We start from the raw sequence: 60,562 nt of genomic DNA on the forward strand, positions 1-60,562 counted from the left end.
AAAAAAACAAAAAACATTCATCTCTCCCTTCAGGACCCTCTGGCATGGCTCCATTCTCCTCTAACAGCTTCAGTTGGTTTTCAGACAGGCACTGAGCATACCACCTCAAGCTGATAGCAGTTGGAGAGGAGAGGGGTTGGAGAGGAGGGTTTCCCCCAGGGGTCCTCGCAGGCCCAGACGTGCTCATTAATATCTCCAGCCACGTGGGGTGCCGCGGACAACAAAGAGCAAGTGTGAGAGCCAAAACATGGCAAACATACATTCATGCAAAGGTTTAGTTAGGAGGCCCATGATATACTCTCACACTGACCATTTATTTACCCATGCACTCGTATGAATGCTGAAATGTGCACATAAATATGCAGTTTCTGTCTCTCGCCCTCAGTTTAATATGGCTCTCGATGTTTGTTCAATTCCACACACAAAAAAGAAAAAAATCCAGCTCATGTGCAAACAGCTATCAGAGACTGTTTCAAAACCACACACCTCTCTATGTGTCACTGTGTGTGTGTGTGTGTATGTGTTCGTGTGTATGTGTTCTTGTCTCGCAGACATCCTCTGCCTCAGCTAATGATGTACTGGCATGCATGATGTAGCTGCGTAGCCATTCACAGGGCTGGCATGTGTTAATGGCCCTGGCACCCCACGCCCACGGTAAAGTGATACATCCAACTGGCTCGAGGTGCACACACACAGTCAGGACTGAACAGATGCCACTCATTTGTGCTGGCCAAAGTGACCCAGCAATCAGCTGGCTAAGCACCTAAAAAAATCTCAGCAAGCTAGAAATGAGAGGAATGAATGCTCCACTGGGTGACAGCACAGCGTGGAACCTCGCCACAGTGGCCGCCTCTCTCTCGCTCTCTCTCTCTCTCTCTCTCTCCTACTTTCTCTTTGTCCTTTTCCTGCTCTTGACAGTTTTGGGGCTGATCCTTACTTAGCTGAAATTTTGCTGACCCTCACTGAGTCTCTCCATCTTTTTCACTCTTTCCCTCCATCTTTGTTCCATCCTCTTCCTCTCCTCCTTTCATTCTGCCATTCCTTTTGTCTCATTTTCATATCACACAATACTCATTCAGTACTCTTTTTTTTCCTGTCCCACCATCCCTTCGCTGGGCAGCCCTGGTGTGTTTGTGTGTGTACATGCCTGCCTCTGTGTATTTGTGAGTGGCTTCTAGCTGATGCACTCTATGAAATATTGAGGTAATAAAAAGCTCCTCCGCAGGGATGCCTGTGGCCCACTAATTAAACGCCTCCTATGCGACCTTATTGGAGGCGCCAGTTGCCATAGAATCCAACTACATCTTCTGGGCCCTGCGTCAAACTGCGTCTCCCATCTCTGAATCATAGGAAGGGAAGGAAGGGAAGTTGCAAGGTCATTACCTCGGAAAACCAAATTACATTGTGCACACAGTAATCTGCTTGCACAGAATGGAGGTATTGACTTGCAAGACACAGGCCTGTTTTCACAGCTCCATAAAAAAACATTTAGTCTGACAGTTGTGCAACAATTTGCTCATGATTTGTTCATTTAAACAGTACAATACGCAAAGGTTTCACAAGCCTGAAATCAACCACGTAATAGCTGTGATGACAGCAAAGGCAGAAGTTTCTGAGAGCACACCTGTCATGACACTCCAACTATTAGGCTACACGACAAAAGGAAAAAGAAAAAGAAAAAAAAATATCTAAAGAGAAACTGAGATCAATTTGGTGTGTAGACTATGTCTAGAAATATTCAACCCTACAAAAGCTTTACTAAAGGAAGTTTTTATTCCCAAAATAATCATAGAAATCATACCCCCAGTTGAATTGAGTGTTACTCTGAACTTTGAACAAATAAAATAGGGACTAGTTAGTCCTGATGAGAATGTTTGCATGGGAGAACCCAATGTTTGTCTTTCTTTGCTCCCACAGTCAGGAGACAGGCCCCTTAGGCTCTAAATCAGCCTGTAAGGCCTGAGTGTGTATTTGTCTCTGTGTGAGGTATACAGGGTGTTCCCCTGTCTCCATCTGAGGAAATGTCATTTATTTCTTAGCAAAATGAAAGAAGATTGCCCACAGAACATAGCAGAGCATTTGGATGAATTTAAACTGGAAAAAATAAAATAAATATTATAAATAATAAATGATGAGTAATTCCTTGAAAATTCTGACTCTAGTATTCCTCAAATAGGAAAGGCATAGAGGGGCTCCATGTTTACAGCTACAAAGAAAGCCAAGAAAAATATGACTGAGGATAGTACATACATCTGCAACAAGGCTGGAGTATTCTCCAAATATTTCTGTAACTGCAGGCATCAGAGTGAACATGCTCCTCTACCAGTTTAAGATGTAAAACCAGCACTGAGTCAGAGATATTAGTGTCTGTATGTGTGTGTGTGTGTGTGTGTGTGTGTGTGTGTGTGTGTGTCTGTGTGTGTGTGTGTGTGTGTGTGTGTGTGTGTGTTTTCGGGTCAGTCCTGTTGAATGAAGGTGTCCTCTGATTTGGTCCATTGTGGGGCGGGGGTCAGCACGACAGACGACTCAGCACCTGTCACCGGCTGAGTCCTACTCATCAGTCACAACCTCCATATGCTGCCCATTAAAATCAGACATGTGGGCACCAGGCTGGCAAAGTCCACACACCTAGTGACCCTTTCCACATCTGTTGACAAAGCCTTAAACACATGCAGCACGGAGAGGGGGAGGGAAGGACAGTCAATAGGGGAAGGAAAGCAAAGAGAAACAGCAGCTACATTTGCAGGCTGAGAACTCACTAATTCTGGTTATTAAGATAAACTGTAGCTTAATCTACTCCCGTCACTCAGACACATCATGCTACAATGCAAAACCTTAAGCTAGAGATGTAAAATCATCTGGAAAAAGTTGGCAGAGATTGGAAGGAGGGAGAAAGTTTTTGTTAAAGGTTGGGGTTTTTTACCCCTGTTTATATTTCCTTGTTTTATTTGCCCATTTTTTAAAGCACAAAGTTGCTGTTTTTCTATATTCCTAATGTCAACAAAACAACCAAAACCGACAACTTTCTGACTTTCCCACCCTGTCCCATGCAAATGGATTTGTTCCTGCTGAAGACATAACTGTTTCAAAACAGGGTTAAAATGCAGATGTTTTTATTTTTGTTGTTGTTGTTGTTTTACTCAAAATAAACTCCAATGCCTATGTTTGTCATAATGAAGGACCATGTCACATAGTGCAGTGACTCACTGGTGTGTTTTTAATATATATACATATATATATATTTGTTTTGTTTTTAAGTATCCTTTAGTGCTTTGTGCTTCATCTGTATATAGTACATGTCCATAATGTATGTAGTATTTTAGCTTTTTCTTCTTTCTTTTTCTTTTTGACATCTTTAAAGCGACTAGTCAGTACAGTGTTCGTGTACCTTCCTGCTGCTGTGACACTTGAAGCTTCCTGTCTGTGATCAGTCTTATCGTACTTTCAACCAAAGAAACTGTGTTTTCTTTGGATTATCCAGGGTCATGGTGACACTGTCTCTAGAAAAACATGTTCCTGGGCAAATAAAGCCAAAACTATCTGCGTGGCTCAATACTGCTAGAGGTTAGGTAGGAAAAAACCTTTTCTATTGTAATTTGAATGAGCCAACTCTTTAACTGCTTTATCCAAAGTAACAACGAGAACACTCAGTTGTAGCGAATAAAAGATTCACATAAGTAGTTTAACCGGCATTAGACATTTACTGCAAAATGGCCAGTAGCCAGGGCAATGCCATGCATATAAGTGTAGCCTGAGAGAGAAAGAGCAAGATGAAATGAGGGAGTTTAAAGTGGAAGATAAATTCACTCTTCATGCCAATGACACTGCTGAAATTTGATCTACAAGGTAAGTACACATTAATGTGTATTTGGGTGCAAGTCAGGAATGTATGTGTATGCATGTGCAATTGCGAGCATATTTCTGCATAGACCTAATATGCCTGTGTGTTTTCTGGATGTATGCAAATCCAAGAGAGAGTGCGAGAGTGCCTGAGTGACTGTGTAAAAGAAATGCAGAGGGCATTCTCTTCAAACGGATGGTATTCAAAGAGCAGGGAGTTTCAAAAGGAGACAGCACTGAGGGCAGTCGGGTTTGAACTGTGTTTGTGCAAAGCAGGCTGCCTTTTAAGAAAAAAAGGAAAGAAAAAAAGGGATTCCTGAAGTGCATTTGCTGAGTTTTCTTGGAGGAGGAGAGAATATTAGGAGAAATAAAGAGAAAGTGGTGGGGCAAGACAGACAGGGAGAAAAGGAGTTTTACTAACCAATCAGAGAGGAAAAAGAGAGAGGAGGGAGGCGAAAGACAGAAAGACAGGGAGAGAAAGAGCAGGACACACAGAGCAAGAACATTGGCCCGGGGCACTGCTACGTGCTGCGTCTCCTTTCTCCCCTTTCTTCAGGAGAGTCAGAGAGAAGGAAAGAAAATGAGAGGAGACGAAAAAGAACAAAAACCCACTTTCCACCCGTACCCATGGGAGCGCAGAAGCCGGCGGTGCCCCATATACCTGCACCAATCTGACCTCGGCGCTGCAGGAGTGATGGCTAGTGAATTACCATGTCAGTGGCCCGGTGCCCCGTCATGCCAGCTCCCTCACACACACATAATAAACACACTCCATCACCCGCTCGGCTCAACCACAGCGCCCAAAGAGAGCATATTAATTATAGATGCACGTTAAATTACTTTCATTACCTCCCCTGCTCAGTGGACAGAACAGAGACAAGGATGATGGATGGAAAGAAGTTCACTACACCTCCCCAAGTAGTAGACGCCCCCGCTCTTACTTTCTCTAACCCTTTGCCCGCCCTTTCTGTCTTTACTTCGCACCAATTCCTCCACATTTTGTGGTTCTCTCTCCCTTTTGGTCTCTTATTCCCCATGCAAACATTCTTCATGCCCTCACATGATCCCAGCATGAACACTGAAACAAACAAGTGACTGTTTTTTTCTTACTGTGACAAAGACCAGACAGTGGGAGAGAAGTGGGTAGTAGGAGGAGTTGTTGGCGACCAAAACTGATTCACTCCTGTTGCAGTTAAAGAAATACCCCCAAAGTATGTTTGTGGAAGTTCTTGAAGATCTGGCAATGAATGGTACTCCCTCCATGAGCGGGGCGAGGGCTGACAGGAGAGGAGGGGGATTGGATTCAAGCTTAAAGAGGAGAAACAGTCAGCCTCAGTTTTCACAGATGTTATTTTTAGTCATTACCTTTGTATATTCATTCCTGTAGATTTAACACCTTATATTCAAAAGGAAACCAGAAAATCAAGGACATGGTGAATCCTTACACAGTTCACCTCCAACACTTTAGAGAGAAGAAAACTGAATTATTTCATCCCCACCAGGTCTCCTAAGGATCCCTGGAAGGATTATGCACTAATTATGAATGAATGAATGAATGAATGAATGAATGAATGAATGAATGAATGAATGAATGAAAAAATGAACAAATTCTGGACCCAGCAGGTGTTTTGAATCTAAAGGTTTAGATACATCAAAATGTTCTTTCCACTCAAGCAAAGGTTTTGAGGTCTGTCCTGTGAATTGTTCCTGTGAAATATCACCTTGTTAATGGGAACATGTCATGACATTTCCAGTGGTGTTAATGAAACCTACTATATAAGCCCTCTTTGATGAACATGTGTTAATACTGAACCTCCAATGGGAATCACATGACACCTGACATCTAAAAGTTCCAATGAAGATGCTGTTAATGCAGAAATAGCACACCTCTAGTGTTATCTAGCGTCATCCCTCAGTGTACTCCCTGAGCATATAACAAAGCAACACATCTTTTCTTCAAATCTAAAGGCCACTCTACGGTCCTCAGTGTGTGTGTGTGTGTGTGTGTGTGTGTGTGTGTACACTTGTCCTTGCTTCACTGTGTTCTGTAAGTTTGATCTCACTGTGGTGACGGATGCATTACATTGGTAGCCTGTGCTAGCTCAACACCCTGGGCCTATCTAATCTCTGTTGCTCTGAAACATCCCATTCAATTTCTTCTGTTGATAGATGCCAGTGCTCTTTGAGCCCTCTGGGAGCACATTCCTTCCCTCCCGCTTGTCTCCGACTCTTTGCTTGTGTAAGACCACTCCAGATTCATCAGGTCAGCCCCCTATTGTAAACAACTGGGATCTGATTCGCACAGATCCAAAGGTCAGGAGAAGGGCTGATAATCAACACCCAGACACCAGTGTCTTGTCCGCGTCTGCTCTGTTAACGTGGGTAGATGCTGATGAACACAAAATCACACTATGTTTGGCGGGCACACGCAGGATGTTTGCATGAGGAGTGATACTCAATTACAATCATGCACTCCCAAGTTGGCTTCTTATTTAACAAGACCTGACAGTTCGCTGACAGCTGTCAATTACAGTTAGCTCATGGTGACGCACTCTAATTGTAATCCCCATTAAGAGATGAGTAAAACACATGCTCTCTATCACAGCTACTCACTTTTTTAATTTACAGACACGGAGACCAGTCAGAGTGCTACAAGCTGCTTTGCAATTAAATTAAATTTTGCAGCAGTATCAGCAGCCCACCTTTAAGCTGAGCAGCCATCGCACTGTGGTGTCTTCAGCAACAGCAAGAGCTCTGACTGCAAAGAAGAAGATTTCTCTGCTGAGGAGGAAAACCTATGTGTGACTTGACATACATATACCACATAAAATTACATTCATGATGAAAAAACGACACCAATTGCAAACTGCCTGAAGGCATGTTGTTCATAATTCTTGCTTTTTTTTGTCCTACAGTATTTTTCAACTAAGCATTGCCTTGTCAACCAACCACCTCTAAGGCCCTCTGGAGACACAGAAGTCTTTTTTACCATTGAGCATGGAGGACAAGGAATGAGGTTCTGCAGGAACACGCATTATGGGGAGGGCGGCCTGTAGCAGAGGGTCAGCAGGCCAGGGGGGGAGCAGGAGGTGAGAATAAATATAATAATGATAAACAGATTTCCAGCCGCAGTGCCCATTGCCTTGTCTCTGGGGTAACTTTCCACCTTGTCATGTCCAAAGACCTTGCATAATACTCAGCTAAGGGACAGGAGATAGCAAAAATGTGTGTGTATATGTGTGTTTGCGCGTGCATTTCTAATTTATTGGCCCACTGATTTGCTGATGTGTGTGAGGCTGCATGCAGTTCAGAGCACTCGCCTGGAACATTCGGGCCTTGCTTCATTAGGTGCTCACGCCCTTAAGCTGCTGACATTTCCAAACTTGTTCCCCAGTCTTCTAATTGTCGTGAAAAATTGGACACAGCCACCAACGTTGAGAAGTTGCGTGGTAGATTTTGATTTGATGGAATTTCTCGTGTCCGAGTGTCATTTACCTCGCTTCCTCAATAGATGATGAAGGAAATGAGAGTGGACTATTCATTCTCCTCATTTGCAGAACAAAATCATCACCCACAACGTACAAATCTGAGTTTATTGATACAAGACAATTTTCTGAGACATGACAAAAAAGGTATCATAATATACAGTACATATAAAAAATAAACAGTAAAATGGATGTGGAGTTTATTTAAGTTAACAATATAGTGTTATCCATAGTATCACTGGTACATTAAATACCATGTGTGTATAACATGTCAAAAGTTGAAATAAAGCTACAGCAATTACAGTTTTGTCATTTAACCATTTAGTAAACTCAAGCTTTCATTAGATTCTCTGGAACCGGGGACGCTCCCGCAGCTCACCTGAGTGTGCACCAGAAACAAGGCTGATTCTTTTGCTGCATATCATCCCCTCTCTCTCCCCTGCATTTCCTGTCATGATCTAATGTCTCTAATAAAAAGTAGAAATGATATCTCTGAAACAGAATTCAAAAAGCTGCCTCCTTTTAATATATATATATATATATATATATATATATATATATATATATATATATATATATATATAAATAAAAGGTGGCAGCTTTTTGAATAAATGCCAGCACAAAATTATTACGATATTGTGGAACACACACTATAGTTTATAAGGTCTTTCAGCATAAAAGTTCAAATTAAATAAATATTGACAAATATTTTAAGAGACTATTATTTGCTATAGAATAAAATCATAAGTCAATAGAAGGTTTTGTTACTGTACATTCATTACAGACTTCAGTGCTTAATGTATAATGAATTTAAAGTAACTGAAGAGGAGGTAAAGCATCAAGTTACCGGAAATACTTCCACATCTTTACTGGCAGCTACAGTATTTCATGTATGAAACTTACTGCCAGTTTTATAAAGTAAACACTGCAAGTGCAAATTATCTCATGGTCGTTCCCCTGAGGTTAGCCACATTAGCACAGATATATTAGCACAGACATATTAGCACTGATATTAGAGAGAGATAAAGAATGTGAACTGAACAGTGAGAAATCACAGAGAAGAAAAGCAGACGTGTGAGTTCATGACAATGTGACAACAATTATTGCATTTCATTCACTCTCACACATTAAGACTCTCTCATCTCATATATAGAGGTTGTGGTGCCTTACAGTATTAGCCACAGTCATTCAAGGTAATACAGTGCAGCCAAAGTCATCAGATACTGAATAAGGCATGTACACAGCTCAGCAGTATTAAAGAGTGGAGGTAAGTAACTGAACCTGGTTCAGTGTGTCTTCTGCACACGCTGCCATTCCTTCTAAAGACCGGGGCAAACAAACAAACTGTGTGGATGGACGATTAACTGAATTGAAGCTGCAACTAACAATTTCTTGAATAACAGTCAAATCTGTTGATCATTTATTCAATTAATCATTTCACTGTTTAGTCTATATAAGAGAAAAGATTGTTATTTCACTAAGCCAGAGTCTTTTTCTTCAACCAACAGAACAACCAAAAGATATCTGATTTACAATTATTTAAAACTGAGAAAAGAAGCACATTTCAGAAGCTGGCACCAGAATTTTTAGCCGGCATGGCTCTAGGGATGGTAATGTTGCTCAGTCAACCACTTTGGTCCAGACTTAATTGTCAGATGGATTGCCACGGAACATACTCATGGTCCCTACTGACTCTTGTGATCCCCTGGCTCTTCCTCTGAATATCTTGCCCTGTGATAGACGGTCGACCTGTCCATGCCGTTTCCTGCCTGCCACTTATGGCATGCGGTAAGTTTTCCAAGTAGGCGAGCAGAGCTGAAGAGCCAACTTTGATCCCAGGATTATATACGTGCGCAAACATCCAAGAAAATGCTGCTCCCTACTTTTGCTGACAAACCCCAGCCTCTGTCAATGTGACACAACTAAGCCCAGGAAAATGACAATCGCTGCAACGGCTGGTAGCCGAGCTAGCTTCCAAAGACAACAACCTACTGTGACCAAAAGCAGGTAGTAAAATACATGAATGCAAACAGGTCATAACAAATCTGTTATGGGCCAGAACGCTGTTGTGAGATGTACAGAGAGGCATCGTTCCAACTGATGTCTATTTTTAGCTTTAACTGGTCAAACACTGCTGGACTTGCTTGCCCTGACGGGACGCCATTGTTGAGCAGTATAGCTAATGGATAAATGGATGGTGCTAATTATTTTGCTGATTCCTTGACTTTTCCTCTAGTGTCGCTATCAGGTCCACTTTTCTGGTTCAGAGTGAAATGTTTCTGACTCTATATCAGTAAAATTTCCATCGGCACCAGCTGTACTTTGTGCTTTGTACTCATTAGTAAATGCCAGCATGCTGAACTAAGATGATGAACATAGTAAACACTGAACCCCCTAAACATCAGCATGTTAGCATAGTCATTGTGAGCATGTTAGCATGCTGATGTTGACATTTAGCTCAAAGCTCCTCTGTACTTAAGTGGAGTCTCACGTAGCCGCTAACGTGCCTGTAGACTCTTAGTCTTGTTTGCTTGTTAAAAGGTTAATTGAATATCAAAATGTTGCTTCAATGAACAAATCAAACATTGAATAAATTAGTGTGTGAGAAAGCTGGAATTAGTCATAGTGTGGTCATAGCACAAATACACATTAATGCTGTACAAAAGCCCCAAACAGCCATGCTAAATAGAGGAATCATATTTAATTAGGTGTTTCTGCGTCCTCCTGTCGAGGAGCTCGCTGGGCTCCGTTCTTATCTTTAGCCTCAGGCTCAGTTCGTTCCAGCGCTGCCTCAGGAGTGTGTTTCATCTCTGCCTCTAACACACCCGCCTGGCCCTGGGTCTCTACGGTTTTTTGGTTCTGCAGCGTGTCCTTGGCTTCCTTCTCTTTTTCTTTTTCCAGCATGTGGTAGTTGTAGATGTTCATGACGAAGAGAAAGAGTCCGCCAGCCGTGATCACTGAGCCACACATGAAGAAAAGGTACTTGTAGTCATCAAAGATGTCCACCAGTAACCCTATGTGGAGAAGGGCAGAGAGATGCAAGGAAATTATGATAACATGAACCAAGTGAAGAGTCCATTGTAAATATCTGAGGCTATATGATGTCCCAACAAAAAATACACAACTGTACACCATGACAAGCAAAACCCAATATGTCAGTGAACTGTATCTTCATTCAACTACTCTACAGGTTTGAAGATGACGAGGAAGACAAAACTGTGAGAGAGAGTGAACACAGGCCAGTTTGAGAGGAGTCAGAAATGACAGAGGGCCATTACACCCTTCCTGGCTCTCACTGCAGCTGTGGGAGGGCAATCTGGACGTCTGCTACCAAAACGAATCAGATGAGAGGCCCATTCTCAGAGCCGTACATTTTGAGCCCAAGTCTCCAGAAAAGTGACAAATGTGGTTTAGATCAGATTTAAGCCTCAAGGTTTTCAGAGTCTTAACTGCATCCTGCCTGTAGTCTCCCCCCACACTCCGCCCCTCACCTCCAGACACAGATCAATGGGAGAGTGCCACTATTTCTCTCTGTGTCAGCAAGTATGACAGTCTGTCCATCTCAGTGTATTACAACCCACCTTTATAACATTTCAGAGCCTGGAAGGAGTTTTCAATATCTGAATCATTTTGAGCAAGAATATGCTCTCCTCATGTTCCTCAAACTCAAAGTCTACATTAACAGAGATATCGTCAAATACATATATTTAACCTGTTTCAGTTTTTTTTCTTCTTCCAACCTTCAAGAAATCTTTGGTTCTGACTGTTGAGACTGCTGTTAAGTGACAATTTGGGAGGCATCTTTACTGCACAGTGTTTTAGTATCTTATCACAATCTATTCATTTCAAAGGCCAGTTACCTTGGTCAAGCTTCTTAAGTACACCAATTATCATCTTTACGACAAATAATGATGATAATTATGTTTGCGTGTGTGCGTGCACTTAAAGTACTTACACTAGGAGCGGTCACTTTGCATTTGGATCAGTTTCAACATTCTCAATGAAAGCTGTGTCATCTGATTGATAGCACTCATCTGGTGCATGTACGCCAGTGACCATCACCCTCATTAAGACAGTCCTTGATTGGCTGAGCAGTAATTAAGTCCATCTGGCATAGTCACCTCTTTTTTAATGTATTCACAGCTTAATTATGGCCAAGGTACAGGACTTTAATGATGAGAGTTTGAACTGAGCGTCATTAAACACCCAAAGCAAAAGGCTAATTACACCCACTTACCTCGCTTTCTCCTAATTGGATTGACCCGCAGGTTTTGGGGAACAGTAACAAGCAGACTAGTTAGGGGAGACATAACGATTGTGCCCTCTGGAGGAGAATGTTAGATGTGCAGGGGGGCACTTATTTACCCTATTAAATAAGCGCCTCAGAACAGGGTTGCACCAGAAAAACTGGGGGGCCTATAAATTTTCACCTCATTAAAACTCAAGTTGGAGGCAAAGAAAAAGTCTGTCAGTGAAACAATATGCACAGCTAATTAAATCATGTGCATGTACACTAAACCCTCTGTGTGTTTGTCCAGGACACTAAACAAGTCTCTCTGAGTGAACCCTGAAGTTGACATATTGATAGGTGCACAGACAGAGCACATCAATTCCTGGTGGAGGAGGTTACGCTGTGTGTTACTCAACAGATTTAAACTGCACAACACTACTATTCATAAGATAAAATCTTTGGATTTTCCTACAGATGTAACCAACAATTCTAACTCATCTGTCTTGAAGTTACAAGTCTGTTGTTGTTTGTTTAATTTTTTGTACGTTTTCAGTGAGAAATCTAAACAGAACCTCAGTGAGATCAGATGAGAAAAGCAGCGTTGGTTGCTACATAACAGACATAAAAGTTGATAACTAATGTTGGATTGAGTATTTAGGATTCTCTAACATGAAATAAGACAGGATGAAGTATGTTTAGACAGAATTCCTAAAACTAGTCAGAATTTGCATCTGTAATGCTAAATTGGGAAAACTCCTAAACCTTCCCAATTTAATGTAAGGCTGGAGACACACTGGATACATCATGAGTGTGTGGCGGCTGCGGAACGTCTTGGTCTTCATTTTGGCGCCCATGTTAACAGATTAGAGCGGGCACACTGCCTGCGTGAGACGCATGTCTCTCATGTCATGGATGCGTTGCGTGATCTAGAAGTTTGGCGTTTCACTTATTTTTCACACGTGACACACGCGTCTTGCAGCAAAAATAGACAGAGAAAAGTCAGACATCATACCAGCAATATTACACAAAACTGATCCCTTCCACTATAGTCTCTGTGTCTAGGCTGAATCTAAATAATGTCTGAATAATGTCTGCAGCTGCATGTGGAGACAGTGACATTTTCTGTCAAAAATAAATCAGAAATTAAATTAGCCTCTCTTAGACTCTTCAAGCTCAAGGACATGGCTGCCTGACAAAACCAGGTGAGTGACTGAGAGAGAACTGAAATGTTGTGTGTGGCTACTTGGCTGAATAAACATACCAATATACCACAGACCTGGCCCCAAGCTGAAAGCCTGTATGGACCAGCCCGAGAATGACAACAGCCTAAACCGTGTTATGAAGGCAAAGTCAAGCTGCTTGAGTCTGCAAAGCTACGATACAGCTGGCCTGACGCAGACCATTTAGATTCAGACTGTAACATTTATTTCAATCTACACATTCCACAAACGCTTATAAACTCAGTATTTTTTCATTGTGTCTGTCTCTTTTCAGAATTTGGTGAATTGGAAGTGGAGGAATTGACCACACACTTACAGAGCATCCTGACATCCTCTGTCAGAGCTGAACCCAACCCAGACCTGTGGACCATCCTCAAGACCAGACTGTATGAGAAGAACTATGTAAAGACCAGGCAAGAGATCAACAGGTTTTTGCAACACCAGCGGTCTAACATCCTCACCCTGGTCAGCCTCCTCCAGTAGCATGTGTGACCTGCTGACCGTTCAGCTCTCCCCTCCTTCTACAGAGGTTTATGACCCCAGCCCTGCCGTCCAGCTCTGGCAACAGGCTAGCACCCATCCTAGGAGGCCAGAATTCATAGAGGGGAAGAGGAACACTCAGGAAAATGCTGCTGAAACTTCAGAATCTGATTCTGACAAGTTTTTTTTTATTTTATCTGCCTAACTAATCAAATGTAAACATCAGATGTGTGTGTGTGTGTGTGTGTGTGTGTGTGTGCGCGTGTGTGTGAATGAGTCACAGCTCATTATTTGATTTGATTTTTTACTTGAACAAATGCCAATTATGAACTGATTATCAAAGTAGCTGCTGATTATTTTTATTAATTAATTAGCCATTGAATAGTTTCAGCTCCAACCTTGAACCGTCTTTACTACGACATAACTCAGTAAAGGTTCCTCCTCTTTGTTCTTGTGCCACATCTTCACTGACAAATCCAAATGTCATTGTTCAATGTTAACACTGAACTCTTGAAATGTCCACATTCTCATTAAGGTGTTAAGGTGTTGGCCTTGCCAAACTCAGTTGGCTCCTCACTTTTAACAAGTTTATCTGAAACAATTCTAACAACTACACTAGAACAAATATCTGCTTATATCCATCAGTATCACTAATGTTTTTCAGCAGTAATGCAATAAACTCTAAGTTTGGTACTGCACGTCTACTTTTTATGCAGTTTGTGTCCAGGAGAGTCGAATTATTTCAATATTATCTCACAACAAATTGCCAACGTCATCAGTAAGCAGTAATTCATTTACATGCTCAAAGTGTTCCCGGCCGCCAACAATACAGCCTCAATTCAAAGTGCTTTTCTTCTATGGATGGCAAATTGTCACTCAAAAACAATTTTCTCCAATGACTCCTTTTTCAGAGACAGTTACTGTTATTATATACAACGCCTCTGTTTTTACTGAATCAAGAGGAGTGTTTTTTATAGTGGGATTTTCAAAAGTGCACCACTGAAAATAGCAAGGAAGCAGAGAGGGTAAACAATATCCTTCTGATTACACAGTTATTTAGACCATGAAGATAGCTGTCCAGCACTTCAATCGAAAGCCCTATCAGTGACGGAAGAGTGCTGGGGATGTAAGTCATCAGATGATAAACAGCTTTTTCTCCCATTTGATGGGCTGGTAAAATAAAAATAAAAAAGTTCAGTATTAAAAAAAAACACGCTGAGTTTCACAACAAAAGTCCCCACTAACCACATACACTAAAGGGAAAAACTTTTGAATTATCAATGATATAACCAGAGAGGTCTGTGACAGCCAGTGATCTCATCAAGGTGATGTGACCACTGAAGCACCCACAGGAACTGTCTGGGACTGTGGGTGTGCTTCTGTGCTGTTCACATAAACTGTTAACTGTGAACTGTTAACATTACTTTGGAGTAGAGATCAACAGAGTAGCTTAAGGGTTCGTTGTACTTTTTAAATCATCCCGGTTTTTTGCTTTAATATCAAGAAATAAAAACGCTTTGCACAGCTCATGGAGTTATGGAGGTACAGTGCATTAAATCCCTTTACAGCCTCACTGCCACAGTTTGAACCAAAAATCCCACTCCTCCTCCTGGTCAAATATCTGAATACACAGATATGTGTTTTTACACATACTTTACTAGATTCATTGTAATTTTCACTTTCCAAGGATACCATTATCACCGATGTCCGATCACAAATAAACATCCATAAATCTGCTTAGAAATTATCCTAACAACTCCAGAGCTTCTCTGACAATCATCCTGATTTTAAATTACCTGCCGTGTCAAAGAAATCCAGTGATATTTGTCTGTACATCCATGGGAGCATTGCAAACAGGAATTTTGAAAACCTCTGATTTGGAGCACTGAAATTACCAAATCATTGCTAGAGCTAAAAATTTAAATCATACTGTGTGTGTGCCAAGAATGCACTTCCACTGTCAAAGCAACCTAAAAGTTTGTATTTGTATTTGGTTCAGGCTTTAATCCAAATTGGATCATGTAACCAGACCATACTCTTAACATACTTACTCATTTACTGCACAGAACACACCAACAGTGTGTCTAACTTTTAAGAGACCTTTTTTTTTTTTCAATATCCTGTTTCCAAGTTCACTCAACATTTTGTGCCACAGACAGATAAAGAAAGTCCCTCTTCCTATGCCTTGTCCCTCAGAACAGGGACCCGCCAGTGTTTTACATCACCTAACACATAAATACACGCAATCCAGAGGTGTGGCACCAGGCTGTCCAGGTACACTGTATGTTGCAACACCTGTAAACCTTTCACATTTTATCAGCGTGCACTTATTTACAGGCCCAAACGTTGTCCTTAAACTAATAACTCCTCACAAACACTCAACTTTTTACGAACTCTAACATTTAAACCAAATGCCTGTATAGCCGCTGGAGGATTTGAGACTCCGCAGCACCTTTGGTAGTAAAGTATACTAATGTAGTAAATGTAAAGGATGTACACAAACCTCTGCTTTTTTAGCATTTTGTTCCAAAAATTCTGAGCAATGAGTACAGCCAGCTTCTTAAAGCAGTAAATAATCATGACCAATTACTATTTTTTGTGGGCCCTCATGTGCCTGAAAGAACCCCTCCTCACCAGTGATAATCCTGCTCTGTCTTACAGCATGACACCCTCGGAAGCAACCGAGCTCTTATGCAACATAATTCACAGCCCACGACTGAGAAAGAGATAAACCCACAAATATGTTTAATTCGGTTTGCTCCTTTTTTACAAAGCAGCTGTCTCCAAACTGGCTATTTATGTATGCTGTAACAATGAAGTTTTTTTTCCCCCAAGTCCTGCATTTGTATGTTTGTGAGCCTACGTTATTCACTTCCCTGTGGCTCTTCAGGAGCAGCGTAAGGCATTTATAAACAATCTAAAGTGAGTTGAGAGTAAATACTTGTGCCTGTGTAAGAGAGGAACAGGCAGAGAGAGAGAAAGGCATCTGTACACACAATGTGATTGTTTGTGCATGGTTAGGTACCTAAATGTTTAAGTGTTTTCAAGCAAGTCAGACTGATTCTGTCTTTATTTTATATTCACTGTGCACATTTACCTGCAGCAGGTGGTCCCAGAAGCATGGGGATGCACTCGATGATGGTGACCAGCCCGACGGCACTGGGGAACCGTTGACTTCCCATCAGATCCATCAGGCATTCAAAAATCAGGGCAAAAACCATGCCAAAACTAATGCCAAAAAATACTGCATAGACCACCAGCAAGACATAGCTCTTCAGCAGTGGGCACAGTAAGTGGCATGTACCGTTGAAAACCATAGCAAAGCTGAAGAAGTACTGGATTCTGGGTCTGATCCACTTGCTGCTGGCTACCAGGCCAGTGCCAGGACGCACAATCATGTCCACAAAGCCCATGATCGTGAGCAGATAGGCTGCAGAGTACTCCTCTACACCTTGGTCAATAGCATAGGCTGACAGGAATACAATGGGCCCATAGGCACCAAAAATGAACATCATATTTCCTATGAGGTAAATGACAAAGCCTCTATCCTTGAAGAAGGACAAATCCAAGAACTTCGCAGTCTTCATGCAGCTTTCTTTTAGCTTAGTTTTGCGCTTCTTTGGCTGCTCTTCCACCATCTTCTGTGGTGAACCAGAGGATGGCTTACTTGGCGGAATAACAGGTCTCATCAGGGCTCCAGCGACGCAGCAATTGAGAATCAGACCTCCAAGGATAAGCAGACTTCCTCTCCAGCCAAAACTGTCCAGTAAAAATTGGTTTAGAGGGGCCAGCAAACATAGAAACACTGGACTCCCGGCCATGGCCAGTCCATTGGCTAAAGGACGCTTGACCAGGAAATACTTGCTGATGATGGTGAGAGATGCATTCAGATTTAAGGCGAGTCCAAAACCTGTGTGGAGACAGATTGAAAAATACACAAGTCAGATTCCAAAAACCTTCAGTGAGGAACCCTTTTTGAAGCGAAGCTCCAGAGGGTGCTCGCTAAATTACAATAAGACTGTTTCTGCTTGGTGGTCATTAAGCTTCAATCTCATTTCAGTTTTTATCACAGAATGCTGGAATTATTTCAGAAATAATCCCTCGTTTAAGTAGAAATAGATTAGACAGTCTGGGTAAAACATTCACTCTCTTGCCTTTTTACCCACAATTCAACTATAAGGTTCCATACTTTACACATTTTGAAGTTTTGATATAGTTTTAAGTCTTAAAAACCATCTCAATATAGTTTTACATCAACTCTCTCACATTTTTCCCTGGAGCTCTAGCAAGAACAGGGCGCTTTGTGTCCGTCTCTGAGCCCCTCTTCTGATTGGCTGACTGTTTTCTGAGTGACGCAGCACCAGGCCAACCACAGGTAATGGGTTGCAGCCTACAACATTAGCTTAGTGAAAAGAAATGCAAAAGCTGCAAAGACAAGTCAAATTATAAGATGATATGCGCTGGTATTTCAGAAAAATGAACTTTAACCACTGGCCTGTCATATTACCGTCTTTGGGAGGGCCGTGCAATCATATACCGGTTCCTGGTATCCAACGGTCATGCAGCGTCTCCTTGACATTTTTCTGTCTTGTAGCTTGAGCTTAGCGACGGAATGACTGCTTGGCGTTGTTTAATAAAGTTAAAGAAACATCAAGTTGGAAAGGTTAAGTCTGAGCAGGCCAGGCATGGCTGAGGCCTGTGATTATGTAGTTGTGACATGAGAATATCACAGAAGTCCTGACGGCTCGTTTTAAGGTACAGTTTCTGAATATGGGTTCATTTCTCTGTGTGCATTTCTTTGTGGACTGAGTGTTTTGATACTTTCACAGTATTCATATGCCTCCGTTATAATCAAATCAAAGAAGACATGGAAGTCTCACTTTCTACAATGTGGGACTTTTAAGATGAAGAGCTACAAGCAGTTGGTTAAGCTGCTATATTTTACCAATTTAATCTTCCTCTTCTCTGGTTCCATGAGAACCAAATTTAGCCTTTTTTGTTTATTTGTTTTTTTGTGTCCTAAACAGGATCACCATGTGATGTTCTGTAGAGGAAAGTTTATTTCAGCAACAGTTTTCTTCCATAAAGAAGAAACAGCAATCCTGATTTCACAGTACAGTATATATATAAATTTATCACAAGCGTGAAATATTACTTCACATTACTCTGACTTTAAATAACAATGATTCATATAGTTAGCCACATAAAATATGGTATCTCCCAGTCACTGGATTACTACTGTAAGTCTGTGTTACACACACTCTTAGCAGTAGAGAAGTTATTGTGTGTTAAAAATCTCATCAGATTTGTGACAGTTAAGAAAACATTTGGAATGATTTAACAGCTGAGGAAATCTCTGGCCTTCTAAAGATCAAGAATCTGGTAGTAGCATCTCCCTGCCTCTTTTAGTACAGATTTCTTAATTGGGAAGGAATGAAGGGATACTGGGTATGAAAGAGTGCATGAAATGTTATAAATGAAATGTGCTGCTAAAAAGTGAGTTACAAAATTAGCCTTAAGTAAATTAAAAGCATGTTAAGTTCTGACTGATTCTGACCTTTTGTTGAAATTCCTTTTGTTAAAGGAAAACTCCACTGTTTTTAAATGTTATCTTATTGTCTTTACTGGTACAGGTAATGATCAATACAGTAAAGTCCAGGAGTAAAGTCCAAAGTACCCCAGACTGTCCAGGAGTAAAACATAAAAACATGGACATCAAAAACTACAGCATCTTTTCTGCTGCCTATTCAACTATCAAACATCATTTTTTATACATTCATTCATTCTTTTTTTCTTTTCATTTCTAAGTAAAGCACTTTGAACTGCTTTTGTATGAGATGGTGCTATACAAATAAATTTGAATTAGTTCCCTTGCAAAGTTAGAATCATTTCAGTCTGTTAAAGATTTGGAGACTATAGCTCATGTTTTTAGTCCCTCTCGCCCTGACTACTGCAACTCTCTCTGTAAGAATCAGTCAGTCGGCTTTATCTCAGCTGCACCGGGTTCAGAATGCAGCAGTGAGACTCCCCTGCACTAACCCCGCTTCACTGGTTACCAGTGAAATACAAATGTTTTTAAAGCACTGCATAGACGGGCACAATGTTATATCTCTGAACTGCCCTATTTTAACATTTTGTTGGCTACTACCACTATCACAACTTTTTTTGCTCTATAAAGCCTATTTCTTGAACAATTTATCACTTGCACATCCTTTGTTGCCCTACATGATCTAAAAAGTGAACCTTTCAGAGCTGGAACATCCAAATGCTGACCTCTGTGCCTCATATGTACCCACCATTGCTTTTCTGCAACCTCGTATAATGACAATAAGCCTGACCTTGACTGTCCATGCCTATTTCAAAACGACATCCCGTCCTATAAAAGGACACAAGAATAATTACTTACTGCACACCATTCAATAAAGATTTTAACTAATTGGTTATCTCTTTGAATATGTGTGCATTTGTGTATGTATATGTGTATGTGTGAGCATATGTGTGCATGTCTGCTAGGGTTAAACTGCCTGATGCCTATGTGTCAGTGTGCCGGGGAACAGGGGAGCAGAGCAGGGCTCACATATGCCCCCAGGCACCACACATGGCACAGCCACTTGTTGGGCCTATTAATCCTTCACAGCAGTCCTTGGCAGGGTAATGAGCCTCGCAGGGTGGCAGGAAGTCCCCGTGTGACGACCATGATGGGAGCCTATGGGAGAGTACAGAGGGCCATGTAAGACCGTGCTCTCTGGGATCAGGGACAGTTCTGTCTTAATTACCATCCTCATTCTGTTCCCCTCGGTGGTCTAACTGCACCCCAGGAGCTGAGGCAGTTGCCCTGGGCCCCCGACAAACAGCACACAGCAGCCCAGTCAGGGGAAGCTGGTCTGGCAACCCAGATATTCTGACAGAATCTGAAAAGAGGCAGACTGCCAACCTCCCAACCCCACAGGGGATTAACCAGAGCTGATGGGAATGGTAAGCAAAGATGTAAGCAAGTCATGAAATTAACTGGCTCATTCACTTGATTGCAGAGCCACAGCTTCTTTGTCTTCGTTTTGGGCTGTGATCTCTTGGTCAACTAATTTTCTAAGGAACCCAAGGCCTGTATGCAATTAGTAGAATCCATCAATGTATTTAGGGCCTTTCAGGCATTAGTGTCGCAATGTACTGTAAAGACAAGACAATAGTTTAAAAAATATCCAAGCACTGTACCTCCAATGATGCCAATGAAAAAGTAGATGTAAATGATGGAGCTCCCAACAGAGGCAATTGCCATAGAGACCCCACACAACAGTCCACCCACTATTACTACTGGCCGGCTTCCAAAGCGATCGACCAGCACACTGCTCACAGGTCCTGCAAAGAAGAAGACAAACAAAGAGAGAGTGGTAAAGAATTATCATGATACATCTCAATACAAACAGTTTTAGCAATGAACTTACCCACTGCTAGTGATCAAGGGTTCAGAGAACAACAACACCAGTTCTCAGTCTACTGTAAGTCTAAACCAAGGGCAAAAGGACATCAATTCAGGTGATGGAACACCTCCACACTTTTGCATGACTGCAAAGCAACCTGGCAACTCATTATACTCTCCCGCGATAATGTAAAATACTACACTCAGTGATCAATCAGCAATTAAAAAGCCTTTTATATGCTGTCACTCTTCCCTTCATTCATAACCTTGCCTGAAAGACTGACATTGCACCACCAGTCTTTCTGCAGTTTTCTAATGAAAAAGTCTGTCTCCACCTTGCTACGAAGACCAATCCTTTGAATATATAATAATTCAAGTCAAACATATAGAAAAATGAGGAGAGGCTCAATCAAACTAATACACAGGCTGCCATGATTATTGAAACCTTAACATGCTGCTGCTTTTCAAGGCACTGGTAGGAAGGGCCTCTGTGTGGATGCTGATAATTAGAAACAGCCCAGTCAACAGTAAGAGGATTACATGTTTGGCAAACACCTACTGTCTTCAAGAGAATGTTTACCCAGGCTGATGATAAATTTACAAGCGGAAATCTCTTGGGCTGAAAAGTGAAGCCAACACAGAAGTGCCAAGAACTGCAGTTCCTCGGGTGACCACTTCAGGCGGGCTCCAAAAGCGAGTCAATCCTCATAAAGTCCTATCTTACACCAGGCACAAAGCACAACACAAGTGTCTTCGCTAGTTTCAGATCGATGCAGTTGTCATTTCCCCTTCCAGCGCCAGCATTGTTCTTGAGGCAGTGGAGAGTGATTGCACGATTGACCAGCACGAACCTGGTCTGAAGTCGGTGGTTCGCTGTTATTTAAAGGGCGTATTGTCAAGTTACAGCACAGAGTGCATACACTCTGCCCGTTACACACAAGCAGTGTGCTGAGATATTGGGATAAGTCAGGTAGAACATTACCGTACAGCCTCAGTCTGTCTGTCTTTGTGACATGTTGTGTGTTGTGTAATGTTGTCATGTTTCATGTATATCTCTTGGACAAACATGACAACGCTGTACATGAGGTGTCGTGCATGAGGCTCTGCAGAGAAGCCTTCCTCCTTACTGCCCAGTAAATCAACTTCAGTGTTTCCCAATCATCACCTAAATTTGTCCACCACAGTTTCAATAACATTTATTCACACTTCTCATTATATAAAAAAATTTTAACATTGTGATTTGTGCCGTTGCCTCTTTGTAGAGCTGTGTGCATCACACTGATTCACTCAGCCCTTCTCCGGCGCTCGGGGCACACAGAGCTGCTGCATGCGTGTGAAGGTCAGTCATGATATGTAATCAACTGACCACAAGTAGAATCTAACTCTGTGTGAAATACTGTGCCATTACAATAGCAATCCACCCAGGTGCAAGTGCAGCTGGCTTTTAAAGGGAATGGGACATGGTACTCTGATTGGTTCATTGCATGTTACACCCAAAACACTCCCATCATTAATTAAGAAATTAAATAAAACCCTTTTGAACCATGTGCATGGTGCAGCAACTGTTTTTTTTTTTTTTTTTGCTGGTAAAATAGTAAAAGTGACGTGGACTTCCCCTAAATGCACTTGCACCACACACTTCAGACCCTGCACTTTGGATCGTTAAAATAGACTCCAGTGTTGCCCAAATTTTCAGCAGAAATAGCCATGTTTACAACCAGGTACAAGAATAGTTTTGTGTCCATACCTAATGTGGGATGTGAATTTTTATATAATTCAGTCATTTAAAATATATTAAGGCTTAAAGTTCTGAATAATTGAGGGTGTGCTGCTTTGAGTGACAGGTGGGTGATTGTATGTTTGCCACAAACCAGCATGCACTGAAGTCCCTGCTCCACACACGCCCCACCTCTTTTCCCATTTTGGGATTAGTAGGAATTAGGTGGTCAGGCACTGCCAATATAGTCTGCAGAGCAGCCACCTCTGAGCTTCAAAACCACGCTTCTGTGGGTGGCGTCACGGTTCCTCAGTGGACTTCTAAGTGTACATATATACACACATAAAGGCAAATTTTGGATTTTAGTATTAGTTTTTTACTGTTGGTATATAGGGGTGGTTTGAAATTTCCAAACCAAGTCAATACCTGAGTCTCAGCAATGTTTCATAACACTTTTACCTGTTACCTGTAGTAACATTTTAGTTGTAAACTTTTACAATAGCATTTAGCAGTTTTTTTGACGACTTGGGAGCAAAACCCTACAACAATATTACCCAACAGTTGAGTATTCAAACATTCAGCAGACTAAAGTAATATCAGCTTTAGTTTTCAGTCCATCTGTCAAATCCAATCCATATTCATTCCCTTTTTAGCTCTGTTTTTGGTCTCTATCAACTGCTGAGAAAATTATTTGGCTCATCAGCTGCCAAATGCTCAAATATGTTCGACAAGTAAAGCAGGATTTTTAAAAAATTATGAGATGTGAACCAGTACAGTGTATGTGGACCTGCTGGAGTTTACAGTGCCATTGTGACCTAGGAGGGTTAGCTGACTCTGGCTATCTCACAGTGAATCCAGAGATAATGTCTAGGAGAGGGTTAGGCTGAAAAAAGACTGCACACTAATCTGATTGAAGAGATAATATTTTTGGCTACGAGATCTGAAGTCATGGAAGTCAACTGAATTGTGTGTGGACTCTCTTCAGTCTGTCCCTGACATGGAGCTAACACTAGCTAGTTACTCCATGCATAGCTGCACGGGAAAACATTTTTTTAAAGTATGCATAATGACGACATCCTTGAAAATGGTGCAGGTTTTTTATTATTCTTGCTCAACTGTTTTGCACATGCAGGCCTAAAAATATAGACGTGTCATGTTTCGGTTCTTTTTTTTTTCCATTTACCAAGGAAAACAATTTTTTAATTGGAAAATGTGTTAAGCATGTGGGTCAATGTTCACTTAACAGATTTTTTTTTTCAAGGAAACAACAGAGTTGCTCACTGCTGAATGTAAAATAAATTTAAGGTCCAGGAGTGACTGAGATTGATGAGAGCAGTGAGACTGGACAAAAAGAGCTTAGTTGTCAGACATAAAACCAGAACAATAAGCTAAAGGTGCTAAAAGAACTGAAAGGGACTGCAGAATGGTTTCATCACTACAAGCAACAGCTTTCATATTACACAATAGTCATTTGATCAATGTCAGTATAAAAATATTGATTAGTGCTTTAAAGAAAAAAAAGCCAAACTTCTCAAATGCATCAGTGTTTATTTTTGTCTTAGCACAAGTAAAAAATACTGACCCACATTAAGCATGTGGCTGGGTATTCAACGCCAAATTTAGGTACTTCACAGCTGCTTGCTGCTACTGACCCATTTAATTGCAGTGCTCAAAAAATATTAATGTTCGATACTCAGCCCTCCGGGTGGCACAAGTGCATTTACTTTACCTGGACTTTCCATTAAGCCGAGGACAGCAGCTTATTAAACAGAGGTGGGACCACATGGGCCAACATAACAAAACCTTTTAGGCCACAATAAAACACAGGTTTGACCATAAATAACAGAATATAACATTTTAAGTGTATTTCAGATATTTTGATTTCCTTCAGGCCCCTGTTTCTTAAAACTGTTGTAAAACATCAGTGCATTACTCCACATTCCTCCATACAGTTATTTACATTATGTCGTCATATTCCAGTGTGTTGTTCTTCTACAAACAAAATATTGTTATTCCAACAAACAAGAATAGAAATAAATAATAATAGAATAAAAGAGCCATGTCTACCGACTAATGTCACTGCACCGATGTTGCTACTGAGATCTGAAACACCTTTTTAAAAAAGTTGACAAAGTGAGAGTGAAGAGTTTCCTTTCATTTTTATCTTTCTTTCTCGTTTCACGCTGAGCTGTAAAGAACACCTTTATCTGCTGCACCAATGTAACTACTGTACATGAAATATAAGTATCCATCCTGATGTTATACAGTTAACCAGGTGCCTGCAGGGGTCAAAGATAGATCATCTTTCTCACTGTAGCTGTGCCACAATAGGGCATCTCCCACACTACCACCGTTTCCACTTCCATTATAACTTTATCATTTGGACTACTTGAGTCAGAGGTTTTCTGAAAATGCTGTCATGTCTCTCCCATGGGGACCCGGCGTCAGACCCCGGTGTGCTGAACCTTCCTCTGATATATAACCCCCGTCTCTCTCCTCCACTGGGTGACATTGCTGAAGCTTTGCCAAGGACAATATGATAAAGCCCTGTGCCTGAGCCACGGTGGAGGGGAATATTTCACCAGTTAGGCCTCCCTGAGTTGAGTGCAGGGGAGTCACACACCCTCTTGTTCTGTGACCTTGAAAGTGGCTAATGATTCATGTAATGCCTAAAAAAGACTATTATTTTGGTGTACTTTGTGTCATCTATCGAGTTTTCGAAAGTACTCCAGATGCCACAGTATAGTGTGGAGTGACACCAGACTTGTGGAAAAGTCATTTCAGATTACTCAGATTGCTTTGCCTGTTGTAAAAACCGTGGTGTGACATGTGTATCTTATATGATATTTGCCCAGGTGCAAATTTCTTGCAACATGTGCATACGTTCACCCATCTATCACACAGACCTTTTATTCTGCTGCTAATGTTGTCGCAAAAATTCAACCACTGAACCGTCAATAGTATGTTGTATTTGAAAGGAAAAGTAGCATTTTATATTTTATTTTGTTAGAAGATCAAAAGGTCACGAAGCCGCCAGCACTGTGTTGTGATTGAAACAATGGAATTGGTTCAGGCTAGCCCCATGAGAGATCCAGAGGATTTTTTTCCCCACTGTTTTCACACACATTTGATCTGTCAACCAGTCATCATTGACAACCCACAGCAGAGGTGACACTGACAGGACCTAATAAAGTTGAGGTTTGTTGAGTGTCAACAATAAAATAAGTAAAATATAGGCCACAGCAGAAATACACCGTTCTCAATACCAGGAAAGTGGGTTTGCACTTATTTGATTGGCCAAATGTCAACTTTTTTTGCCAGACAACCCTACATTTTTTTTTTTGGAAGTCCCCTGTTTTGACACCAACGGAGGGGTCCCATTCAGATGCATTTTATTATGCCTCCACACGGGCAACAGCCAGGGCCAGAAGAATATTGTTTTTGGGTTGTCCGTCCATCTGTCTCATTCTTTTGGATACGATGTCTGAGTAACGCCTTGACAGAACTTCTGCAAATTTGGCACAAACGTTCACTTGGGCTCAAAGATGAATTGATTAGACTTCGGTGGTCAAAGGTCAAGGGTCATGGTGACCTCACACAACATGGTTTTGGCCTTGTGAACACAAGATCTCAGTAACACCTTGGAGGAATTTCTTCAAATTGGGCACAAACATTCACTTGGACTCAAGGACAAACCGAATACATTTTGGTGGTCAAAGTCAACAGTGTGACCTCACACAACACTTTTTAGCCATTACTCAAGACTTCACACAGCGATTATGACAAAATTTCACACAAATGGTTATTGTATGACTCCGGATAAACAGGGATGTATTTTGAAATTAGTCTGAGTCACAGAGGCATACAACCACGAGGTGGTAATTCTAGTAAATAGCACTGTTGACTATCTCCATTCAGCCCGAAAGAGGCTACAAGACATATCTGGTCACAAGATTATCAAACATATACCAAAAAAAAAAAAAAAAAAGCCTACTCACAGCTCATAGACATTTTCAACCTGACAGGGGATTGTGATTACTAGCAGGCATTGGTTGGCTGAGAAAAGTCAAAAGCCAAGAAGGTCATGAACCACCACACTGAAGTAGTGCATGGATGGCAACAACTGTTACCCACTCTGACAGCGCTATTACTGGCCGAAATACAGTTGCACACATTGTGCCTCCAATAGGGACGTCACTTACATTTATTCTGTATGAACCTGAATGTTGAAGAGGACGTGCTAAACTGCTGTTAAATGACTTAGATTAAACAGTGTCAGTGTGTATAGTTAAATTAAAGTCAGGCGAGTAATACATGCTAACAACATTCACCTTATTAAGCAGCCTAAAGCTATTTCAGTGGGTGCAGTCAGTCATGTGAAGTCAATTTCACAATTTTCTATCTGGTCCAAAGGAGTCTCCAGCACAACCATACACAACAGTTATTTTCTTTGTAGAGAAAACAGATGCCAAACAGTAAAAAGCATTTTTCATTTGCTATAAAACTGTAGTTTACTTACACTAATTTTGGCCATAATGTCGATTGATGTCTACTTCATTTCATTCATTCATTCTCATACAGATGTGTAACTCTGCAGTCAGCTAAACGTTAGCTGTAGTCTTTGTGGTGTGTTCGAGTCTAACTTTTAACAGAAGTTGCAAGGTGATCTAAAGAGTGTTTGATCAACAGACCATTATTAGTGCTGGTTCTTAAAGGTGAGCTTGGTGTGTCAGAGCCCTGAGGGAACACAACACAATAAAATACAAAAGGAGCAAGAGAAAAAAAGCTCAACCTGGTTTACCTGCAGGCTATTGTTTGCCCGTCAATACAAAAGTATTCTCTAGTCGTGTAAAGAGTATTGATTCAGAGGTGTTGGCTACAGAACCTGTGATGGCCTGAAGTTATGTGAATTTCGAACTGCTCTGCTCCGACTTTCTATATAACATTATAGTATTTACTGTAACCAGGTGGTTTTATTGATGTAGCATGTCTGCTGATATTAGCTTACTGCAGATATATCAGCGTATGTTGGCCAGTAAGTCACTAAATCGCAGTACAGCAATGCCAAAGATATGTTTGAGGTAGGTTAGAAATAGTTTCATAGGGTGTACAATGGAACGGATTTTCACTGTAAAATATCTTGCTCAGTACGTATCTTAGTCACAGTTTTTTTCAAAAATCAAGAAAAGAATATAGGGAATAAGAAAAGAATAAATGGCGTTTTTTACATCTTTTAAATTCCCCATCACTATTGGTACAGGCCTCAAAAAATCAGTATTGGTAAAGCTTGGTGTGCTATAATAATCTTTAACCTAATCATATTGAGACAACAGCAATACTAAAAATAATCAATTAATTAGAAATAGCTCAATTCTCTTATAACTACTTTGAGGGACTCTGCACATTCTCAGCAACTTATTTGGGTGTTTTATTACATGAAGTATACAGTATTTTGAGCTGTGCTCACCACACGAGGACCTCGATTTGTACTGTTTGTACAGCATATTTTTGTATTAGATAACACAACAAATTTTGGATCTACAGGATCATAAAATGTGATTGAAAATCAGTGTATTTGGGGGTAAAATCTGTAAACAACAGTAAGCTTTCCAAATGCTGTGATGGCAATGACAATGTGCCCCTGCTTGAATGAGATCCCACTGATCATTTTTCCAATTGGGAAAATAAAACATAACAAGCACTGATGGAATCAACTCACCGCCTGCATACATGGCAGCTAGCATAATTGAGGAAATCCATGCGGCTTCACTGTAGCTGGCCCCTAAGTCGTCTTGGATTGCTTTGAAGAAAATAGACAGGGCTTTCGAAGTGGAGTAGGCGAATCCAATGGAAATATGGGCCCCAAATACCACCACCCAGCCCCAACCACCATCCAGGGGTTTGTAGCCCAGATCATCTGCTGGTCCAGGGGACATGTTCCTGTTCAGACAGTAAAGAGACATATGTGACATGGTATTATCAAAACAAAAAAATGCATATTGTCAGTGCTAATCTAAAAAGTGCTTAATTATGTACCATATATATATATATATATATATATATTCATAAATACATGAATAAGTGATAGTTTTACCTACAGATACTGTACTATCTCTAAACTTTGTGCCAGCAAATGAGTAGCCAAATTTCAAAGTAAGACTTAACATATCAATCCCAGATTAACAGTTTGAAACATGGACTAACAAGTGACAACAAAATCAAAGTTTTTATTGTTTTCTGATAATGTGAGAGTTGTGTTTACAAAATTCATGTTTGTAAACACAACAGTAGGCTACAACTGGCATAGCAAGTATGTGTGATGTGAAACACAAAAGCTGCTTTTTCATCATCAAACCAAGCTCTTCAGTCGTAGTGTAGCGACTATGAGCTGAATGGCCATTTTAAAAAGTAACTGAGCTTTTAAATGATTAAGTTCACAGCTTATTTTTGGCCAACACGAAAAAGCATGTGACAGTGTGTCTGATATGACATGCGGTGTGTTATTACCGCAGTATGAACCAGTTTCGGCTGTTTGTGGAGCAGCCAGCCCGGCGGACAGCATCTGTAGTTGTGTCATATGTGCGACTCTATGCGCGAATAAAACTACAGCCCATTCAAACGAGACGTCGTTAATCGCCCCACACACAAAAAAGAGTGTGCAGTGAAGTCCAGGTCTTTCAATGAAAAGAGCCCAAGTCGGCAGGAGTTACTAGACACGTGGACGACAGAGATCAGCGACAGTCACCGCGCTGATAAAAGCCTCCAGCCCGACACACTGCGGCCGGACAGGCTCGCCAACATGACCCACCAAGTCCGAGGGAGCTTACCGTTCACCGAGAGCCCACGCAGCCGTCTGTCTGCTCAAAGTTACACACCAAAGTTTCAGCCTGCTGCTTTATTTGACGTCGGATCACGTGGTACATCGGTGTCCTGGGGGGGTTTTGTCTCGCATCAGGAAAACTGTCCCAAGAGCCGCGTCTCCTCTGCGTGTTGCTCAGCCTGCGGGTCACACTGCTGTCTGCGGGGTGACCACAGCTCGGCACCGGTGGAGACGTGTCACTCTACAGGGGTTTGATTGTGCTTTTTACCCACTCACACACACATGCTCTAGTGCGTGACAAATACTATATATATATATATATATGGTATATAAAAAATTGGAAGAAAAAAAAATCAATGAACAGAAAAATTACACTTTTAATAGTTTTATTTTCAAATTATGTGCAATGTGAATTTCACAGTTGAGCTCAACCACCACAACAACCCGAAACCCAAAACAGACAAACCAGCAAAGTAAAAGTGAGTAAAGAAATGCATGAGGAACACAATGGAATAGCACCCATAAGCAATGCATGTAGATGACCAGAGTGAGCTAAGTATGGCAGCCTAAGGCCACTAATTCTTCAACACAGATAGCAGTTTTATAGCTTGTTGTATTACATGACTGGTGTTTGAAACATGATGTAACTATGTAGTTACTTGATCTGTAATGCTTAGTTTTGGTGAGATGTTATAAAGAAAAACTACTGTACTACAGAGGGGGGAAAAAGAAAAATCAAAACATATCACTCGTGTGGATAATCATTTTTTTCTCTCAACAGAGCAGGATTACTCTACCATAACTAAATAGGTAACTACATAAAGAAAAGAAAACAGCCACTGGAGACAACAAAAGAAAATCACATCTATCTTTTCAAGTTATAAAAGAAATTGAAGTTTAAAAAACTGTGCAAGTACAGCAAACCTATAGTACAGTATATTACACATAACAAAAACATTTAAATACAGTACTGTGTATCAGTAGAAATCCTGAGAGTTCTCCGTTCCCGGTTCTCCAATGGCCGTCTGTAGACATGTGGATGAAGCTCAAACCTTCTCGACCCCTTGATGAGGGCTGTTTAGAGGGCAATGTTCCAGCTGGATCAAATAAGAGTCCGCTCAAAGTCAGCAACAGTGGATCTTCTCTTGGAGAAGTTATATTATATCCTCAAGTCCTTACTGGATGTGACTCTTCTAGTATTAATTTCCATGTAAATCTCTTAAGATGATTGCTATATGGTTACGGAAACCTTTTTGTAATAGAGGGGCACTCTGTTAAGATGAAATACAAGGGAAATGTGTAGTGCAAAGATGACAGAGGAACCTGCATGAGGAAATTGACGGCACTGAAAATGTCACACTTTGACAGGGAACGCCACTCAGTGGTGGTATAACTTCTTCTATACAAGATTGTCAAAAAAAAAAGAAAAAAGCAGCACCAACAGTTTGTGTCCTCTGTGTGATGGCATGTAAAGACGGATTCATGGCTGTTAGATGAAATAGCACACAACCCGGGCCACCCTCACCTGTATATAGTCTGCTTGTTCAGGAGGGTGCTTCGTAAAGTTTGCAGGTAAGGACCACTGAAGTGGAGAGTGATTCAGTGCAACGCTGAGTAAGACTTTTCAGATGCTCTTCATCAGAAGGAAAAGTTTTTTTGATTCTGATGCCCCCTTTTTTTTTTTTTTTTGCCACAGGCACATTGGCATCCCAAATGATCTGCACTAAATGACGCATCACTTCACGCCTGCACCCATGCAACAGCCAAACAATCATTAATGGAACCTATGTGATTTTCACTAGCAGAGACAAACACACAAAAGAATTAATGCACTTTTACTAAGGTTATATGACATAATACAGCCTAATCACAGTCCCATGAGTTATTGCTACCACAAAATTCTTTTCAATGTCCAGATCAACTATAACAAGACCTCAAATGCTATTTTGGCATTTAAGCAGAAGGCTCTTTCAACCTTTTTCAATGTATAATCCAATGTCGAAAAAAACAACCTTAACAGAGCTCAATGCTGAACTGAGCCTTTCACATAGTTGCTTCATCAACACAATGGCCTGAAATGTCCCTTTTCTCCTAATCAAATATCTCTGAAGTTTCTGAGGTAAGCCTGTTAGTTGGTCTGAACGTTCCACTTAGTGTTGCCACAAATTTGACTCCGTCCTTATTTCTCCAATGTGGAGAATGAGTATTCTAGCATTTCACTTAAGTTGTCTTCGCATGTGACACAAAATGGATGCCAACTCAAAGAGGGGGAGATAGGAGCCCCCATGCAACTGGAATCTCAAACTAAACTTAAAAATAGCTCGGAAGCCACACATAGTGTATTGTTTGACACACTGACGTTCGCGAGGGAAGAAAGGGCCATAAGAGTATTATTCGAGCTTCAAGCTTCAAAAACACTACGGTAATGTAAATCACAAGCACACTTCAAATTAAAACTCATCTATAAAATAAGCTAAAGAGAGACTTGAGCACAGAATAGGGGAGGGGGAAAAAAAACAACAAAAAAAAAAAAAATATCACTCACACACACACAAACCTCAGAGCCAACAACCTACTAATGAGCTAAGGTACTCATATTACCCGTATGAATATATAGTTTATATAGTTATTTATATATATATATATATATATATATATATATATATATATTTTCACTTTATGCTGACATGTAGCATCCATATCTCCAGAGGGCACTTTTATCCTGCCAATACCCTCATTCGCATGCTTATCATTTGTAAAAATCCTTACCCATTTATGTATCTAAAACAAAAATAGAACAACATGGCTCAACAACAAGCAAAAAATAGGATAATTGCACTTATGATTCATTGTACGGTTTTGTTAAACAAGCATCAGTGTGGGTAGTTGGTGCTGTCTGGAAAAAAAAATACTGCAATCTTTAAAAGCACCCCCATTTTGATCATGTTAAACCAAAGTTTGAACGACTTAAGACTTAACCAAAAATGGTCCTTATGGTGCAAACCCAAGGTAACACCAGGCACAAGGCAGGCAGGACCACACTACTCCCTCTGCCTCATAGATTGGGTTCACAAAATGAGCTACCTCAAAGCACTTTCTGTAGACATTGTGGGTAAAGTTTGGCCACCACACATTCAAAATGGCGACCCAAATCCCAGAGGCGGTCAGGTGTCTCATAGACTTTGGTCCATACATCTGCCTCATCATCGTACTGGTAAAGGGAGTTCTTGCGGCTGGTGCGAAACACATGCTCCTCCACCATGACCTGTGTGGCTCGTACAAACAGGTGTAGCTTGCCTTGTAGCAGCATGGCCTTGATATACGGGCTTGTGGCTTGGTCAAACGGGAGATCTCTCTTGCGGCTCCAGGTGTTTTTCTCAATGTCATAGACCTCCACAGTAAAGGTGCGCTGGTGGTTCCTGCAGATGCCGGCAATGTAGTAGATGCAGTTCTTATACAAGGCAGCCAGACCTTGACTCCGAGGGACACTCATTGGGGCTAGATGACTCCAATAGTCCTTACGGGGATCAAAGCAGAAGAAATATTCACCTGTGGAAAACAAAAAGAAACATAGAGCTGTGGCCAAATGCTTTAACGTGCTTTCTTATTTACATTTGTCATATAAATGTTAAATTAAATGTTAAATTACTATATCTTCAGTCCATTGCAGAGACTGCACAGTTTCACCTAAGAAGCATAAACTCACCTTGGAGGACATAGATTCGGTCTCTGTACTCCACAGCACTATGAAACTCCATGGCAACTGGCATGGGACTGACTGCTGTCCAACAGTTGTCCCTGGCATCATAGCACTCTACTGACTTTAATGCGTTCCGCCCATCACCTTCATAAACTCGGCCTCCCAGCGCATAAAGCTTCCCACAGCAGTGCACAAGCCTGCAGCCTATCCTCGCTCTCAGAAGAGGTGCACGTGGGAGCCATCGGTTGCCTGCATGTTCATACTGCCAGAAGTCACTCTCTGCTCGATGGTCTATGGACACCTCACTGTTGCTCGGTCGGTAACCGCCAGCAATGTAGATGTCGTTCTCTGAAGACACCAAGATACCGACCTCTCTGAGATCATTGGGTGGTTTGCAAAGCTTGAACACCCTTCCTGTGGCTGTGTCCAGGCAAGGCACCGTCTGCTTCTTCCCTGAGTGTTTGTGAGCTGCGTCAAAGCAGATGACCATCTCAGAAGCAGTCATACCCAGGCGCTGTGGGCAACCATTGGTGCCAGTGAGGCGTGCTTTGGCCTCAGCAGGGTCTTGAGACAGGGACAGGGCACAAGCAAAGGGGGCAGGTATCCGACTGAGGAAGGCCTCATCCAGCAAGGGCAGACGGATGCACTGGGAAAAAACTTCAGCTAGGTGGGCCTCACGGCCAGGCAGATCATGCTCCAGCCAGCGGACAATGCTCTCGTAGACATGCTCTTCCTTCTCCACATTGAGATCATCATTGTTTAAAATACTGACCAGCTGCTCCTTAGTCATCTGGAGGAACTCTTGCTCCCATGAGACACATAAGAACTGCCACAAAAACATAAAACGCTTCAGTTTTTAGCAGCCAAACACACAGGTCACAAACAAAGCACTGTTATAAGCCAATAATATTAAAATGTCTCTGAAAAAAATGGATAAAAAAGTAGAATAAACTTGCAGCATAATCGGCATAATCATTAAATCAGAATGCAAATAACTAATCCTATGCTCATGTTAAACTGACCTTCTTGCGGATGTAGTCCTGTGAGCGTTCCCTAAGCTCCTGGTGCCCATAGGCATCAGCAAACATGTAGACCCCAATACAGTTCTGTGGGTCAAGCCGGCTGATCATGAACTGGGCACACTGGTCCTGCAGGGCAGGGATCTGGAAAATGCTGGCTGCAGTGAACAGGGCCTGGACATTGGACTCAGAGAGTGTGACCCTGGATGTGTAGGCATAGTCTAGGACAAGGTGCATCGATTCAGATTCCACCCCAACAATTCTGACCTCTCGCTGGCTGCTCTCTGTAAGGCCACTGGTGAACATGGACCTAGCAGTGACAGTGGAGAGAAAAGACATACCTAACTATATTAATCAATGCTCTTGCTAAAATTCGGCAAGGAAATGAATGATCTGAATATCATAACATCTAATCATGTAACCAAGTTGACAGCAAAATCAAGTAAGATTTAATATTTCCTGCTATTGACTTGAAAAAATACAAACATTTGTACATATCCTACAGTTCATACCTAAAATATGGGCTGATTGCTGCAAGGACATTTCGGTGACACGAGAAAGTCTTGCCATGGTCCACTTCTACAACAATGTCTGTCAGCTGTGCTTCATCATACAAGGCTTTGAGCTGCTGAAGGATGTTACAGGCATGAACAGCATCTACCCCATTGTAGTTGGTGGTTGGAGGTGTCCCATTTTGTACTTGTGACAGCTTCCCTACCTCTGAACAACACAGCATAAAGAGAGAGAAAACACACAGGGTCAGCATATCACCATTACATTAAAACATTACACAAAACATTTAAAGACTTAAAAGGAAAAAAAAAAAATGATGACAGCACCTACACATTGTCATAGATTTTAGGAGAACACAGGTGAGACAGCTGAGAGATGTCACAAAGACAACTATATTGGATGCAAACAAATAGTGATTGTAAATCAATATAAACCAAATGTTTATCAAAATGGTTACCTGTTGATGAAAACTGCAAAGGTTACTCAAACAGTGTGTGTACAAATGACAAGGGTACAGTATATACTCTAGTCTCAAAAAAGATACCACAAAACCACAAAAATCAAAGCCCATTCAGGTATTATCATTTACTGTATGTATGAGCCACGAGTTTACTTGGCCTGTTATAATAATGATTATGGCCACTAGAAAAACTTCTCACCCCCTTTTCTCATTTTATCTACATCTGCTCATTTCTAACGTTGAGCCAAAGTTGTTCATGTTCTCACAGACCGACTCAAGACATACGGATAACACATGGGCCTATAAACCCGTGGGCTCTGTGTTCCCCTACACTAGGGGTCTGCAAAGTAAACATGTTTCTTACCACACGTGTTATGGCAAGTTATACAAGTGGCACCCCAACTTTATGCTTCCCGTAATGTTTCACTGCAGCCATATATTCTCAGCAGATAGGAGACAAAAACTTTTCCAACAAACACCTCGTGTTGTGCCAAGCTAACTCCTTGACAGGACAAAGAGTCGCGACGAGTGAATAGAGAACTACTGTCTCGCCAGGTGGTAGCTAGCTTGCTAACATCTCACATAACTGCCCGGCGTCTACAGCAACTGTGAGGGTAGCTAAGCAGACGGAAAGCCAACTTTAACAATACAAATTATTAAATAGTCCGGCTTTACATTTGTTCATCGGGACGTTTGTTTATCACGAGAAACTGCAAAGCTCACGGTTACGTTAGCTAGTTGACATGCAAGCTTAACTTTTAGCTGATAGCTAGGTACCAAGCTAATGTTAGCAAGCTTTCTTTGACACAACATAGCGAGATATAAAGGGCGATAAAAAAAAACCTCAAATGTTTTCAGTCCTAACGTTCAAATCTGAGAAAATTATAACACTATTTAGCACCATGTCTAGGGCATTAGTACTGATAACAGTAACTGTAAGTACAACTTGTCTAACCTTAGTCTCTTGTCACAAACAAGTGTTTACACAATCAGCTGTGGGTAGCGAGCTAACCGGCCGAAAGTTAGCCAGACAGCTAACGCTAGCTGCCGACAGGCTAACGACAACCAACACTTTTTAGGAGTCGCTTATAGGCTGACCTCTTTTAACAAGAATGTATCGTGTCACGACTCTTTCCATTACTCTATCGGACTTTACTCCAAGAACACATCAACACACAAATGACAACTTTAAAAGGCGTTATTTAAGTCTGATTAGTACACAAAATGATTTCGCTAACCTCCACTGGCAGCCATTCTCTCCAGTCTGTCTCGGGGCAGACCGAGAAACGTCAGTGAGTGCACTGCGGAGCCCCGGAAACAAGGAACAGCCAATCACAGGCGGAGTTCGGATCTCACAGCCAATCATATTCCTCTCAACTGAAACAGGAAAAAAAGTTGATGTCTGTGTGGGCAAATGATAGACAGTAACGGTGTAATCAAGCAAAAAAAAGTCAAGGCAGTCTGATTAAACAGGTGGATAGAGAGCAGAGAGCATGCACTCTGAGAGCAGTTTCTTATCATAAACATGTTGGTGAACTGGAGGCAGACACTACTCCTGTGAGGAATCCATTTTCTTACCAGTTGTCCCTATATAGCTCCTTTAGGCGAGATCCCAACAAAAATAAACAATTGGGGTGGGTGACACCACAGGATTTGGTTTCAATCCCGTACCAACCAGGGCCAGGATCACTAATATATCATGAGACAATCAAGACAAACAGATCAAGATTGAGGTAAATGTATTATTCACATGCTACTGTTAACAAATGTTCGTTATGTGAATTCTCTGGGCTACAGAAATGATCAGTGCACACATGAAAACATGCAGAAATATTAGTCCCAGGTAGCAAAATAAATCCGGCCCATATAATTGGACCACATGCTTGTTTTCTTCTGGCCCACGATACACCCCGTTCCACGGCCAGAATCTGGCTCATATACAGCATGACTGTCGGATGTTGCTTCCACATCTGAACCAATTCTGGTGCACACACAGAAAACCTTGCGTCTGTCGGATAACAGCCAGAATCTGCCCAGATGTGGAAGTATATGGGCCAGACTCAGGCCGAGGACCCCGCCGTATATTGGGCCAGAAGTTTCAGTTTGCTCTCTGGGGTATTCATGTGCCCAGGATGTGATCTAACATGATAGAGCCATCTTCTTTAGGCATTGATCCTTCCGACACTGGTATTGATACTCAAAACAAGGCTTTGTATTGGGACTAAGGATACCTGGGGGATCAATCCACCCATTCCTAGTGTACAGTAAAGTATACCCTTTCAGTTAGCCTTTAAAACTGAAATTAAAGCCATTTCCACTTTAAATGAAAAAGGCAGGGTTAAAACACACTGTCTTAAAAGAATACCCATTAAAGTTATCATCCTTTTTTAAATTTATATACTATAAATTACACCTGTTTATTTTGCATATTGTAACTACCAAAGAGGACTAAATATCCTATAATAGAAAGTTTCAGATCAGGTGACTCTCCATGATCTTGATACAAGTATACTCTGGAACACAATAAAGACCACAATCCAGAAGTTGTAAACAGTGGCACCACTATGCCAAGTCATTTGGGCAACAGGCGGCCAATGTTTCCTTCTCCTTATTTTGTAGGGCACAGGTTTGTTTATGAACGTACAGTACATGATGAAGTTCAAGTTTTAAAGGTCAACATCAGCCTAATGTGGGATTCTGCAGTCTGTGAATGAATATAACAAATATGTCACATGTGCTCCTCAGGTGTGGATACTTGGGTATATTGATCTGATTTTAATGCCTTGTGGGGAAAAGTCTTCTGCTCCACTGTAACCTTGGCAGATCTTGTGGTTATAATTCTAGCGTAAGGAAAAACAATGGTTTTAATCCACACAGCAACAGCATTATACTCCAAATCTGTTTTTCTTCACTGTTTAAATTGAGTTAATATAACACCAAGAACAACGAGACAGACTCCCCCTGGTGTAGCTCCATTCTTACATTGTGATATTCTCTTTTATTAATCTGACTCTTACTTCATAAAACCAACATGAACATCTATCGTTCGACATGAAGCAGAAATTATCTTGTGATCCAATACTGGAATTAACTTAACGGTGCATTTTATTTTCTCTCAGTCACTCTTTTCTGGTTCCTCTTCATCCTGTGGTTCACTGAATTACTTTCAACAAACCATAGCGAGTGGGTGCAAAATTGTTAATTTTTGGTAAAGGATGATCATATAGCATATAAATCCTACCAATCCTCCAATTATTTGTAGGTAAAGGTCAGCTTTTGAGTATAACCAAATGTCATAATCAAATAATCACACATCACATTTGTTTTGAATCTTAACTACACAATAGTAAACCAGTGAACCAGTAAGTATTTGAACGTTTTAGTAAAATTTGCAACATTTCACATGTTGGTGGTTTCACAAGCATTAACAGGAAATTCGGATGATACTGAATGATAGAAAAGCTACAAGTTTATATTTATTTTAATCAACCACTGCAGAATGTGTTACATGTGCAATTAAGAAAGTGTGATTTTAGTGGGTTTATGCTGATGTGAGAAAATACAAATTGCCATGATCAATTATAAGGCGTGACTAAGGTGATTTAAAAAAAAATAATAAAGAAATTGAACGTTTATCTGCCAGTTTTGGCCTGTGTGTGGTGACAAAGCTGCGTATCCTTTGTCAGTTGAGAGGTTTCTGGTTAATGTGGTTCAATGTGATGTAAATCTGTCCTCCTTATAGAAATCTGGATAGTAATCCATTACAAAATTAGTAAATATGTAGGTACAAGTCTGAAACCAACATTTTTATTTTAATACTCTATCAAAAAATGTTTATCAAGAGCTTTTTTTTTCTTTGAGCAGATTTAAAAGTGCCCTTTCCCAAGGTGTCTATTTTTTCCTACATTAAACACACTCTTCCTTAAATTAAGGAATCTTATTTACACTTTGGCTTTGCTTGTTAAGTCTCTGTATTAAAATTAAACTGGAAAAAGTGTCAATAAATTGCTTTTCATTGCCTACCCCAAGGCAATAAAATAAGCTGGAAAGTAAAAATCTAATTTAAACTGTTGCAGGCTTGTAATGTCTCTAGCATGTTTTCATATTTGTGGTCAATTTATCCAACGTCTCTTATCACATCTTGCCCATGTATGCATTTTAGATCAGCTAGGAATTTGTTGGCTTAAAAGGCTGGGTAAATTTGCATGCTGTATTTCATATCAACAAAGCTGAATAAATTATAAATAGGTGGGTTTATTCAGCCCAGCATCCTTACCTTTACCTTGGAGAAGCAGTGGGGGGGGGGGTTGTGTAGTAGTGACAGTGGATGGAAAATGCCTTCAGGTCACACTGAAATAATGAATGGTTTTTCTGACATTTTCGCAATTATTAAGCTTAAATTTCCATGTGTGTTTGTTGCAATAATAGGCTTATTTAAAACAGTGATTATGAAAATGGTAATGATGCTCTTTACTGGGTGTCTAAAAATGATTGCTATGTTTCCACTACAATTTCTGTTTTAAATGCCATTCCATTGTCTAAAGGTACTGTATGACCCCTGACCCCCTGTCATGTGCCACTGCAGTTTTTTTTGTTGTTGTTTTTTTTACTAGATAAATGTATTTATGATGGCAAAAAGAGAAACAGTGCTGACAGTACACTGTTTGTACTAATGTGGTCAAAATATACAGTAACTTTACTCAGAAATGATTTTGCATCAACAACTAAATAAAAAGCAAATCTCTCTATTTAAGGGGAAAATGTAAGTATAAGTAAATATTGATAATGGCCAAGGGAAACGTGCATTTTTCATCTAACAATTAAGTCAAACTTGAATATTTTATTTAAATTCTCTATTATTATGTTGATTGCATATTTCCAGCTGTTCACACAAAAGTAATGAGGCAGTGCCCTTTGTGGCGATGGCAGATGATAAGTCTTTGCAGTTCTCCATCGGAGTTGAATTGGGATTTTGCTTCGGTGGGTCTTTTGACAGGTGCAACATGTAGCACCACCTGCTACCTCCTGCAGTCAAGAGAAATAGACTAATTGCTGTTTATTGAACACGGTGATTGCCATGTAATTCCCATGTATTAACGTGCTGTCATTTAATCTTTATTGCTTTTAATTATAATTAATTTACTAACGGGTTTGTAGGAATAATCATGCGAGCGTGTCTGTCGTTGTTGTTTAGCATCACGAGCATTAATTTACTGCTGATGTTTCCACATTTTTGATATATATATATATATATATATATATACATATATATATATATATTAACAATATATTAAATAAAGTAATTGTCTCTTTATTAATTATGTGTTTGTTGCACAGTTAGGCAAAATCAGACATGAAGCTTACAAAATAAAACCAATTTTTATTGTCTTTACCTACTTGAGCTCCACTGCTTTAACTGAAGGTTCATCTGCTTTCATTGATTACACTTCACCTGACACTTCAAGCTGTTTCAGGTCTCACATCTTCACCTTTCAACAGAAAAAGTGACAAACTCCAACTGCTTTATTGCTTACACTTGAGGCGATATTGTCTCTCACTTTATACACTTGAACTGGCACCATTATTTCTGCCAGGACTTCAGCTGACGCTTGCAACCACTTCACCTTCACAATTTCATCTCTTTTCAGCCCTCCATCATCAACTCCTTTCAATTCTTTCACCTCAAGTGGAACTTCTTCCAGCTCTTCACTTCACTCCACTTCATCTTCCTCTTCTTCTCTTAATTTCTGCTGTTTCAAATGTTTCAACTGCTGATTTTCCGCTGTGATCATAGCTAAATTTCCTTTGAAAAAACTAGAATTTTCTTGTTACATATGTAATAAACACAGTGCAGTCCAAAAGTACTTGGACAGTGACACATTTTCAGTTGTTCTCGCTCTGTGCTTCAGCACATATTCAATATGAAATGACTCAATGACAGTGAGGATAAAGTGCTGAATCTCAGCTTTGATTCAACACTGCTAACATCCCCACTGGATGAAATCTTGGAAAGGTGGCCTTATCACCGTCCTGTTGTACTGTTCAAAAATATACTGGACTTTGTATGAAAGGAGGCTATATGCATTATTCTGTAGATTGTGCACCTGTTCACCCACAATGAACTTGAACACCCTTTCAGCTTACTTCAGATATTGGTTCATTTCAAATCCAGTCTGCTAGAGTACACAAACAAAATAACAGAAAATGTATCACTGTCCAAATCCTGATGGGCTGCACTTTATGTCTTGTAACTGCATATGTACAACCATTACAGGTATTGTCCAGTATTCGGTGCACATTTTTAATGATCTAAAGTTACTGTAAAATATTTATTCTGTAACACTACACATATATATAGACAAACAGTATAAGCACACTTCAGAGTCAACACTCAACATTAGGCTACATTCTTACCTGTATTATTTTAGCAGTATTTGGCGCATGCAGAAGGAGACTTGCAAACCTGAAGGTAGCTCCATTATTGCAGTGCCATTATCAGTGCTGTGCAGGCTGGATATGCACTCTAACACTGCATAACACTGTAAAATGACAGAAGGAGAGACAAATAAAAGTACAACTGCAATCTAAGCAATCGATTTCATATTTTTTTTCCAATTTCTTCCCATTCAGCTACAGTGCGGCCTGTGAAATTGGGCCTAGCTACTGCTGAATGAGAGGCTGAATGAGAAGGTTTCCTGGGGCTGCTCTTATTTGATGATAGCTCTGGTGTCTGTTTACCCCTACACAGATGTCCCTTTTTGATGCATTGAAACTGATCACCTGATATCTGCACTTTCTACTTTCTCCCCATCTCAAAAAGAATTTTCTGGTCACAGCACAATGATCGAGAGATTTATTATTATACTGTGCATTCACAATATGATACTGCTTCAGCCCGAAAAACCGCAAGACAGGCTGCAACCAATGAAATTGGAAGAGTTGTCTCCCGGGAATATATAGAAATATATGGCATCATCTACTGATGCTTGTACACTCAGATCCAGAGGCACAGCAGCTGTTGTTGCTGGTGTTTTGCTCCCAAGTATATATGTCATTATTAAGTTCTAAGTGAAGTAAATGTGTATATTCATGTTTTACTGTTGAAATTATGTGACATAACTTTGTAAGTAATTGTATTTGAGAGTGTTTGTGCTCCGCATAATATGTATATGGGTTTGCATTTGTTGTAAGTGCTCTCATAAGGCCGGTCTTCAGTTGTTAGCCTGTCTCTTGTACTCTCTTGGGAGAATGAGAGAAAAACAGTGTGGGGGGGTTAAATGGTGGAGTCCCAGGTTGGCAACGATTGAACTGCAGAACAGAGGAAGAGAAGGAGACGAGATGGGATGCATGAGGAAGAGGAGGCAGGGGGTGTAATTGTAGTTTAAATGTGTGTTTTTGTCAGAGATGGCGGTTGTTATATGCCTCTGGGGGCCTGTGGAAGAATGCTGCAGATGTTGTGAAGAGCCACGGGCTCCCCCACCCTGGCACTCAGGAGGAGACAAATAGGAGCGCTATGGGAGGCTGCTGTAAATGCAGACCTGGAGGTCCTTTTCCATGTTTAAAAAGTCCCTTTCTCGCTCTTTTCCTCTGACTTTCTTTCTCAGTAACCCCACCTGAGGAGCTGATAAGCAGATGGTCTGTGTTTCCCCAAAAGTACCTTAATTTCCACACAGTCCCACCTAAGCAATGGGAACTGCTGACAAAGTTGTTTGCTAATGGATGTTGTTTAGCTGCCTAACTCCAGGTTTAGAAATGTTTCTGGTTTCAATGAGGGGCTTTCATCGTCAAAAAACCAGGACCTTTTTTTCTGAAAAAATATGTGTCCATAAAGGAATACTTTGGCCTTTTGGGAAAAAGGTTTATTCGATTTCTTGACAAGAATGAGACGATGAAGTCTTGTGTCTGTACACTAAATATGTAAGTTCAAGCCTGCAGCCAGCTCGGCACAAAGATTGAAAACAGCTAACCTGGCTCTGTAAAAAAGGTCTGCCTCCGGGTCTCACTAACTGATTTGTTATATCTGGTTTGTTTAATCGGTACAAAAACCATCAGTTTGCCATTGTACGAGCAGAAAGTTACTGTTTGTGGCCATGAGCAGTGTTGTCTGTAGTCCCGCACCCATCTCCCTATAGAACAGAAATGTCATTTTACACCTTGGTTTTTGTACAGATTTCAGAAAACAGACAGACTGTGGAAAGTTTGTGAGCTTTAGAGGTGCTGGGAGGTGGATTCGTACCTTGCACAGAGCCATGCTAGCTGTTTCTCCCTGTTTCCAGTCTTCGTGTTATGCTAGGCTAACTGTCTACATATTTATTGTACAGACAGAAAAGTGGTATCAGTCTTCTCATGTAGCTCTTGACAAGAAAGCGAGTAATCCCATGATGCCCCAGACCCAACAAGATATGGCATGTTAATGAATGAGCTTTAGCTTAATTGTCCTTACATTCAAACAGAGCCAGGCTAGTTGTTACCTTGTTTCCAGTCTTTATGCTAAGCTAAGCTAACAAGCGCCTGGCTGTAGCTGAATGTTTAAGCGCCAAATATAAAAGTCGGATCGATCTTTTCATCTTATGCCTGACAAGAGGCCAAAAAGCCTATTCCGTTTTATTTGTTTAAATTGTTTGGCTAAATCTTGTCTAGTTTGCATCAAACTTAATTTGCTCCAAGCAGTTGAAAGGTGTGAGATAAACATTTATATTTACAATTTAACTCTCCAGCCTAGACACTGCCAAGCATGCCTCAAGCCTGAGTTCATTTGAGGAAAGATAAGATTGCACAGATATCAAAGTCTGTTGGAAGCAGCCTGAATATGATCCAGTCTGTTGCGATCCTAGTGGGTGGTCCTTTCATGTGGTGAGATTAACCATTCATGCTTTCATAGATCTGAAATGGAAGACAAACCTACGGTTTAGCAGAGATGAACCCAAAAAGGAAATGTCCTCTTTTCTTGTTTTGACACTGTGGTGAAAATATAACTGTGCTGATAACACTGGTTGAAAGCTCATGTGTTTTGATTTGACTGCCAAAAACCATAGTGACTGGCAGCCTGTGACGCTGTGGTTCACATTGGCTGTAACTTTGGGAACAGTACGCTGCTGCTTGGTGACCGTACATCGTCTGCCCTTCAAGTTGCAAAAGCAAACAAATAAGGCTGTGCTGCCTCCCACTGTGAGGTCGGCTCATTTGTTCCACTTGTCCGGCTGATGGATTTGGTTTTATAAATTTGGCTTTTTTTAGCCTCCCGCTAATTAGTTAAGGGAGGAAAAAAACGTGCACTCCACACATTTTGTCCAATTTGACTAGCCTCTTTTTTTCTCCTTCTAAATCATCCTCCTGTGGTCTTCTTCACAGACCTGTGCGTCCACAGCACGGTCGAGCTCTCTGTGTTGGGGTGAGCCAGTGAGCCAGAGTGGCCAGGAGGCTCGAGGCACCCGGCAGGGAGGTCTGGAGCTCTAATAGCAGAATCGGATTAGAGGACTCCCCTGTTGTGTGCTGCCATGCACCCGTGTGCGGCTGCTCTGCCTGTCATCAATACTGAGGCAGTGGCACGGGGAGATCTATCAGCAAATCCGATTGCATGCAGAGAATTCTGAGGTCCCAGCAGAAAAGGCTGGGATGGGCTTTTTTTTCCCTCTCTCCCACTTTCCTTTTACATTATTTCAGTCCCCAGGAGAGTATTCTCCATCATGTCAATGTAATGTAGCACACAGAGGCAATCATGCAGCCTCTGGCCTCCGGGCTGGCTGCTCAAAGGACAAAAATGCAACTTTAGCACTTAATCATCTCACCCATAGCTGCTGCACCAGTCTATGGGAAGGTTTTCCACACAATATGAAACCAGATCCCTCATGGTGGGCATGCTGTTGCGTATCCCCCATGGTTGGGGGATTTTGCCCCTCCAATCCCACCCCCTTCCCATTTGAAGATCGGCGAATATGCTGCCTCAGACCTGTGCTTATATGTCAATTCAGCCCATGCGGAAAAAGACCTCAGTTGGGCGCGATGTTACCTGCTGACACCTGCCGAAACATTTAGATTCATGAATCCCATCTCCTCGCTGAGGACTGCATGGCAATCAGAGTCATTCTAGTGTGATCAATGCCGTGCCGCTGAGGAAGACCATGCATGTCAAAGCACAATGATGCTGGGCTTTATTGGTATTGGCGTGCATGCATACCAGACATTACTGGTTTGTGTTTCAGGGCTGCAGAGTACACATTTGATAGGAAACAGATACAATACAGCCATAATGTGTTTGTCCAAAGAAAGCAAGAGACAGAAAAAAGAAGTATGTGTGCACATGCATAGAAATGAACGGGGAGGTGTGCGCATTATCAAGTGATTAATCGGCTACACGCATGGCTCCAAGGGAAGACATAGGGAGAGGTCAAACAAGACTGTTCCAAATAGACCTGTCGGAATCAGCCTCGGGGAGGCCTAACTGGTTAGACAAGGGTGATACTTTTTTACTACAAGTGCCCTTGCTTTACTGTGCGTGGACTGGACAAGCCCATGTTTTATTCACTGGTCTCACTGGGTGATAAATGGGAGACCTTCGCTGCAGAAGCAGTGGAATATTCACCAGTGCTTATCTCTTTTAATCCCATGACCGCAGGCCAAGTCAGTGAATTAGTGGGCAACGCATAACAGTGCTGCTTAAACTGCAGGGGCAAGGTTGTTTAAGCAGGAGATTTATCCAAAAGCTATTTGTTTGATAAAGAAGCTTGGTGATGTTAGCCGACAGTGTTTTTAGGACATATTTAAGGGGAGCACATGTAGGATTTGTGCTAAAGATGAATTGCAGTTATGAGACACTGTATATTTTCTGGGAACGCTTTCTTTTAAACATCTGTGCATTCATTTGTTTCTTCTCCCGGCCTCATTTGGTGTACAGTATGAAAGCAAAGCATCAGAGCACTTGCAAGTGGAGAGCTGTATTTTTAAACAGCACCGTTAAAACAATAGCTATGGCAATGTGTTAATTAATAAATCAAGTCCCATTTCTCTTAGTGATCTGTGTGTGATTTTTGTTTTTTTTTTATTCAGGTCTATAAAAAGCTAAATGCCATATTGTCCAAGCAGGATTTTTTGGGTCTGTTATGACATGTGCCCAAAAGCTTATAATTTGCTGACTGTTTTGTGTCTATTTGATTCATTAATTTAGTGCCTGCATGAATATGGATATGTCTCTCACACACACACACACACACACACACACACACACACACACACACGGCGTACTGTGTAAGCCTGAGTTGTAAAGCTGTGAGATTCATTGAGCTTTGTGTGGCTTCTTGCCTGTCATTTGCTGATGGTTTGGTGCATTGGTAAGTACTTACAGCAGCAGGAAAGTGTGTGGGATCGACGCACAATAATCTACAGTTCCCATGTTCATGATACTGAAGGAATATATCACCTAATGGTTTTTAACACAGAGGCAGAGGCAAATCTGGCTTTAGCTACACATATAATACTTGTTATTAAAGGATCAATTCATTATCGGTTTTGTTTTTTTATGAGATTTGCTGACTATATAGAATTTAAATGATCAATTCCACAGTGCAAAAGACACTCCATTACTTTGCATTGTATTGTATGGCATTGCACTAGTACTGCAATTAAAGTACAGTAGTACGGTACTTTAGTAGAGTCGATACAGTAGATACTTTAGTACAACAGATAATACTGTTAGTATTATCAACAAAATGTATTTTAAGATTCAAAAAGTAAAGTAAAAGTAAAAGTCCAATGTGTGTTTTATATTAAGACATATTATATAATGTGATTTCAACATTTGTTTTACATAAAAATATGTTGATATGTTTTTCTATATACAATCTTAATCTGAAAAGTAACTATTCACGAACGCTCTGAAAACTGAAACTTATGTAGCTGAGCAAGATCAGCCTCTGAAATGTAGTGGAGCAGAAGAACAAGTAGAACAAAATGGAAATACAGAGTACAATTTAAAAATTGTACCTTAAAGCACAGAACTTGAGTAATGTACTTACTGTAGTTGCATTCCATCACTGGCTTTAATACCCGCTGAGGCATAACCACACCAACATAACTATACCTCAATGTACCTTTCTACAGTTTCTTATGAAGACTACACCTTGTATTGCAGAGACAATTCCCCATTCTCCTCAGCCGTCTCCCTCCATCCTCGGCTCTGTCATACCACAGCAATTTGGAAGCAGCAGAATCCTGCAGTACAACCACACCACGGCCTTTGTTTTCCCCACACAGAAACTGGATGTCTGCCACGGAGCTTTCTAGAATACTAATGAGGGTGGTTAGCGAGTCAAAGTTACTGACCTGAGGTGTCGAGATAGAGCACAGACCAAGGAGTGGTGGGGTTGAGTGCAGCCAGACACTGTCTGCCACAATAAGACTGCAAATGTCAGAGTTTATTACCCCTGGCCTGGTGTGCTCTCCACGGGTTGTGGCTTATAGCAAACTAAACTCATGCCTCATTTGTCCTATTATCAGGATTTACTTGAGGGGGAGGGTTGGTGGCGATGGAAGGAAACACAGAGGTTTTGTCACACTACAATCACTGCAGCAAGAGAGAGATGTTTCACATGATCTCACCTACTGGAGACATGTCATTTTTTAAACTCTTTGAAAGGCACACTGTAGTTTCTGAGGGGCATATTACCTGTCACACTGACACAAGTGTGTGTGTGTGTGTGTCTGTGTGTGTGTGTGTGTACGATTAGGTATTCAACCCCAGAAGAAGCAAGATTCCACATCAGGGATGAGCGTTGGTGGAGAAGGAGGATTTGAACAGCCCCTAGAAGCGATGTCTCTCTCTTGCTCTCTCTCTCTCTCTCTCTCTCTCTCTCTCTCTCTCTGTCTCGCTCTCTCTCTCTCTCTCTCTCTCTCTGTCTCGCTCTCTCTCTCTCTCTCTCTCTCTATCCACTTCTCTCTGTCTTCGCTCATCTCTCCCTTCACTTACCCTCCTCAGTCTTGTTTTTTGTTTCGTCTTGCCACTGCTTATGTTTCTGTCAGCCCGTATCTCCAATTTTCTCTGCCTATCGTCTCCCACTCTCCCAACTTTTCCAACTTCATTTTAATTCTGTTCCACCTCTTTCTCTCCCCCTCTCTCCACAGGGGGGGAGGCCAGCTAAAAAAAACAAAAAACAAAGAAATAAAAGAAAAGCAATGATCTCCCCCTTTTTCTGCTCCTCTTGTCTTTCCTTGAACATGGTGAGGTTTAGGTTTGTCAGGCAATTAATGTAGCTCCTTGTGGCTATGAGGAGGCTCTCCATTATAGACAAAGCTTATTCATGAGGTGGGAGATAACCCCCCATGCCTTCATTTGTACCAGGGGGAGAGTAATCACCCCCCCATGCACTAATCTATCTCTGCAATCTGCAATCTGTTTATGGAGGCACCCTCCTATCTTTGTCATTCTTTCATTCACATGTAAATGTAACATTATGGATTACAGTAAGAAAATCTCAAATGTCCATGAGTGTACATTTTTATCACTCTCCCACTTGAAGCCTGGTTTTTAATCTGAGCTGCATCACAACCATTTAGTATGAATGTGCAGGGATTCAAGAATAAATATTCCCTCACAAGACATCAGATTATGGATACAAGTGGTCGTATATGTAGAGAAAAGTCACAGAAATCAAATTTAAAAGTTCTGAATTTTAATCTAAACTTACATTTAGAGAAGAAAAAAACAAAACAAAAACAAAAACAAAAAAACCTGGTAATTGGAGGAACCCTGAAGAGAATGATATCATCATACACAGAGCAAATGACAAGGTTTTGCATTTTATAAAATCTTTTTATTCTTTTGTTAGATATATGACTGCTCAGGTATAAAATTAAAACATGTTTTGACTCATAGTGGCAACTGAGAATTATTGGAATCCCTTTTTTTCCAATCTGGTAGTCCTGCTTCCTCATAATACGTGTTTTCTACCTTCATAACTTGGAGTGTTTCCTTCATTTGTTTCTCCATATAACAGTGTATTTGCGTACTGATAGGCTTAAATTGAACAATTACTGAGTAAAAATGTTAAAAAAAAAAAAAAAAAAAATACACAAGCCATCAAGTGTAGGTGAGTGGTTTTCTATGGAAGAGCAACATTGCCACCTAGCATCTAGAAACAGAAATGCAGATAAAATAAAGTAATTAAATGTCACTTTTTAGCCAGTGTCAGTAAATGAGTAAATCACAATGAAGAAGGAACAGACTAACACTAGATTATCCCAAATACCATGGGCTTTGAAGTGACTAAAACTTGATCCGAAGAAAGCTAAAACATCCCTCCCACCCAACCACTTTCACATGCTGATGGTCTGGACTGACATTCCTCATGCATATAGTGCTGCCAGCATGGCCTTGGATGGGAATACTCCACCGTCACCCTGGGATTTATTCCTCAGGCCTGCACTCAGGTAGCATATTTTGCATGGGATGCGGTGATGCATCCACATTGTCGAATGATAATCCCTGCTTTGCTGCCACTCCCCAATAAGTCCCACCGGTGCCTTGTGCGGGTGTGATTTAATTTCTCCGGGCTAATTTAGTGCAGAGTGCAGTTTATTGAGTGGCCTGTCTGTCTGCGCGGAGAGATTCCAAGTGAAGGTGATTAAACATGTGGCTGTGTGTTTGCTCTGTTGCTGGAATAGCAGCAGTGACATCATGGTGTCTGATGCATGACCTTTCTTTTTTATTAGCACACATGCAAACATATAAAGTGCATCCATCCACACACGGCAACACACTCGGTGAATGCCACAGGAGTGTGTCATCGTGATTGAGAGGGATGGCTTCTTTCTTAACCATAATTTCATGCATAATGTCACAGATCTGGATGCCGCACAGCCCGACTGCTCTCCCCTGAATCCTAATTCCACATTCAGATTGGTTTATTTCTGAGACGCCTCAGCAAATCATTCCCCTAATTAATCGGAATGATGCAGCGATTCCAACTTCCTTCTCTGCTTTCTTCCACAATTTTCAAGGGCTTATGAGGAATGCATGTGGAAATAGAAACACAATCAAAGCAGAGAAACTCACGGGCAAAACAGTGAGGACTGTCCCTATTTCAGGTGTAGCGTTTGATTATTGATTCACTATTATCCCTGCTGTGCTACAAATCTGTAGAATACTCATTTTAATCATAAATGGCAAAACTTTTAGTAAAATGCAAACAGGTGTATGTAAATGTGGGTTTCATCTCAAACACATCAGTTCCAGTGGGCTTTGTTGCCTTTTTTCTAAGTCAACGGCATTTTTTTTTTTTTTTTTTAAAGCTTTGACTATCTCTCCTGCTCTCCTTTCCCTCCCTCCATCCTTTGCTCTTCAACTCTAACAGCCCTTGACAGCTGGAGATGAAATAGAAATTTTGATATCAAACACCTACATAAAGGAGGGCTGACCTTTGATCAGTGCGCCGTTTGATGTTGTGACATAAAATTTGCATCATGGGAGCCCAGGCAGCGGACGCTACCGCAAAGGGCTAATGCCAGAGCCCTGTCAGGGAGCTGCGAAGGTCAAGGACCTATTAGAAAGGAACAAGCCCTCTAATCCCACACAAGGGCCCTGCACAGCATTTGATGTTCAATACACAGAAATAGAATAGAAAATTGAGCCCTGAGAACAGAGCAGCGACAGTAAGAGTATTCATTAGGTATTAGCCCATGAGTGAACACGGGAGGAAGGGCATTATGGAATTATTATTAGAGGTGATATTGTCTTTAGAGCAAGATATTCATAACCTCTGCTGGTCAAACAAGATGATACTGTAACAGGCCTCTGGCTGAAAGAAACATCAACATCCTCCATTTGTTTTAACTTCCCGTAAAGCATTTCATAACTGCTGAGCCGCTCTGTGCCGGAAATAAAATGGAGATCCTCTCTCTGGCTTGTGTTGGTGTGGGTTGTTTTAGAACATATGGCACGCTCCATCTGAATGTTATGTATTGATCTGTGGACAGGTGGATCAGCGGAGCTCTGAAGCTGTTTAATTATTCAAGCTGGCATGTCATTTTTCATGCTCAGTGCTGTTTCAGAAGACCAAAAATAAACCTGTCACTCGCACTGTCCATCTTTCATCAGGCCATCGGCTTGCAGCCTCATTAGCTACACAGCACAGGTGAGGGGAGAGGATGAAAGGAAAGGAAGGGAAAGGAAAGGAAAGGAGTAACAAGGGAAGGGGCACACACCCACACACACTATTTAATAGGTCTGCAGCACTATGACAGACAATCTCATTTCAGGCAATCTCATCATCTTTCCTATTTCCATATTTCAAAGGGTTTTGTAAGACAGTGAAGACAGTGGTTTTTTGGTTAATTTATGACAGTTACTCATATCAACTTTGACAACTTTGGATGTACATTCGTGAAATGTGTATCATTACTGTGTTGCAGGTTCTCTCTGTACTTCCTGTAAAATGCTGGTGGTCACTTGCAATGTCATAGAAATATCAAAGGTCTTTTGAATAAACAAGACTAAGGACAAACGACAATACCATTCACAATATCATGTGATTGAAGTTACAGAAAAGATTATTCTGGAGACAAAAACTGAGAACACGGCCATGTCAGCTGAAACACTGTTTAGATAATATATCTCTGTCTACCTACTAGACAGCTTCAGCTTCAGACTATTTTCTAAAAACTGACATTTTCTTTATATCTGCAAAAATGTGAAACAATAATTTATTGGTTATATTATAGTCACCAAACTTTGCTTTTCATGCTCAAGGCAAGTGAAAGGGTCAGTCAAATTCATAAACAAGTGTAGTTTGACTTTTTGGAAAATACACTCAGGCTACTTGCGTTCTTTCTTGCCAAGCCTTAGATGACAAGATCAATACCACTCATTTACCAGTGTGGTAAATATAAGGCTTTAGCCTAGCAGCCAGTTAGCCTAGCATTGCAGAAACACTCACAATGGGGGCAAACAGCTAAAAATCCACCTACCAACACATTTAAAACTCATCAGTTAACATGTTGTATCTTGTTTATTTAATCCACACAAAAGCTATAGCGTTAAAATGCCAAGTTTGAGATTTAGGGTTAATTAGGGTTCATTCGGGGCCAATAATATGTAGGGCTAATTGTCAATTAGTGAGCTTTACAGGTGGTGTTAGGTGGTTTTGTTATGTTTGGACAGAACCAGGCTAGCTGTTTCCCGCTGTTTGTATGCTAAGCTAAGCTAACCAGTTGGAAGCACCCTTACATAAAACAGACAGATGCGACAGTGGTATTGATCTTCTCATCTAATTCTCAGCAAGAAAGAGTAAAGAATATTTTCCAAAATATAAAACAATAACACAAGAATTTTGACCCCCTGTAAATTTGCAGCATACATACACTCTTCCTGCTGTTTAATACCAACAATTACAACAACTGCTTGTGAGCTGAGCTGATGTGGAGAGACGTCTAATCCTGATGAATCAAATCAGGTCAGAGTTCGAGAATCTTTCTCACATCCAGACATTTATTATCTCAGTATGGAGTGATGAAAAAAGCCTAAACACAGTCCACTGTATTGCATTACCTCACTCACCATATTTCCTGACACCAGTATGAGGTAAGACTTTTCAGGTCAGACATTTTTAAGACTCAGGAGTTTGCTGGCCTGATCGATAATTTTGTTCTCTGTAATTATCTCACCATTGCACTCATTAATTACACTTTCAAGGCTCATTTCCAGTGTTGGCCAGAGATGCCCATTCTGTGGGAGCATCCAGAGGGGTGAGGGTGGGAGAGAGAGGGGCGGGAGAGGGGAGAGCAGGACTGATTAATACTCTGTCTCTCCGTCTAAGGTTGGCTGCCACTCGCAGGGGGTAAAATGCAAGCGCTCTGTCATCTGAGACTTCACCAAGTGGGAGACAAACGAGGTCTTTGGCGGCCAAATCGATAAGTTCCTCTGATGAGCCAAATTTAGACAGCACTGCTTCTGCTTTGAAGTAATCCACTAATACCCCGGTGTAAGACTTTTCCAAAGAACTTCCTGTGTAGCCTCTTTTGACTGCAGGGAACGTAACATATAGATTGAGAAACTGAGAGAAAGCGCGCTTGGATCAGTGCCTACTGTACCATAGCTAGTCAGTGAAACATGAGGTCATTTTACAGATAAGCGACCACTTTTTGCAGCTGGATCAACACATCAGTTTGCTGTAGACTTTTACAATAACAGATGGCTTTTAACTGAATCCGATCTTCTCATTATCTAGAAATATAGCAACAAAAAAAAAAAAAAGCAGGACATCCTTTTTGAAGAAACAATAAAGATGGAAGGAGTTTGGCTGATCCAAAATCCACAGTGATGTATGACGTTGCTAAATGTGATCACTACCTTGCCAACATCTCCATCTGTCCGGGAGGCGGGGTTGCCAGATTGGCGGAATAATTTTACTGGACCCAAACAGCTGTCGGCTCCCATCTACGGCATGTTCCCATGACAACACCTGGATACACTGGGAGGAGAAGCGAAGACGCTGACGTTATCATCACAAGGTTATAGTGGTTGTGCAGTGATCATTTTGGATCAGTGTCATTAATATGTGGGTTATTATTCCATTCACACACTCATTCATCATTCATTATTCCATACACACACCTCTGTAGAGTGCATCATGGGATACATGTCCCACGTTGCTCAGTGGTGAGAGGGCAGCGTTAGCCCCACAATATGATTTCCTCACTGACATTGCTCTGATTCACTTGTCTCATGCTAATTATCATATCATAATGATCAGTGTTAAGGTTTGAATCCACCAGAGGGCAGATGGAGGTCACTGTTAGTTATCCATTCAGCACTTACTGTCCCCAGCTGAACAACCTGAGCAACATATCAACCAGCCACAGCTCAGATGACAACATGGTTATGTCTGGCACACTGATGCCATCTGCTGTCTGATACCCCAAAACTGGATTTCATTGAAATTTCTCCTTAAAGGTACACTTTAGCTTTAAAAGCCTTGCTGCATATTGGTTAACAGTGTGCATTAGTAAGAAATTCTAGTTTTTTCTCTAGAAATGTGCAGCCCGTTGTAAGTCATGGGAAGTGTTGGTTAAACTGCTCTCTCAGTGGCATAGATATGGCTGCAGTCTGTGAACCATATAATCATTTGGCAGTAGAAAGGGCAAGTGCAAGAGAGGCTTTAAAACTGTGAAAATATAAGTGGTTTGGCATGTGGATGGAGAGAGGAGCTAAGGATCAATGGAGAGAGGAGAAATAGTGGAAGAGGAGGAAGAGGAGGAAGAGGACGAGGAGGAGGAGGAGAACCAGCTGTGGTTGTACCAAGTGAGTCAGGATACAGCTGCACGCACAGTGGCGTGTATGGAGGCTTAAGCCAGGCCAGGCCTAAACATGGAGCAGTTTCACGCCTCAGCTGCAGGGAGGTCAACTGGGAAACAGGGGGCTAATAAAGAGACTGGGAGGTGGGGGGGTTATTTTCTGCTTTTGCAAAGCTTATCCACAACACAAGACAGTTTTAAAGGTGCTGGACTGTATCTGTATGTACTGTCTGAGTCTGTTGATATGTCTGAGTGTATTCTCTATGTGTGCGCACATCGCATTGTACAACGGCATATGGTAAAAGACAAGGACCTGGTCCTGACCATGAGGACAGAAAACAGATGGCTCTCTGTCAGCCGCACAGCACACACAGGTACGACTCCTCCAGCCTGAGAGGCCCAATAAAACCAGACAGCCTTTGGCAAACACCACTTGCTGTGACCGTTTTGAGATTATCTGAGGAAATTCATGTCATATTACACAGATTTTACATTTCACAAGTGATTATTATTCTGTTTGATTTTGCAGACTCTCTGGCTTAGGTCAATCATCAGACACAAAGTGAAGTGCTTTCTTTGCCCACAAGAGGGCAAACTCTCTCCAATATTTGCCATGCTGTGGGTCCGTGTGGACCTGCTGCAGCTGGAGTCATGAATACAGCACACAGCAGTTACTCAAACAACTCATCTGTCTTGTAAGCATGACAAAAGTGGCATACTTGTTTGTTGAAGTTTGAGGTCGACCTGCAGTTGAGTCTGTTGTTCAAACAAGGCTTTAAAGCAGAGCTGCTCTTTTTTTTCTTCACAGGCACGCATGCCTTTCCTTTCACCTCAGAAATTAATTTCCCACCCTGATACACAATTTTTTTCTCCTTTTTGCTCGAGGCAGGAAACGAACACAGGGGGTTTTGTCCTCTACTGTGGTGGGGGTTGAGACCCCCCTCCCAGCAACTCAACTTGATGTTGGGAGATGAGACGGGAAACAGGTGTCACCCATGACCTTCAGTGCTCAAACGCTACAGACCTCACAATCACAGGGGGGAATGTCCTCACAAGCTACTTCATCATCTCTCTTCTCATCATTTTCCCACTTTCTGACAAATATTAGGTAACCCCAGACGCCCGCGTTTGTCGTCAAAGATTATTTCCATCAGAGTCGAGGAGCGTTCAGGATTGTGTGTTTAACATCAATACTGCATTACACTGCATTTCTCCTGTGTTCACCCCGATCTCACCTCAACTCAGAAAGACGACCCCTCAGACAAAGAGTTGAACACAAAGTAATAACCTCTAAATCCCAACGACTGGCTTATGTGAAGCCGGAGACGATGTGGAAGTCTGCTGTAGAGAAGGATAGATGTAAGAGCCGGCGGTGTCTGTGTCCTGAGCATGTCTGTCATCACTGCTCCTATCGCCCACTCTGTTTTCCTCATAAGAAAAAGATTAATTCTGCAGATTATCAAGCTTCAATAAAGTACTCACTGCTAACCAGTAATTGGGAGAAGTTGATGTCTTGGCCAGACGTGAACAATGGGCGGTCAAACAGAGGTAAAGGACACAGTGGACACCAATACATAGTTTCTAAAAAACAGGAGGAGGTAAAGGCAGATGGGCTTTAGTTATAAAGCAACAGACAAATGGGAGACCAAAACTCATCAGACCAAAGAAGGAATGCGTCGATAAATGTCAAGTTCAGCAGTCAGCTGAAATAGCGGCAAGTGGCACCAGGTGGGGTCTGCACTTTCTGGAGTACAGACATGCAATGTATGGTTTGCCAGGTTCTTGCTGCATTTTGTCTTTACAGAACTTCTGAAGACAAGAAAACTATATGTAAAATATGAAACATGTGACTGATAAGGAAACTAAGATGAGTGACAAACAGATTCTTGTAGAGGTTCAGACTCCTAAATATGTAACAGTAAAATTTGACCTGCCTGTAGGACTACTGCAAATTATGATAAAGAAAATTATAATCTGGCAATACAGTCAGAATATTCAGGCGATTTCTGAGTATCCACATGACTTGTCCTTATGCTGAAAGAGTGAACCACATCACATTATCCTACATCATTTGTCACCCAGTTATTCTTTGACACAAACTAACCCCTGTCTTTAAAGGCATTTTTTCTTGATTCCACTTCTACTTAGCCTGTATTTCATGTGAACAGCTGTATGTCATAGCTTTATGGCTATTATCTCACCACAGACATGAACATAGAAATCCCTAACCATTTGTCTATAGAAGGGCGCCTGTTTATGGACTAATGGTTATCCTGGTTGTGTGTCTATGGCATGAGCCTGACAGCCAACTGTTTGACACGGAGGCCACAGAGACAGATGGCAACCAAATGCCTTTTATTGCCTGCCGTTACCACTTGTGTGTCCCGATCACATCAGTCATGAACACTGCAGGGACTACATGACATGAAGTGCTCTCTCTCTCCCTCTCTCTCTCTCTCTCTCTCTCTCTCTCCCTGTCTCTCACTCCCTAGGCCTTGAGCCCATCAGATCAAAATGATTGCTGTGATACAATCAGTGATTTATGCTTTTCATATTTAAACCTGCTGTACAGGCCTACTGCATGCGTGTCATTGCTCACCATTTCTGTGTGAACGTGTATTTCTGTGCACATGCAGTAGATGTTTGTGCGTATGTGTTTGTGCTTTCGAGTGTCATATTGCCACACTATGCGCTGACACAGCGCCTAGAGCTACAGGTCGCACCTGGTGTGTGAGAGCAGTTCACCAGCTGCTGATGCCTGAGTGTCAGATGCACACACAGACACACACACACACACACACATCCACACCATATGCACACAACTGTATATTTGTTCATTCCATTCCACTTGCATTGACATATGCTCCCTCGTGTCATGCATGGCCTGTAATGCACAAATGCATATTTCAATATTGACAAATGCAACAAAGAGCAACACACACTGTGTTCTGCAGGCTTCTCTAAAACACATATTATGTAGTACAAGTACCAGTATTTATGGGTACAAATACATAGCTGTGATGCACCTGTGCACAAACATTTGATGTATTTTTCACCTTAGCATAAATACTTTAACACAACACTGAAATCCATATCATCACCTTCCACAGGATAGTTTGACATTATGGGATTATGCTTTTTGATTGAGAGGACTGATACTGTTCCTACATGTATGTGTGGGACTATTTTCTTGGTCAGGTGCAATAACTTCCTCGTGCCTCTGCTGGATGCCTGGTAACCAATGACAACGCTCCAGGAACACTTTTGTATACATTAAACAAATTAGATGTAACATGTTAATCGGTCACATTAGAGGTGCTGGTATGTGGATTTTCTTTCCACTTGAACAGGAGCCCAGTTTGCTGCCTCCCCGCTGTTTCCAGTCTTTATGTTCAGCTTATCAGCTACAGACTGTAGCTTCACATTCAACAACCAGACATGAGGGTTATTTCTTTTAATATAATCAATAAAAAGTCCAGATTTTCAGTTAAGTTCTCTTGTATTTCAGTTTCATTGCAGTAAAAATACTTAAAATACTATAAATCTCCAGTTTGTCACATAATGATCTGTTCTAAACTTCATTCAAATTAAAAAGTTAATTTGGTGTTTAATAATTTCCTCTCAGAGAACACACCTGCTGACTGCAAAACCAAGGTTGCTGGCAAACAATTAATATACCCACCAAGGAATTATTTCATTCTCTGACTCAGTCAACTGTAGGTGGGTACATTTTAACTGTGTCTTTGACATTGTGAATTATCCACAGCTAAGCCTTTGTAATTCTTAACTTGGTCATGTTCCTCTGGCTGTTTACTTTGTCTCAGCCAAGCCACAAGTGTAGAGGTTTGTACCGGTACACACAGCTTTCCACTGATAGCACATTAGAGGAGTTCACACATTGTTCTGACCCCTTCAAACAAGACGTATGAGATCAAAGGCCATCTAGACTCATAACTACAGCAGTGCCGTTCTGTCAGAGTAAAGCGCGGAGTCGTCTGACATTTTGTTGAGATAAAACAGGCACGTCGTGATCCTGAAATCAAACGGCAATTTGCCAAAAGTGTGTGGCTGAAGTTGGAGATAAGGAATCAAAGTTGAGCTGGCACCAGTTGAGCCACCGTCGGGGCTTGAAAGGTGACGCTAGCAGAGTTACTATCACTTTCTTCCAATACAGGCTAATCTAATCAGTTGTATTACAGTAAAGACAGACTGGAGGTGAAGCTGTGTAGACGCCAGAAGCCCAACAGTCCAGAGATTAAACGCCCCTCAGACGAGACAGGAGACAGTCTATAGGAACGAATATAGAGAGTGAAAGCAGCACTTTCACTGCACGTAAGTGAGAGATTAAAAACTATTTGTGAAAGATATAGATTTATGCTTTATTTATTTTTCATATCGGCTTTATGTTATTGCTGATACAATCTTGTTTCTCAACTCCAAAGGTGCCTCTTTTTAACAGCTGCTTTATTCACAGCACAAATTGCTAAAGTAGCGGGCCTGTTTTTCTCCAGAGGAATTTCCTCCATGCTCTGTCCTTGTTGACACATATTTGTTTGTGGTGGGGCAGGGAGGAGAGAGAGGAGGGCGAGGTGAGAGGCAAGGAAACCATCATACCCCCTTCTGAGATGGACAAGCCCCTATTATCCCCTCATCCACCCCCCTTCTCCTTCTCTGAGTGGGGGCTTATAATTGGACCTTTGTGCTGTGTGTGAATTCTTCGCTTGCACACACTTTCCCAGACTGTGTCCGGCCACCAAACAGATGGGGTCTGTATGCAGAGGACACACACACACTCGCCCGCAAACACACACACACACACACACACATACTTTGCATTGGTCAGGTCACACACCCATGCCAGACCCTTCTCATGCCCCATTAATAAAATTTTTATTTTTTTTTAAAACAAGAAACGCAGCATAATAATAAGAGAAGGATTCTGAGGAGCCCTCAGCCCCTGCAAGGAGGCCTTGCACCCCTGAATCAGTGGGTCTGAAACGCACAGGACATTCAATAATGTTTTTGTAACTGGGACGTTTGAAGTCACTGAGGGAGAATGCATCATTTTTGGGAAAAGGGGGAGAGAGAAAGGCAATGGCCAAAGGTCTATTGTTCGGCCTTTCCTCGGCTTTGTTCTCATTACTGAACATTGTGGTAAGTAGCATGGCTTGGAAGAAAGCAACATATTGCCAAGGCAACCGAAGCCTGTAATTGTCTGTTAGTACTTTAGAGCTTGCAGCTGCACAGCCTCTTCTATGAAAGAGCCCTGTTTTGGCCATTGGAGATACTGGCAAGGAGTGTGGGGCAGGGGTGGGTTGTGAGTGTGTGTGTTGATGGGGGCCTCCCACTATTTCTGTCTTTTATCAGGCCTCTCTCTCTTTTCTCTCTGCTCTCTCATTTCTTTGGTCTGTTCCTGCCGCTCACTCACTTTCCCACCTCATCCTTCACTTTGTCACCAGCTCTGTCACATGCCCTCTTTACTCTTTTCACTCATTCTGTCATTCGCTCTCCTTGTGCTCTCCCCCCACTCTCGCTCCTTCTCTGTCAGGTACCTCTGCATTGTGAAGAGATAACCGTGCGCTGTACACCTGATTTGCTCCAGTCGCTTGTTGGGCTGTCGGACCTGCTTCGTTTGGACACTCCTATCCGTCAGCAAACAAGCTCTGCGATCCATATCTCCTGAGCCGCGCTGAGCCTATTTCGTATCAGCACAGTGGCGAGGAAAAACACAACCTTTTCATGGAAAATGCTTGTAGAGACAAGATAATATGATTTATGTCCTACGACAGACATTAGATAGCAGTGAATTGTTGATTTGTATAAAAAAAGACAGAAACATTGTAGGAAAAAAAAGGATGTTTGTAGGTGTGTTTCTTGGTGTCTGTGTTAATCTGTCTGTCTGTCGACTTATAGGAAAAATAGTTTCAAAAAGTGCGCCTGCTTCCCGCCATTTAAGAGCAGGACAAATGGATAGCGGGGCACTTTCACAATTCAAAGCAAACATCATGATGGATTCTGGCAGGGATTTCCTCCAAATCAATAGTCATGCTTTTTGGGATGGAATGTAGCTGGAACATCTGCTGCCCGAGGCCTGACCAACAGGTGCTCCGGAGCGGCACAGTGTCGTGAGAAAACAGAGCCCGCTGGGAGCAGGGCAAGGCCAGGTGTTCCACAGCCATGTTCATCTGCGGGGGGAATCCGCTTTATTAAACCAAGCAGAACTGTAAACTTGATCCAGGACAGAGCGGAGTTTAACACAGGGCCAGCTCGCCCACGCAGGCTAACGTTGCCTCATGAGGCTCTGCGCGGAGACGAGGAGGGTTACTCACTAAGCTTCGTCAAACTCCTACATAGCTCCGTCTGTCACAACAATATCTGC

General features: G+C 41.4%; 2 protein-coding genes across 3 annotated transcripts; both read right to left on the bottom strand.

Moving 5' to 3' along the window:
• Positions 1-7,414: 7,414 nt before the first annotated feature.
• LOC139631071 (monocarboxylate transporter 2-like) lies at positions 7,415-29,469 on the bottom strand. Its single transcript, XM_071495032.1, has 5 exons — positions 29,218-29,469; positions 28,110-28,330; positions 20,469-20,612; positions 16,354-17,166; positions 7,415-10,339 (listed from the first exon to the last, which is right to left on the bottom strand). The coding sequence occupies exons 2-5, from the start codon at positions 28,324-28,326 to the stop codon at positions 10,026-10,028; spliced, it is 1,488 nt and encodes a 495-aa protein (XP_071351133.1). The 5' UTR covers positions 28,327-28,330; positions 29,218-29,469; the 3' UTR covers positions 7,415-10,025.
• Positions 29,470-29,579: 110 nt separating this feature from the next.
• On the bottom strand, positions 29,580-36,276 carry kbtbd8 (kelch repeat and BTB (POZ) domain containing 8). 2 transcript variants are annotated; one of them, XM_071494600.1, is made up of 5 exons: positions 36,141-36,276; positions 34,442-34,649; positions 33,933-34,239; positions 32,917-33,736; positions 29,580-32,759 (listed from the first exon to the last, which is right to left on the bottom strand). In XM_071494600.1, the coding sequence occupies exons 1-5, from the start codon at positions 36,154-36,156 to the stop codon at positions 32,296-32,298; spliced, it is 1,815 nt and encodes a 604-aa protein (XP_071350701.1). In that variant the 5' UTR covers positions 36,157-36,276; the 3' UTR covers positions 29,580-32,295. The 2 variants fall into 2 exon arrangements, with proteins under 2 accessions (XP_071350701.1, XP_071350702.1); XM_071494601.1 differs by lacking the exon at positions 36,141-36,276 and adding an exon at positions 35,858-36,092.
• Positions 36,277-60,562: the final 24,286 nt, after the last annotated feature.

Source organism: Trachinotus anak, unplaced genomic scaffold (genome assembly GCF_046630095.1).
Source record: "Trachinotus anak isolate AG129_WGS33_773 ecotype Australia unplaced genomic scaffold, CSIRO_AGI_Tana_v1 ptg000013l, whole genome shotgun sequence".
NCBI classification, from domain to species: domain Eukaryota; kingdom Metazoa; phylum Chordata; class Actinopteri; order Carangiformes; family Carangidae; genus Trachinotus; species Trachinotus anak.

Coding starts and splice junctions, on each gene's coding strand:
- kbtbd8 (XM_071494600.1), bottom strand. Junction 34,240..34,441: donor GCAATCAGCCCATATTTTAG/GTATGAACTGTA, acceptor TGTCACTGCTAG/GTCCATGTTCACCAGTGGCC. Junction 33,737..33,932: donor AGGACTACATCCGCAAGAAG/GTCAGTTTAACA, acceptor TTTTTGTGGCAG/TTCTTATGTGTCTCATGGGA.
- LOC139631071 (XM_071495032.1), bottom strand. CDS start 28,326: ATGTCCCCTGGACCAGCAGATGATCTGGGCTACAAACCCCTGGATGGT. Junction 17,167..20,468: donor TTTCATTGGCATCATTGGAG/GTACAGTGCTTG, acceptor GTCTCCACACAG/GTTTTGGACTCGCCTTAAAT. Junction 10,340..16,353: donor TCTGGGACCACCTGCTGCAG/GTAAATGTGCAC, acceptor TTCTCCACATAG/GGTTACTGGTGGACATCTTT.